The sequence below is a fragment of the Schistocerca serialis genome, chromosome 5 (genome assembly GCF_023864345.2).
Source record: "Schistocerca serialis cubense isolate TAMUIC-IGC-003099 chromosome 5, iqSchSeri2.2, whole genome shotgun sequence".
NCBI classification, from domain to species: Eukaryota; Metazoa; Arthropoda; class Insecta; order Orthoptera; family Acrididae; genus Schistocerca; species Schistocerca serialis.
In genome coordinates, this window is record NC_064642.1 from 695,503,561 (window position 1) to 695,575,649 (window position 72,089).

The window sequence follows — 72,089 nt, forward strand, 5'->3', positions numbered from 1 at the left end:
TGTAAAATTTCCAAGTTAAGCAGGGATGGGAGGAGGAAGTGTGTCTTTCTCTGTTTTGAGATCCTCTGCAAAAGTTGACTTATATGAATTCTCGTCGTCTTTGTTGACCAAGAGCTCGCGAAAGTAGGTCTCAAATGTCTCCTTGTCTGTCCTATATACACTGGTCCAAAATTAAAGCAACAAACCGTAATTTCCCCGCACCATGTCACGATATAGTCATACAAACTGTCAACCAGATGTCCCTACAATCTTACTATGCACGGAAGATGGCATTCCGGTCAACGGACAACCACGCCAACGATGACGTCAGGACACCTGTGAAACGAGGTAGTCCCACATCCAAGGTCACTGAGTACTTAGGCACACACGGTGGAGTATGGAACATAGAAGATGACTACCAGACTCTCTGCGGTGGAGGGCGGTAGAGAGAATTGGAGCAGTACAGTCGCAAACTGTGTGATTCGTTCTGTTCTTTCTCGGATGTGGTGACAGTTTACAGAGACCAGAACTGTGTCCCGCAGAACATGTCAGGGCTGACCATGCGTGACTTCAGAAGAGACGACCGTTATTTGGTTGTAAGGGCACTAGAGTACTGCACGGCGACTGGCATCTTAGCTCGCAGCATCCTTACGTCGACTTGTACCGAGTAAACGGTGTACAGAAGGCTTCACCGGAGTGGCTTTTACTGTCGAAGATCTGCTGTATGTCTACTTCTGAAGCGTGTTCACAGAAGGGAACATCTAGAACGGAGTCATCAACAAGCCACCTGGATGGTCGAATGGTGGGGCAATGTTGTTTTCACAGATGAGTCCCGATTTAGTTTGGAGAGCGATTCTCGATGGATTTGCATCTGGAGGCACGATTTCTGAACCCAAGCATTGTGGAAAGAGACCGATATCCAGGAGGATCCCTAATGGTGTGGGTAGGGATTATGATTACTACTGGAACCCCTACTCTTTGAAATTACATGGGTGAATCGGTACATCTACATCTACATCTACATCCATACTCCGCAAGCCACCTGGCAGTGTGTGGCGGAGGATACCTTGAGTACCTCTATCGGTTCTCCCTTCTATTGTTCGTGGAAAGAAGGATTGTCGGTATGCCTCTGTGTGGGCTCTAATCTCTCTGATTTTATCCTCATGGTCTCTTCGCGAGATATGCGTAGGAGGGAGCAATATACTGCTTGACACTTCGGTGAAGGTATGTTCTCGAAACTTTGACAAAAGCCCGTACTGAGCTACTGAGCGTCTCTGCTGCAGAGTCTTCCACTGGAGTTTATCTATCATCTCCGTAACGCTTTCGCGATTACTAAATGATCCTGTAACGAAGTGCGCTGCTCTCCGTTGGGTCTTCTCTATATCTTCTATCAACCCTATCTGGTACGGATCCCACACTGCTGAGCAGTATTCAAGCAGTGGGCGAACAAGCGTACTGTAACCTACTTTCTTTGTTTTCGGATTGCATTTCCTTAGGATTCTTCCAATGAATCCTGCTTTACCGACGATCAACATTATATGATCATTCCATTTTAAATCACTCCTAATGCGTACTCCCAGATAATTTATGGTATGAACTGCTTCCAGTTGCTGACCTGTTATTTTGTAGCTAAATGATAAAGGATCTATTTTTCTGTGTATTCGCAGCACATTACACTTGTCTACATTGAGATTCAATTGCCATTCCCTGCACCATGCGTCAATTCGCTGCAGATCCTCCTGCATTTCAGTACAATTTTCCATTGTTACAACCTCTCGATACACCACAGCATCATCCGCAAAAAGCCTCAGTGAACTTCCGATGTCATCCACAGTGTTAATTGGTGTCAGGTATCGTAATGAGATCTTGGAACCCCATCTGCGTTTGTTGCGAGATGCTGTGGGCCCAGACTTCGAACTAATGCTCGACCTTATAGATCATGGGTGGTTGATGTTTTCTTGGAAACGGAAAATTTTACACGAATGGCGTGGCCTGCTCGCTCTCCTGATTTGAATCCCAGAGAGTATGTGTGGGATACACTACGGAGAGGGCTTACATCACATCGGCATCCGCTATACACTCTCCAAGAGGGCGAGCAGCTCTTCACTTACTGCCTCAACATAAAACTGACGACAGCATTCATAGCATACCCGATCATAAAGACACAGTAATGTCAAATTTTTAAATAAATTGGCTATTTGGTATGAAATGTCACCTAGAAACCTACCACAACAATAACATCATTCATATCTTCACTTGTCACCCCTTTAAACACAAATTCACATTCTTGCACGCTATGCTCCACCATATCATTGAGGTACCCTAACCCCTTTAACTACTGCTACGGAACTCGAAAACATAAAGCATAGAGTAGTGAAAAACGGATATCTGGAAAAATTTGTACAAAAATTTCATAATAATAAAACCAACAAGAACACGAATTCCTCTACACTTAATAAAAACGGCATTACTTTTAAGAAATACACTACAGTCCCATTACTAGGTTGGCACTTCATATCGTATAGCCAATTTATTTAAAAAATGACATTACTGCGTTCTTTACCACGATTAATGCCACAAAGCTGCTCTTTATGCATAATGAGAAACCTCCAGCTGACAAATACCTCATATGTGGAGTACATTTGGAGTACATGTCCAAGATTTTATATAAGACAGACGAGGGATGGCATTTGAAGTCGCTTTCGTGAGCACTTGCCCAACAAAGATGGCTAGAATGTTCGAAAACTGTCCAGTAACCAAGAAATGGTAGAGCAGGAATGTACCTTGGTGGAACAATGATATGGAATTGCAAAGGAAGTAGGTAAGAAGACAAATCCTCAACGTAGCAAGAAGAAAAAGACAATGTATAAAATAACAGAAGACTTTTCGTAAATACAATCTTACTATTAAGTAAGCTAAGTAATTATCTGGAAGGTATTCAGTGAAGAGGTGTAAAGTATATCTATGGTCAACGTCATAAAATTCTTACAATAATACCTTAAAATCAAGGAGGCAGGCTAAGAAAGGAGAATGGCGGGTACACAAAGACAACATATAAGATTCTGTATGTGCACGAGGCTCGACTCCCAAAATGCCGTCTGGTAGATGATGTAACTAAAATGTTGTCCCTGTGAGCTAATGGTTTAAAGGTACCTGACGGGAGAACTGGCAATCTGCCGAAGAACCTGCTGACCTCAAGGGAAACCTTTCAACCGATCAAGTCACCTGGCTCAGATTTTTTTTCCGTTCTTCTGAAACCAGCAGGAGAGGGATTAATGGACCCCTTGTACAGTTTAGAATCAGTACAGCAACCGGAATCATTCCTAACGCCAGAAGGACAGAGAAGGCTCTTGCAGTTCCAGAGTCAAGAAGAACCGATCATACCAAGACTAAGCCTATAAAGCCAATAAGTCTGTTCACCTTTGTTTCAATGACATAGGAAAACTTGATAGTGTACATATTAGGAAAGGAAGTTAACTGAAGATCTTGAGGGTGAAAACCAGCACACATATCAACGAAGAAAACCGTGTGAAACAGCACTTCACCATGTTACTGCGAATGAGAAAATGTCCTGCAATTTGTGAATATTTCTCTCTGTATCTTTCTGGATACTGAGTGGGGTTTTTAGTAGAACGACCTCCGAATTCATGCGTGCCCATTTTTCTCTAAGACTGTCCACTAACATATTTCAGAGCTTCATTTGCTAATTCCCCTGATCAAGAGGTCGCTCAGTTACACTGCTCAGTAATCGCACATCTGGATCAACACCGCCAACGGCTATTTTCATTACACTGTTGTTCTTCTCTTCTGTCTGCAGCTCAGTGGAGGAATCTAAGACTTAAGGGAGGGAGTGGATAGTGAGAGATAAGACCTTTCTTAAGATAACTTGGCAGATTTGTAAACTTGTTCCGACGAGAGTGGGTTTCTGCAGGCGGTCAGAACGGAATTCACCAGGCACCTCAATTAACGGGGGTGGGCGGTACCCGAGTTATCTTCTCTGAAAGAGACAGCTTTCTCGATAGGGGCACCTCATTCCCAGATAAAAAAAGTTCTACACAGGTGTCGCTTCGTTTGGAAAAGCGTGTGATGCTTCGTTGAGTTCGCTACAAGGCCAGCAAACGGCTTGTTCAAAATTTTCAGAATGCAGGCTTACCACCCCCCCCCCCCCCCCGCCCCTCTCTAGATGCTACATGCTTTAGACTTCGGGCCAACATGCTGTTTTCCAGTCATCAATTTAAGCATTGTATGAGTAACATTGTAATGAATAACATAGAATAACATAGTGAAGCAACTTAAATCACTTAATAAAATCAAGTCTTCTGGTTCAGACTCTATATGAGTTAGGTTCCTTTCAGACTATGCCGATGGAATAGCTCCACACTCAACAACCATATACAACCGATTTCTCGAGAAAGATCAAAGACTGAAAAGTTTCACAGGGCACACAGATATTCAAGAAAGGTAGTAGGAGTAATCCATTAAATTACAGGCCCATATCATTAACGTCGATATGCAGCAGGATTTTGGAACATATATTGTATTCAAGCATTAAGAAGTACCTCGAAGATAGCGGTCTATTGCCATACAGTGAACACGGATTTAGAAAACATCGTTTACTCGCACGAAGTGTTAAGTGCTATTGACAAGGGATTTCAAATTGATTCCGTATTTCTGGATTTCCGGAAGGGTTTTGACACTGTACTCACAAGCAGCGTGTAGTTAAATTGCGTGTTTATGGAATGTCGTTTTAGTTATGTGACTGGATTCGTGATTTCCTGTCACAGAGATCACATTTCGTAGTAACTGACGGAAAGTCATTGTGTAAGACAGAAGTGATTTCTGGTGTTCCCCAAGGTAGTATTATAGGTCCATTACTGTTCCTTATTTTTATGAACGATTTGGGAGAAAATCCGACCAGCCGTCTTCGGTTGTTTGCAGATGCCGCCGTCGTTTATCGACTAGTAAAGTCATCAGAAGATCAAAACAAATTACAAAACGAATGAAAAAGATATATGTGAGGCGCGAAAATTGGCAATTTACTCTCAATAACGAAAATTGTGAGATCATCCACACGAGTTTCTCGATAAACCAGTCAAGTCTGAGGGCCACAAATTCAACCATGTACCTAGGAATTACAACTTAAATTGGAAGAAACACATAGAGAATGTTGAGGGGAATGCAAACCAAAGACTACGTTTTATTAGCAGGACACTTAGAAAATGTAACAGATCTACTAAAACTTAACAGACTGCCTACACTATGCTTGTCCATCGTCTTTTAGAATACTGCTGCGCGCTGTGGGATCCTTACCTGATAGGATTGACGGAGTACATCGAAAATGTTCAAAGAAGGGCAGCACGTTTTGTATCATCGCGAAATAGCGGAGAGAGTGCCACTGAAATGATACAGGATTTGGGATGGACGTCATTACAATAAAGGCGTTTTTGTTGCGGAGGAATCTTCTCACAAAATTCCAATCACCAAGTTTCTACTCCGATTGCGAAAATATTTTGTTGACGCCGATCTACGTAGGAAGAAAAGATCACCATGATAAAATAAGGGAAATCAGTGCTCGCACGGAAAGATATAGGTATTCGTTCTTTCCACTCGCTACACGAGATTGGAATAACAGAGAATTGTGAAGGTGGTTCTATGAACCCTCTATCAGTCAGTTAAATGTAATTTACAGAGTACACATGTAGGTGTAGATGTAGAAGAATAATGACACTGAGTGGGTGAAGTCTCCTGGCTTCGTCGTCCTGCCTGTTTGATTGGCTAAAGCGCAATGAGGTAGAAAAAGGTTGGAAATTGCTTGGCTTAGATACTACGTATTTTTCTTTTCTCAGAACTCGATATCTCTGTGCTCGCTGGCCAACGAGTTCTCACTCTGCGAAAAAGACAGCCAAATTATAGGTCGTTCTCGTATACACACATTACTTGGGATTTTCTGGTCGTTAATTAAATCAAATGTAAACTTCGTGAGTCTGAGACAGACTCAGACATGCAGGTGAGGGGAAGAATGTTTCGGAAAACACACAGTCTTCTTCTGCGGGGAGTAAGCGAGCAGTGGACATGCACTACACTTAGACTACACCGAGACAGGAATACATATATACACAGCAGTAACAAAGCAACAACAGTGTGCACAATTACATGCATTAACAGACAGTATTTCAAAAACAAAACATGAAGAGTATCTGCGTACACAACATAACAGACATGCCTATATGCAACGAACGACACTATGTAGAGGGTGGGCAATGATGTCCACAGTGATACCGGCGACAGGCACACTAAAGAGGATCAGGAAGAAGATGAAGATGAGGTGCAAGAGCAAATAAGACACCTGGAACTATGTATCAGACATAATAAGCCAAAATGGACTCTCAAATAGCACATATAAGTAAAATAATAGTTACGGATAGCGAATGCTAGAGTAAATGTAGTGTAGGATGCTGCGAATCTAACCAAGGAAGCACCTAGTCCTGTATAAGTACGAGTACATGCATGAAACCTAATGTTAATGGGCAGGCTCAACAATATCGTTTCTGTACTATAAAATATTTTGTTATGACCGGATATCAACAGCTCGTAGAAACAATTCAAAGGTATTTACCTGCAGTCACAAATAGGTGCTGGCACTAAAAAATCTCTGCTCTATCGTATCATCTTTTTACTTTCTTGTTAATAGATCAAAATTTTAATTACGTTTTAATCTCAAATTATTTGTTACTGTAAAATAGTATTAATTCCGTGTCAAATGTTTCGGGTAGAAACAAAACAAATTTTACAAAAATGATTGCAAACTAAACCGTATTATGTACGACCAGTTTTACTATATCATGTAATAGATCGTTAAATTTGCACTAAGTAAAGAAAGAAAAGTAATAAATAAATCAAACTTTCTAACAAATAAGTTGTAGAGCCCGGTGTTACCCGGTATGTTTGATTAATATCTGATCCCATGTTTTGTTCATACTCATGGGGAATGCAAGCTGCATGGGAAACTACAATCGCTTTAAATCGAAAGGTATAGTTGAATCACTGAGATTCATTAGAATGCGGTGAATGGAAAGCTCATCACATGCGATATTCATAAAAGTCAGTTTCTTGACTTCCGGCTTTGACTTTTAAAAATACGCCCCAATTGGAAGCCAAAAGTTAAGTATTAACAATTACATCACAGATCATTCTGTAATTCGTTTTTAAATTACAAATTACAATAATATATCTTGAAACGTCATCTTTGAACAATTATACATGCCTGTGCTTAAACTGACACACAATATTTTTGGCGCAACGCAATCTGACTTTCAGTAATCCCTATAAAAGAATGGCCCTGACTAACATTAACCTATACCTTTCACAAATCACTTACCTCACAAAAATCTTCGTTACTCAAACTACTGCAATACAGCGAGCGCCACTACTGAAAGCTAAATAAAAGATTCAAACTACGGAAGGCACTAGCTACTGATAGGCATAGTTAGCAAATGAAAGATTTTAATAGAGAACAAACAATGTATTTACCTTAATAGTGTTGAAAAATCATAATATACATAGCAGTTCATGACATCCAGTCTTACAAATTTCAAAACTCCGCCATTTCTCTCCCCAGATCCACCACTGCTGGTGGCCCACCTCCAACTGCGCAACGATACGCGCTGTTGACAGCCAACTGCCGCTGCCCAACACTACAATGCAGACAACAATGCAAACTAGCCACAGACTGAACACAGCACAGCCAGTGATTTTCATACAGAGCGCTATATAACGTTGCCAATAAGGAAACATAAACAGCCTACTTACAATCTCTAATGCAGAAGTACCTGAAATCCGGCTGTAAAATACACACTTCCATCATTTCAGTATACTTAATTATCTGCAAGGAATATTTTGACTCTAAAAAATATGTGCGTCTTATTAATGAATAAATACTTCAGATATATATTAGTATTTGTTCAATTTAAATACATATTTATAGTCAATAGTGCTGAAGCAGAACGGAATTACTTAAAAAGACATACCGATTTAGCAGTTGCTACATTTCGAGCTGTGAAACTTTCCTTTCACGAAACCAAAATGCAGCTGTATTTACACTCAGCAAAGTTACCATTTTACCAAGCTCAAATAAAACTGTAAAATAGAACTCTTATTGTGAATCCTAATAGTATATAATTTTCTTTGTTTGACCTTGCCGACTGTAAACAAAGAAACTAACCGATCTGACGACTTCTGAGCAAGTCAGCGTGACTGGGCATGCGACGAACATAGTGTGTCGAAGTTAATGCCTGCTACACATAGTGAACGGCCCTTGCAAATGCAAGTCGGATGAAAAACAGCAGTCGCCTGAAACTGAAGGCTAGCTAAGCAATAAATCATGTCCTTGTCAAATTCTCCTTAGGGCGTCGTGTGAAAATTTGGAGTAAATCGGCCAAGAACTTTTAGAAATTTTTGGTAGTAATATTGTTTTTTTATGTATAATACACATACACGTTTCAAGTTAAATTTCAGTGTCGTATGTAGACAGTCATCTTCGTCTTGTCTTGAAGCTAGAGTAGGGAAAATTTCATTAAAATCTGAATAACACTGTAAAATTGTATGAATTACAAACAAACAAACTTGAACATGGCTCTAATGGCTCTGAGCACTATGGGACTCAACTGCTGTGGTCATAAGTCCCCTAGAACTTAGAACTACTTAAACCTAACTAACCTAAGGACAGCACACAACACCCAGCCATCACGAGGCAGAGAAAATCCCTGACCCCGCCGGGACTCATAATTGAAAATGGAATCTCCTACATCGACTTATGTGAATATTGGTCGTACCGCCTGAGCTAGCCAGACACAGAGCACTAAATTGTTCTGTGCGTGTGCCAATTGTTCAAAAGTTAAATCTGATAGGTAGCACTGTAGGCAATTGTGCCTAGCTTTACGTATTGTGAAATGTGTGTAGTAATTATCTGTTTCAGAAGGGGATTTTTGCGACGGGTGCAGCGAATTCGAAATGCGCAGTTCCACGTGTAGCAGACGATTCTACCCCTGGTGGGCAGAGAATGTGAATCTGTCAGCAGCAGAGCTAGCGGCGCGCTGAAACATGTTGGACTGTCTCTCGGGAATCGCTGGCGTGACGTCAGAGTGACGGCTTGACGTACGGCGCCGTCAGGATGCAATTAAATATGGACTGCGACCTCAGAGACTCAATAAATTTCCGGAATCATTCTTTGCTTCTTCTCACGATTAGCAGTGCTGTCCAGGGCACGCTCCTATATAAAAAAATTCGTAGGGAAGTGTAGCATCGTATGGCGCAGGAGGAGAATACCTAGGAATTGTTTTCTGGAACTGTTGTTACGGCGTTAAAATAAGTAACCATTTCCCTGCTAAGATGGTAATAATTTTCCAAAAATTGTCCGAGCAGGTTCCATTCCTCAGTGGCCTACACATTTACTTTATCAGCGTGCACTAGGGGACAGTAGTGTGGTGTGCTTTGGGGAAAAGTTGTATATGATGAAATTGTTTTACTGTTAAGTGAATATTTCTCTGAAAAACAAAGAGCACCAACTTTAAAATATCTACCATAACAGTACCAAATATACATAATACAAAAAGTAAAATACCCTCAAAAGCTATGTTCAACTGTTGCTTCAACTATAGGTAACTATAAGCAGACGACGATTGAGAAATTAAAGACAGCCCAACATAACTACGCCGTTTCCTAGTTCAAATTCAAGTGAACTTGATACATCTTCTAATAATGATGTTCCGACTCAAGCAGTTGAGAAGTCAGCTAGTAACAGCGGCGAGAGGCCTGATTCATCAAATCGTTACGGAGACGTCTTTCTCAGTCGATACTCAACTGATAGAAAATCATTCATCCACTTCACTACAACTTCTGCTGGGTGACGAACATGAATTAGAAAAAGAGACTGAAAGATATGAAAGTCATTCGTCATCAAATCATTCGCAGCGATATACATCACATTCACACCAAAGCTGTGAGTCACATATTGTTGATCTTGGAGAACTCAGAGCATCAGATTATGGAAGATCCAGTTTTAGACCATCTTCAAACCCCATACCATGATGGTTGACTGTGGCTGTGAACGGAGCAGGCACAACGTCCCCACGAACATTAACTGCTCACTTTCTACCATTATAGTGTGAGGCGTGGAGATGGTCTACAACAGTCCGAAACCGGTAATCTAAAAAAAAGTAAACGTTTCTTGTGACTGTTCATGTTCATTTTTAAATATAAATTTTTTCATATGTTTTGATGTATCTTGCGGTGATTGCCCCCGTACTTGGCAAATCATGAAAGCGCAGTTGATTGCACAGAGTTGATGTAATATGGGGAAAATACAGACCCTTCCACAATGGACATCACAGTTTCGTTCCTATCAGTGAAGGATTTAAACTTTTTCGTACAGTTTGTGAACAGCGTTTTTGGGCAGTAGGGGTATATTTGCCGCACTATGTGCATACTAGTACGTTTGAGCTCAGTTGGCATTGTGCCTCAGTATGTTACAAATTTACGTATCTATCTCCATATTATTTGCTATTTGCAAGCTATATTTTTAGCCTAGTGCAATACACTATATACAGCTACTGAACTGTAACCCGAAATGTAGAAATATTTCACAGTAATGCAACTACTTGTATACGGGGTATCAATTAAAATTTGTACCGCAAATATTGCGGACCTGGAAAATGCTGTTGAGGTGCGGATATCACAGAATTTGTTGGTATTCAAGGTCTCCTATTGTTAGCCGATAAACAGATTGTTATAATATTTAGAAAGTGTATTTTTTATACAAATGTCTATTGAACAATGTCTATTAATACTAATAGACTCCAAGTAGAGTGAACTAGAATGTCGGTGGTGTATGTTGCAGGATTCTAGTGAGAGTCGCTTAGGAGATATCGTATTTCGAAAAATTTCCGCATCGACAGTTGTGTGCAAATCACCCTGCATAGTTGCTCGGTACGATGTTGTTATGCTTTCCTACATTCTGCTTGTGTGTTCCTTGAGTGCATTGCGACTTACTGGTCAGTTAGTGTCTGAAAGTGCAACTATCAGGTCGTGACAATGGAATTTTCCAGTGCAGAAAAAGCCGACAGACTCATGTTGTATGGGGAGTGTAGGAAGAATACAGTTCTTTCTTGTATGGAGTATGTGGAAAGATATCCCAATAGACGTCAACCACTTCGGTAATTATTTATCAACTCCTTCAACAACTACGTTAAAATGATAGTGTTACACATTCACAACGAAACAGAAAGCATCGACTGACGACAGAAAAGGGAAAAATAAGAGTTCTTGCTGTTATTACAGTTGATCCGCACGTTAGCTACCGCGCAATCACACGGGGAAGTGTCATTAGTCAAGAAAGTGTCCTACACAATCTCCATCGACATAGGATCAATCCCTAACACATCTCTGTCCATCAAGAGCAGCATGGAAAAGATTGTGAGAATCGTGTTAAGTTTTGCACATGAGGATTAAGACAGGATTCTCCGGTAGTATCAAGTATCTTGTATAGCTAGGAAACCACATGCACCAGTGACCTGTTTAAAATCCCATTTGGATTTGTCAGCGTCATCGTCCATGGAGTGTAAACGTGTGGAGTGGGATGGTAAGCCACCAGTTCATAGGCCATTTATGTTGTCAAAAATCTGAGTACACATAAGTATTGCAGCCTCCTAACAGAACATCTTCAACAGGTGCTAGAAGACGTTCCTTTGCAAACTAGGAGGAACCTGTCGTACCAACATGATGACTGTCCAGACAATAGAGCACGAAGTACTATAGCATGTACTTGACAAACACTTTCGATATAATTGGTTTGGACATAGCGGACCTGTACCTTAGCCAGCTTCTTCCCTGGCGTTGCCACAACTGATGATATGCAATCACATATTACTGCAGCTTGTTTGGACATCTCCACTTAAACGCTGGAACATGTGAGCCAGTCGTTCCATACAGCTATCAGTGGTAATTCTGAACCCAACCTGTAATGGTCAGTTGTCTCGTTACTGATCAGAATCTACATTACTTGTGTATGCACTTGTGTTGTTCTTTAGCATGAGCAATGGGCAAAGGGATATGAGCACAATTTTGATGGCTGTCAATCAAACTGATTGATTTATGACCCCTGGATGTAAACTATCCTTCCAAGAGACCTCCAACCCCCTCTTCTCCCCTTCCCCTGGCACAAGCCCTCTTCACCCCTCCCCCTTACTCTTCCCTGCATGAGCACAATTTTGACTATCATCAGTCAAACTGACTGATTGATTTAAGATCACATATTATTCTGCTAAGTGGTGACGGGATGGTTGATATATTCTTAAAGTAAATAACCCTACATTATGTCCTTCCACTACAAGATATCTAATATTGGGAAATTCGTCGCACTCTTCGAAATAGTCCATCAAATTGACTGACTGACTATTAATTTTCAGGAACAAGTTGAAATTCTATAAATATGTAACGCATCATTACTTACATTACACATCTTCCACACTGCCTTGCTGACTGCGAGATCACTGGGAAACCGTAATTGAGGGCTGTACAATTTGCCGCTGCACTGACTGCGAGATCGCACGCATGCACAGAAATGGCTGTCAGGGGCTGTGCATGTCAGTTCAGTCTATGCAGAGCTACCAGTTAACAGGTGAAATGTGTTCAATTGACAAACTTTTGAGAGGATTTTAATAACTGTGTTACCTGCAAGTACACTACTGAGGACTGTCCCCATAGCTTTCTACAAGAGGACTGGAAAGAATTGATAATGACAGAGAATACATTTCAGCAAATAATGGTGATGCATTTCATAACTCATAGAGACTATGGCCTGTGCTTAAATTGTTCACGTTTTTTAAATGGTTGTTCAGTCCTCAGTACAAGAGGCAAGTTTATCCTGCTAAACTAAACCAGGCTGAATGAATCGAAGTTTTTCGAATTGGGGTATGGGGCTTGACCGGCAACATTTGAAATCGGTTTTGTTCCATGGGAACCGAAAGGAATGCGGCATTACCCCCCCCCCCCCCCACACACACACATAACACCTGAATATTGTCGAGAGGATATAGGAATGCAGATATGCTACATCTGGTCATGTGATCGTGACGTCAGGGACTATAAAAAGCATGTTAGTTGTAGTGAGTTAGCGGAAGAACCACGAAGTACCAACAGGAACTGAGATCCTTATCCACCTCTGTCTCACAAAAGTAGGGTAAAAGTACATGTGTTTTAGTTCTTTATCGTCGTTCAGCTCCACGTTTTTGTCTGTACACGGTTGTTATTCTTCTTCTTCTTCTTCTTCTTCATTGTTCAGTGACCTCTGCCACGTCTGGGTCAGTAACAGCAACCACTAGCTTGGTGGACCTGCAGCGACCTCTGGCTTGCAGCAGCAGCACTATGGGATCCTGCACTGCACCTGATCAGTATGTTGGAGCAGGACAACAAGCTTCTACTACCAAATCCACTCGTTGATGAAGACACCCAGCTAGTCCCTGTCTGAAGAACTGCGCTGGGGTTCCAGCGCCACGAGGTGCTTGTCAGTAATGGTCTTCGACATACGCACTATCACAGAATATTCCAGTGTTATTGCAATGACAGACTGTTAATGTGGTGGATGAGAAGCCACTGAATGCTCCCAGTATGCCGAATATGGATGCATTTTAATTTTCACAGCTCATCCAAATGGATGAATATCCTCCCAGAAATAACTGGACACTATATTCAAACCAAACATAGTACAATAAATATGAGACCATTTGATGTTCGTGATAGTAGACTCATGGTTACTATAGACTATCGTGTTAAAAGGTTGCATACATGTAAATAGAAGTTTAATATGTGTGATTTGATGCCTATTGGAAAATACAAGACTCATTTTTTGGTCACATCAAAGAATGACAGAAATGAGCTTTTTCTTCAAGAAATGTGGAATCTAGATCCCCCCAAACAATTATCTGAAGCCATATCATTCTTTTCAAGGTTTTAAGGGAGTTACATAATTGAATTTCGATATTAATGTAAATCCATGCAACTTCATAACAAACTATCTCACCTGCATCATAAATATGTCAAGAAGAACGAATGCATTCATCACACAGCAAACGACAATGAAGCAGTGTGCCACATTCACTGATAAAATTCTGAATCAAGCTGTATCTTACATAATCAAATACGGTGAAACAAATTTAATATATTATGATCTGCATTGAATTTTGAGTGAAAAATTTGATTATATAAATAAATAAAAATGTAAAAAATATGGAGGAAAAATTTGCATGTCAGTTGGACGATTTTATTTATTATTATTTCTATGAGTAGCCCATTTCATGTAGTTTATGGTCGTTTTTTAATTTTTAAAATCGGTTAGTGTTTGGCTGAGAAATAAATAAAAATATGCCTATCCTGGAGATCAGAAGCAGTACTGTAGTGTATAGTTCTTGACTGTGTGAGGGCACAGACACACCTGCCAAAACTGGAAGTGTGCCTGACTGATAATAGCACTACACACTCGCTTTTCACAATAAAATCACCGTTTCCTCTGTCTCTGATCCACAACAGGTAAGCTTGTCACACAATGGTAGTTCGGAAACTAATAACATGGGTCTTATTTTCTGTTCTCAAATCAACTTTGTCATTCAGAATACCAATTATATGTATGATTTGTAAACTAAATTTAAATTGCACTAATAAAAGTTATCATTACACGGTGGTTCTGTAAGAGCATGGAATAGGACATAGAGAATGCTTCATTGTACAATTTGAGATAGGGAACCTGGAGGTGGAGCAGCCAGCTTAAGGAGAAATGGAAGTAAACTTGTCTACTGTTTTATCTAGCATTACTGTTTTCCGTCTTGTTTACAACTAACATGCATACAAGTTTACACATGCTGTGCTGTTAATTTACATGCACATTCTTTATTTCCTGCAACGAAACAAAGATTATGAGAAGTCATTATGGAGGTTTTGTTTACTTTACTTGGGTGTAAGGTGGCTCTGTCGTATCGTATTTACGTTGTCCCACATCGTGAGATTATATGGATACAACACGATGATGCACAGCCCTCTTTAGCCGCAGCCACCATGATGTTTTATTTCCTGGTCTCTGGATTGGAAGGGGACGTCCTATTCTATGGCCTGAGAGGCCACCTGACGAGAATCACCTTCATCATTACCCATAGGAATATCTAAATTCACATGTGTATGAGACCCCAGTTGATACAGAGATGAGAATTGTAGCTTCCTGAGACGTGATTCGAAACACACAAGGGATATTTGCCAAAGTACATCAGAATGTTGTTCGCCGATGTCAGACTTACATTGAGGTCCACGTCCATGAGTTTATGCATTTTGTGAGATACAGTACAAATGGTACATTCATTTTAGCAATGATGGTATTTGCACTTAACTATAACAAAGTACACAGTAATGTGATTTTATTCCTATTATCCTATATCCTTGACCTCAGGTTGCCTACCTCAGATTAATCAGAAGAACATCCAACGTCCTGTTAAATTTTGCACGCTCTTACTGCAACACCCTGTATATAAATGAAACCTTTACTCAAGAAGCGTAGCAATGCCAGTTCTAATTTGTTAGAGAATTACTGACCTAGAAGTAAATGTTTTCGATAGCATTACTGGATGGGAATATTTGAATATTAGATGTGGAGAAATAATTAGTATGGACTTAACAATTAGTTTAAAAATCTTTTATGAGACAGATTTTTGAAATTAATAACTAAATGGGATATTCAGATTTTTTAAAGATGGACAGGTTAAAATTAGACACAATCGATTGTAATGAATTAAAAATAATGACAATGAATTTGATGACTTCCAAATGTTGATGTGAATGCAATAAAAATTTTATCTTACATTATTTGAAGAGGAAAGTATATTGACTGCTAATTATATTCCATGCTTTCTTTATATGGATTTCCTGAGGAAGAAGAATCTCCAGATAAAATAAAAATATAAAAAATTAAAAGTAAATAAAATAACATAAAATAAAAATACAAAATAGAAAACAGAAAATAAGTGAAATATCCACTAAAGAACCAAAGAAATTGTTACACAGGCCTCATATCGTGTAGGGCCCCCGCGAGCACGCAGAAGTGCTGCAACACGGGGTGGCATGGACTTTACTAAGGTCTGAAATAGTGCTGGAGGAAATTGACACCATGAATCCTGCAGGACTGCCCATAAATCCATAGAGTACGACGGGGTGGTGATGTCTTCTGCACACCATGTTGCAAGGCATCCCAGATATGCTCAGTAATGTTCATGTCTGGGGAGTTCGGTGGTCAGCGTAAGTGTTTAAACTCAGAAGAGTGTTACTGGAGCCACTCTGTACCAATTCTGGAAGTATGGGGTATCGTATTGTCCTGCTGGAATCGCCCAAGCCCGTCCGAATGCACAATGGATATGAAGGGATGCAGATGATCAGACAGGATGCTGATGTACTTGCCACCTGCCAGAGTCGCATCCAGACGTCTCAGGGATCCCACATCATTCCAAACGCACACGTCCCGCATCATGCAGAGCCTCCACCAGCTTGAATAGTCCTCTGCTGATATGCAGGGTCCATGGATTCATGAGGTTGTCCCCGCACACGAACACGTCCATCCTCTCGCTGCAATTTGAAACGAGACGCGTTCGGCCAGGCAACATGTGTCCAGTCATCAACAGTCCGATGTTTGTGTTGACGGACCGAGGCGAAGCGTAAATCTTTATGTCGGGCAGTCATCAATGATACACGACTGAATCTTCGTCTCCGAAAGCCCATGTCGATGATGTTTCGTTGAATAGTTCGCACTCTGACACTTGTTGATCGCCCAGCAGTGAAATCTGCAGCAATCTGCGGAAGGATCGCCCATCAGCCACGTTTGTAAGTAGGCTGTTTATGTTTTCTTATTGGCAACGTTACGTAGCGCTCTGTATGAAAATCACTGGCTGTGCTGTGTGCAGTCTGTGGCTAGTTTGCATTGTTGTCTGCCATTGTAGTGTTGGGCAGCTGGATGTCAACAGCGCGTAGCGTTGCGCAGTTGGAGGTGAGCCGCCAGCAGAGGTGGATGTGGGGAGAGAAATGGCAGAGTTTTGAAATTTGTAAGACTGGATGTAATGAACTGCTATGTATATTATGATTTTTCAACACTATTAAGGTAAATACATTGTTTGTTCTCTATTAAAATCTTTCATTTGCTAACTATGCCTATCAGTAGTTAGTGCCTTCCGTAGTTTGAATCTTTTATTTAGCTGACAGTAGTGGCACTCGCTGTATTGCAGTAGTTCGAGTAACCAAGATTTTTATGAGGTAAGTGATTTGTGAAACGTATAGGTTAATGTTAGTCAGGGCCATTCTTTTGTAGGGATTTTTGAAAGTCAGATTGCGTTGCGCTAAAAATATTGTATGTCAGTTTAAGCATAGTCATGTATAATTTTTGTAAGGGGACGTTTCACGTTGAACCATTCTCTTCATTCTTCGTTGGTCCCGTTGTTTAAGGACTTTTTCGGACGCGGGGTTGTCGGAGACTTGATTTTTTACCGGATTCTTGATATTGACGTTACACGCGTGAAATGGTCGTAAGAGAAAGTCTCCCACTTCAGCGCTACCTCGGAGATGCTGTGTCCCACCGCTCGTGCAACGACTATAACTCCACGTTCGATCTGGCTTAAATCTTGGTAACCTGCCATTGCAGCAGCAGTAACCGATGGAACAACTACGCCAGACACTTGTTGTCTTATATAGGCGGTGCAGACCGCAGCGCCTTATTCTGCCTGTCTACATATCCCCGTATTTGAATACGCGTGCCTATACCAATTTCTTTGGCCCTTCAGTGTAATATTCGGTAGCAAACCCGAAAAGACTCCAATGTCTTGATATTTTCGTTTGAAGCCAAGGCGACACTCAACATACATCGCTGACCTTTGAATGGTACAGTACAATATGGAGTAAACGGCAATGAGACATTACGAAAAAGAGATATCTAGATGTGGTATTCTGTTTCACTCTTTCCATGTAGAAAGGGCATTTAAAGTAAACCGTCACAGATTAGGTAAACGGTCTGTTGTTTCAAAAGTGATCGCCATAACTGTTCATAGATTTATCCCACTGTGAGAGGTGACAGTCACTGACCTCATGGAAAAATCTTTTCCATTTCCTGCGGAACCGTGATTATACCAAGGTCTGCTCCTCTCCGAAACAAATTGACAGTCGTGAATATTTTCCTCAAGGCTCAAAAAATTTGCAAATCCATTAGCACCAGTTTCCTATCAAAACTTCTGAGGCGTAGTCGAAACAACCCTTGCAAAAAGTTGGTGGGCATTGTCCTGTAACAGAAGGTTGCCGTCCGTCAACGATTCTGTTCTTTTAGACTTGACGATGCGCTCTAATTTTTACAAAGTGTTAATCAAAGTCGAAACGGCTAGGAATGCTGACGGCCGGCATCTTTCTGTCGCTGGATGGTGACCGCCCACATATTACCAAGGTTGTTTCGAGTACGGTGTAGAAGTTTTGCTTCGAAACTTTTACACATCCTCCACACTGTACCGATCTCTCGAAATGCGAATTTCGTATGTTTTGAGCCTGAACGAAGGCTTAGAACAGCAAACATTTTTCTGTCACACAGTAGGATAAATGAGTTATCACTTACGAGGTTCCTTTTGAAGTAAGGAACAGTGTACTGTTTCGGATTAAATAATTCTGCTTATTGGTCCATGTCTTTGTAGACAATTAACCTGCCGATGTTTCGACCGACTTGCTGCGGTCGTCTTCAGGACGGTTCTGCTATATATGGCGAATGTTTTCCGTTATATACTACCGTTTGCGGTTATCTGGTGTCACTGGAAAGTTTGAACAGGGTGTTGTGGAGGGGATGGTTGTATGGTTCGCAACTGCCTGCACTGCACTGCCTAAATTTGTGAAGAAATTTCTGATGATGTCCGTCTGCAGTACAGCATTGTAAGGTCGAGACCCATGAGATGTGGGAAAACCGGAACAGAAGAGAATCGAAGCATTTGAGATGTAGTGTTACAGATGAATATCGAAAATTAGGTGGACTGGTAAGGTAAGGAATGAAGAGGTTCCGAGCAGAATCGGAGAGGAAAGGAATATGTGAAAAACACTGATAAGGAGAAAGGACAGGTTGATAGGACTTAAGCGAATGACTTCCATTGTACCAGGGGAGCTGTAGAGGGCAAAAGTTGTGAAGGAAGACAGAGATACATACAGCAAATAATTGAGGACGTAGGTTGCAAGTGCTACTCTGAGATGAAGAATTTGGCACCGAAGAGGAATTTGTGGCAAACAACATCAAACCTGTTAGGCTATTGGAGAGTAACTCTAAGTAGGTGCTTAATAGAAGGTAACAACCGCTTCAAATTATCCAATGACATCTCAAATATGTGACGTTGGTAGCCACCAGATAATCTAAAGTGACAATATGTAAAGGAAGACATTCGTTACTGTACAGCAGTGAACCTCTCTGCAGAGGACCACCCAGAATTACTTTAACCAATTTAACACCGTCCATGGAAGCCTTCGAACCTGAAAAAGTTTGCTTAAATTTAATCTTTCTACCTAGTTTTCATGTAACTGCCCTTTATACTTCCAATCTTACGTCTGGTTGTTGAAGATTGCCGACGAAATTTGATACGATCCATTTGGAGACGGTGTAAGGGCTCTTAGCGGTGTATGTATTGCTGTCGAGTGAGCGAATTTAGGTATCTTTGGTTTGGTTTGGTTCTTTGGGGAAGGAGACCAGACAACGAGGTCATCGGTCTCATCAGATTAGGGAAGGAAGTCGGCCGTGCCCTTTCAAAGGAACCATCCCGGCATCTGCCTGGCGCGATTTAGGGAAATCACGGAAATCCTAAATCAGGATGGCCAGACGCGGGATTGAACCGTCATCCTCCCGAATGCGAGTCCAGTGTCTAGCCACTGCGCCACCTCGCTCGGTAGGTATCTTTCCATAAGGTAGTTAGGCGGATGCAGGCCTTTCACTGGAGTAGATCCTGTCTTCCAAGTGAAAGAGAGGATGGTGACATTTAATTAAAACGATTGGTAGTGTAGCAGAGCAGAGGATACATTTCGGTCGGCAAGAAACTTTTCCGATTGTATATGCGGAACATTTCGTCACGTTATGTAACTCGTGTGACGTACATCGCCAAGAGCGTGCGGATTCTTGTGCAGCTTCGCGTGACGCTGCGAAGCATCGAGAGCGGACGAAAAGAACGTTTCAGTACAACTGGTCCACGTCTCCTACAAGGTCTTTTGTTCGCAGCCTCGCAGCGAACTGCACCAACGGCGCGTTCCCACCTGCAGCGTTTTGATACGGCGCTAATACACCTCGCCGCTGCAGATACCCACCGCCGGCCCACGAGGAAGGGGGGGGGGGGGGCGGCACTCAGTTTGGTGGCTGGGCAGGGGTCCCGCGTCCCCGGAGCTCAGATGGGGGGCGCGGGCCGCAAGCTGGCTGTTGTGCGTGACAGCTTTAAAATTAGCCCGTGCGGCCGCCACAAAGGCCACGGCGGGCGGGGGTGGGGCCGGGGGCGCGCTGCGGCCTGAATACACTGGCTGCCGCCTCCCACCTCTTTCAGGCGGGCCGACGCGGCGCGGCGGCTTGAAAGAGCGTGCGTGGGCGGCGGCGGCGGCGGTGGCGGCGGTGGCTGGAAGGGCGACTCCGGCTGCAGCTCGCGGCCCTGAAAGGGCGCGCAGGGCCGGCGCCGGCCGCGGCCGCGGCTGCGGGGCCCGCATTCACCGCCCTGAAAGATAATCCCCGCCCAGATAAACGCGTTACCGCAATCACCTCGACCGCTGGAACTCGCCGCGCCGCGCTCTGCTGAGCTCTGATAAATTCTCTCTCCCTACTGTGATTAAAGAGCGGGACCTCGGCAGAGCGCTAGTGTGCCAGAGAGGAAGAGTAGAGCCTCATGCATTTCTAGTTACCCGTATATTCATCTGCTTGAAGAATTACGCGACGCGTAAATGGACCAGTGACGTCATCTCTTCTGAATTGCTCTAGTACCTGCTTCGGAAATAAACGGTCATCGTTCTGAAATTAATTGTTTAATAATTGTGAACAGCATATCGTTTCAGAAGAAAACTCTGTCTGTTTGTCGGTTTGTCTATCAAACTGGTAAGGCCCCTTTTTCTCAGAAACGGGGAAGGGTCTCAAGCTGATATTTCCCTCCCGCCGGAGGTATGAGTCCTCCCCCGGGCAAGGTGTTACCTCTCGTGGGCAAAATTATAGAGCAACTTTTTTTTAATTTATGGAGGTCAGATAGTAGTTAACAGATAGGTGTATTTATCATACAGAATATCAGATTTGCTGCAACTGTGAAAGTGAGGTCACACAACAAGGTGGGAAGTATTCTTCCCACTGCCCTTCCTTAGAGTTAAATGACAAAAATAACTTTTTCAATATATGTCACATTTATTTGATAAAGTTACTTCTCTTGTTACAATGAGTGTTCACAATTACTTGCCATGAAATTTTCTGAAACATGGGTCTATGTAAAGTGGTATTTGACAATATGTACAAACACAGAGAGTGCTGTTTTCCGCAGCTTTGGTACTACAATGACGGCACGTCCAGTAGATTTCTCCTAAAATGGGTTGATGCTCCCCTACAGCCACATGACGAAAATCTTCAGGTACTTTAACCCTTTTTGCCAGAAAGACATATTTTTGTCCACGACTTTTTTGGGATGAGAAGCCAGCGATCAGTTGTCTGGCTAGATGGATCCTGTATGTGAGCTGATCATGCTGTCAACTTTCTCTTTTACTAATTTTCCACAGGATAAAACTGTTCACTGCAGCAACATCCACCACGAAATAAAATATTCTGTGCCACCATTTTACAGAACGTCTGCCAATAGCATACCTTTCTCGTAATTGATCAAACTTATCGACACCACACATTATTCTGTTGCGTTCTGCCACAGCTTCAGGACAAGACATCTCTGTACTAGTACCATCCTTGTTTTTCCTTTTCACTGTGGCTGTTTCTCATGGGTCATAAATTGAGGACATGAAAGTGACTGGACGGTTATCCATCCATTTTACTGCAGAAATGGCTCCTTTTGTTTCAAACTGGAATTCTCCTCGTTCCAATTTTACGTACTCCTTCATAAATTTGGGTAAATCAAAAGTATTTACCTTATACAGTGTTATTACAAATGATTGAAGTGATTTCACAGCTCTACAATAACTTTATTATTTGAGATATTTTCACAATGCTTTGCACACAGTTACAAAAACTCAAAAAGTTTTTTTACGCATTCACAAATGTTCGATATGTGCCCCTTTAGTGATTCGGCAGACATCAAGCCGATAATCAAGTTCCTCCCACACTCGGCGCAGCATGTCCCCATCAATGAGTTCGAAAGCATCGTTGATGCGAGCTCGCAGCTCTGGCACATTTCTTGGTAGAGGAGATTTAAACACTGAATCTTTCACATAACCCCACAGAAAGAAATTGCATGGGGTTAAGTCGGGAGTGCATGGAGGCCATGACATGCATTGCTGATCATGATTTCCACCACGACCGATCCATCGGTTTTCCAATCTCCTGTTTAAGAAATGCCGAACATCATGATGGAAGTGCGGTGGAGCATCATCCTGTGGTACGTTTAGCTCCCTGTTTGCTTTATTCGTCGACTTCCGCGGGCTACGCGTGAAACTTGCCCGCACGCGTTCAACCGTTTCTTCGCTCACTGCAGGCCGACCCGTTGATTTCCCCTTACAGAGGCATCCAGAAGCTTTAAACGGCGCATACCATCGCCGAATTGAGTTAGCAGTTGGTGGATCTTTGTTGAACTTCGTCCTGAAGTGTCGTTGCATTGTTATGACTGACTGATGTGAGTGCATTTCAAGTACGACTTACGCTTTCTCGGCTCCTGTCGCCATTTTGTCTCACTGCGCTCTCGAGCGCTCTGGCGGCAGAAACCTGAAGTGCGGCTTCAGCCGAACAAAACTTTATGAGTTTTTCTACATATCTGTAGTGTGTCGTGACCATATGTCAATGAATAGAGCTACATTGAATTTATGAAATCGCTTCAATCTTTTGTAATAGCCCTGTACTATAGCTTTGAGGAAAAAATCACAAAATGTCACGCAAACAGCACTAAGGGCTCATCTACAGAGCAACACTCAGCTATACAATGCCGAAGGTACAGCAAAAACGGTGGGAACTTCGAGATTGGAAGTAGTACCCTATACCGTTCACTGGGTGGTAACACCGTACAGAGGTGGGAACTGTGAATCCCACGGGACTAGGAGCGAGTTCATTGTAGTGGGAAGCATGTTTCCCACGGCTCACGAAAGGGTTAAAAGTCCTCAGGCATAGATTAGTTTAAGTAGTATGTACACTCCTGGAAATGGAAAAAAGAACACATTGACACCGGTGTGTCAGACCCACCATACTTGCTCCGGACACTGCGAGAGGTCTGTACAAGCAATGATCACACGCACAGCACAGCGGACACACCAGGAACCGCGGTGTTGGCCGTCGAATGGCGCTAGCTGCGCAGCATTTGTGCACCGCCGCCGTCAGTGTCAACCAGTTTGCCGTGGCATACGGAGCTCCATCGCAGTCTTTAACACTGGTAGCATTCCGCGACAGCGTGGACGTGAACCGTATGTGACTTTGAGCGAGGGCGTATAGTGGGCATGCGGGAGGCCGGGTGGACGTACCGCCGAATTGCTCAACACGTGGGGCGTGAGGTCTCCACAGTACATGGATGTTGTCGCCAGTGGTCGGCGGAAGGTGCACGTTCCCGTCGACCTGGGACCGGACCGCAGCGACATACGGATGCACGCCAAGACCGTAGGATCCTACGCAGTGCCGTAGGGGACCGCACCGCCACTTCCCAGCAAATTAGGGACACTGTTGCTCCTGGGGTATCGGCGAGGACCATTCGCAACCGTCTCCATGAAGCTGGGCTACGGTCCCGCACACCGTTAGGCCGTCTTCCGCTCACGCCCCAACGTCGTGCAGCCCGCCTCCAGTGGTGTCGCGACAGGCGTGAATGGAGGGACGAATGGAGACGTGTCGTCTTCAGCGATGAGAGTCGCTTCTGCCTTGGTGCCAATGATGGTCGTGTGCATGCTTGGCGCCGTGCAGGTGAGCGCCACAATCAGGACTGCATACGACCGAGGCACACAGGGCCAACACCTGGCATCATGGTGTGGGGAGCGATCTCCTACACTGGCCGTACACCACTGGTGATCGTCGAGGGGACACTGAATAGTGCACGGTGCATCCAAACCGTCATCGAACCCATCGTTCTACCATTCCTAGACCGGCAAGGGAACTTGCTGTTCCAACAGGACAATGCACGTCCGCATGTATCCCGTGCCACCCAACGTGCTGTAGAAGGTGTAAGTCAACTACCCTGGCCAGCAAGATCTCCGGATCTGTCCCCCATTGAGCATGTTTGGGACTGGATGAAGCGTCGTCTCACGCGGTCTGCACGTCCAGCACGAACGCTGGTCCAACTGAGGCGCCAGGTGGAAATGGCATGGCAAGCCGTTCCACAGGACTACATCCAGCATCTCTACGATCGTCTCCATGGGAGAATAGCAGCCTGCATTGCTGCGAAAGGTGGATATACATTGTACTAGTGCCGACATTGTGCATGCTCTGTTGCCTGTGTCTATGTGCCTGTGGTTCTGTCAGTGTGATCATGTGATGTATCTGACCCCAGGAATGTTTCAATAAAGTTTCCCCTTCCTGGGACAATGAATTCACGGTGTTCTTATTTCAATTTCCAGGAGTGTAAGTCTAGGCACCGATGACCCCTGCAGTTTGGTCCCTTAAGAAATCACACATATTTGAACATTTGGGCTGATATTGAATTGACATACTAAGATCTACAGTCGCTTGGTGGTGTTCTAAGGCGATGCAATCAGAAGATATGGCCATTTATTTCATACTATCTCAATAATCGCAATAATTTGGTGCTCAAAGAAAACGTCCAAGACATTGCCGCTAATTGTGTTAAGAAGTCCGCCCCGATAGCTGAGTGATCACCTTGACGGATTGTCGTCCTACGGGCCCGGGTTCGGTTTCCGGCTGGCTCGGGTATTTTCTCCGCTCAGGGACTGGGTGTTTTGTTGTATACATCATCACTTCATCCCCATCCGGCGCGCAGGTCGCCCAATGTGGTGTCGAATGTAATAAGACCTCCACCAAGGCGGCCGGACCTGTCCCGTAAGGGGACTCCTGGCCGATGACGCCAAACGCTCATTTTATTCCCACTGTGTTAAGAAAAGAAACTTTAAGGTGGCCATTTTGAACCATGGTGGTGCTGGGCAACGTTTTTAAATAAGGTAACACTGCCATACACATTTCGCCTTGAGAAATGGAAGAATTAACATATTTTACAATTTTGAAGGGCATGCCATGACATCGCATTTACTAATAACTTCGCATCGAAACACGTATTTGAACGAAAATCGGTATACATATATAAACAGAAATGGGAAATGGATGTTTTTATTTCTCTACGACTGCCTTCAGTTATAATCATATCCCCTCATCAAGTCAGTTATTTCCACGTATCCCTTTACCTACCGATTCTGTTAGGCCACATTTCTTACAATTCCCGTTTAATTTCAGCAGCCTTTTGCTACATAATGTATGAAATCGTTTGTTTCCCTTGTGTTTCGGTTCTCACACAGTACGTAATTAGCTTTTATACAGGGTTTTAGGGTTAGGTCCTCGTGATCATCATGAATGGCCTGACCAGCTTAACACCAGTGGATTGTTTTTTATGGGGACGTCCACAGAATCTTGTTTATCTTACTGAACGCAGAAGTGAAGATTACTTCAGCTAGCTCATCGGAGAAATTTGTCGACCTGTGACACTGTACCATGTTTCACCGACCCCTAACACTTTGTGCGCTTCTGGTCCATACCTCAAATTGACAGACATTTCTTTCAAACAAATTTGTACACCGATGGTTAAATACGTTGGCGACATAATAGAAAAAAAACAATGTTCTGTTTAAATATTTCGAATTTGTTGCTGTAACTGCGTGGAAAATATTCAAATAAACGAAGTTCATAGCTCCATAGAAAGAGTAGAGTTTCTTACATTTACCGATGGAAAGAAATGTTCCCTTCAGTTACTGTCTTGTAAACTGGAGAGAAAATACGGTATGGCACGTCCGAGGATGGAAGAACCACCAACCAGATAGATCACATCCTGGTGGACCAGCGCTATTGTCAAGAGCCATGGATGTCAGGTCGTATAGAGGAGCCGACTGCGCGTCAGACCACTTCCTCATTGTGTGCAGGCTTAAACTCATGTTCACCTACATGCATAAGATGAAGGGGACACTGGAACCTGCTTTGATTGTTGAGAAACTACGAGAAGATGCCACTAAAGAACAATATGCTATAGAAATAAATAACAGTTTTGAGGTCCTGGAGACCCTGGAACCAAGAGACAACGTGGAGGAAAGGTGGAAAGAAATAAAGTCCATGGTACTAAGTGTGTCGGAGGATATATTGGGAAGAAAGAAGATAATGAAGAAGAGGAAATGGTTCAACGAGACATGCCACAAGGCTACAGAAAAGAGAAGGAAGATGAGGGAGAAGTGGCTAGCTGGCAGGACGAGTGAACCGAAAAGGGAACGTTTTATCAACAATCAGAAGCGAGACAAAGCGAATCCTAAGAGCAGAGAAGACAATACATTAAACCAGTTTGCTAGAGCAAGTTGAGGCAGAGAACCAAAGCAAGAACTCAACGCAATTCTTCCAATACATAAAAAGTCGGAGATGTGTATTTCAGAGCCAAACTCCTTTCATTAGAGATATAAACGGCAACTTGATAGATGACGGGGAAAGAATTGTAGAAAGATAGAAAGAATACTTCTCAGAACTGTTGAATCGCCCAGACCAAGATGAGATATTGCCTCCAATCACTACGGAGTAAAGGAAAGATGAAGAAGAATGGGAAGTTAGTGAAGAAGACATGAAGATCGCAATCAAAGGACTCAGAAGCAACAAAGCCCCAGGGGAGGACAGAATAACATCAGAATTAATCAATGAGGGAGGTGAGAGCCTACACTTATATAAACTGATCCAGTTGATATGGGAGAAGGAGACACTGCCAGAAGAATAGGGATTGGCTATAATATGCTCAATATGCAAGAAGGCAAGCAAAATGGAATGTGGTAACTACAGAGGAATCATCTTGTTGAATGTAACGTAAAACGTGCTGTCCATCATTATCCTCAGAAAATCGCAACCATTCATAGAGAACAACATACAGGAGTACCAACCTGGCTTTTGACCAAACCGATCGACAATACATCACATTTCCGCACTAAGGTAATTGTTTAAAAAACACTGGGAATATGATAAAGATATCTACAGCATTTTCGTCGATTTTCAACGTGCATATGATAACATCAACAGAAATAGTCTATACAATGCAATGCGTGACTTCAGAATCCATGAGAAGCTAGTGAGAACGGTGCAAGCTTGCATGGAAGGGTCAAAGATAGCAGTACGTTTCCGAGGAGCCACATCAGAAACATTCGAGATTGAGACAGGCCTCAGACAAGGGGATGCTGTCTCATGTGTTCTGTTCAATGTCATCAGAGAGAAAGTAAAAACAGAGTGTAGGCAACAGGAGCGGGCTGGAGTGGAGATGGACGGTAACTTCAGTTGTCTCGCATATGCAAATGATATAGTACTACTAAGTGAATCAAAGCACGAGTTGAAAGAAATGAATCAGAACAGAAAATGGAAAATTATGCACAGAAGGTAGCGCTCAAAGTGAATCGGGAGTCCATGCAATTAGGGAGAGGGCAAGAATTTCTTGAGATAGATGTCAAGAGGTTCAAGAGTGTACACGACTTCAAATACTTGGGATCTTGGTTTACCATTGAGAACAATATAAAAATGGACATCAAGGCAAGAATAGCAGTGAGAACGATATGCATCCATTCTCTCAGAAAGACGCTCGGCTCTAAATCGATCTCCGTGTACAGTGAAATGAAAATCTACAACACAGTGATATGCTCAGCAGTAATGTAAGGTTCAGAAACATGGAGCATGACTAAGCGAGAAAGTGAAAAACTATTAACATTTGAAAGAAGAATAATGAGGAAGATATGGGGACCTTTAGATAACGGAGCATGGAGGTGGAGGAAAAACGAGGAAATCTACCTTCTGATGCGACAACCAACCATCCTACAGAAGATAAAGAGCAAAAGAGTACAATGTGTGCGCCATGTAGCCCGTATGCCATATAGGCGAAGATGGCACTAGTGGGGAAACCAAACACCAAACGCCCCATTGGACGACCAAGGCAGCGCTGGATAGACAACCTGCCGAAGGACCTAACAGCCCTGGGAATTGAAGACACCTGGTGGAACTGGGCTCAAAACAGGAAGGAATGGATGCAGTTTGTGGAAGCAGCGCGTGGTCTGCAGGGTCTATGATCGCTGAATATCTATCTATCTATCTGTCTAAGATTGATACACGGAATCAGGAGATACCCCTCTGGGAACGGGTCGCCGGAAGAAAATGCCACACAGCCTTTACCCTCGGCATATTGTAGACAGCTTCGCAAATTAACACACAGTTGCATTATCAGAACGTATCCTTGCCTACCAAGTAATGTCAACGACAATCTCGTCTACCAAGTACACCGCAATCGACTGTGTCAGTAGTCTGACTGCAGACAAGCGTGCAATAGAGAACTCGACTGCAGAGATAGCTACCGACTTACCATGGAATTGTTCCAAGAAATCCTAATGCACTATGATCCTAAAAACAGGTTCAACCATTACCATATCTGAAACACACTGTATGAACTTTGGGCGTTCAAGAATTATTGGTATTAGAATTCTTGTGTCGCAGAACAAACAAATACAATCTAATTATAGATATTCCGCGTCAATGTTTATACACTTTTGCAATAATTCTGGCAGCTTCCATGTTTATCCTGAAAACAGGTTCAAGCATTACCATATCTGAAACACACTGTATGAACTTTGGGCGTTCAAGAATTATTGGTATTCGAATTTTTGTGTCACAGAACGAACAAATACAATCTTATTATAGATATTCCGCTTCAAAGTTTATCCAATAATTCTGGCAGCTTCCATATTGCGTAGCAAACCATTGTTTCAGATACCCCGTCGCCACCGGCGGACAACAGCGGTAAATTCGTCATTGGTGGTGAACATCTCACCCCGTATGACCTCATTCATTTCGTCGAATAGAGCAGAGTCACTAGGAGCCAGATCTGACGAATATGGAGCACGAGGCAGCACAAAAAAACCGTAGTTATTGCAGATTGTGTGCGTGTCACCACGCATTGTCGTGTTGAATCAGAATGCCATGGTCCCGTTTCCCATGGCAGCGTTGTTGAATGCATTGGCGGAGTTGGTGCAGTGAATTGCAGTACCTATGAATGTGGAGGGTTGTATTGGGAGGGAGACAATTCACCAGAGGTATCCCTGCCTAATCCCAGGACACAGACGCCAATGGATTCTGCATTAATAGTCACGGCCGTTACTTCTTCGGATGAGGACTCCCACTACGCTTCCCCTCCATAGATTAGCATTTTTCTCCTAGAGTCTCGTGGAAGAAGCTTGAGTCATAGAAGGTGTCCAGACGCTCAAAAAAGTCTGCTGGATCAACACTGTACTGTTGCACCAACTGCTGGCATATCTCCACACGCTTCTGTTTCAGCGCAGTGGTGAGCGATTGGGACACCCATTGAGCACACGCCTTATACATCCTCAAATCCTGATAGATGATGTATGGAAGTTTCGCCCTTGATAGACCTGTTGCCTTCTCTTTTTCATCAAATTGATTCGGCTGTGCGCCATTATCAGGACACTGACACGCTGGGAATTGTTTAGTTTGCTTGTAGTTGCTGGACGCCAAGAGTTTTTGAGTTTATCTACGCAGTACCTGCCGTTTCTGAACCCTGATACTCAATGAAACACGGATCTGCATCTCGGTGCTGTTTCCCCACATCTTGTGGATGTGTGAAGCAGTCACTCATTCCCTCCAAAGAAACCTCACCCATGCTTGTGTGCTTCCATGTTGTCTTGTCGATGTCCACCAGTGTTCTCACATGCCGGAGCAGATGCTGTTGCAATGCGCCATCTATTGAAGCAGCAACACCGTCTTGTAGCGGAGAGAATATTGTAGTCTGTCTTCACGCATACATCGACACACATTTTACATTGCTACTTTGCAAGAATTATAGGGGGTGGGGGTTGGGGAGTACTAATCAATAATTAACGAACTAAATATCCGGTGATATTATCTATCGATTGACTTTACGATTGTGACAGAAGGTTAAAAAAGCTTCCCGTACACGAAAATTGCTGGCAATATTGATGTCATGTAATAGACGCAGTTAGGCCTACCATATCGTGTACGGAATCGTGACATGCCCACCGATATCGATTTCAGTTTCTGCCTTACGAAAACCGCTGCTCGTGCCCTTTCACACAAACGCAGCCATCGATGGTGGTCAGCTGAGAGGCCAGAGACAGGCCAGCGCTGCAAACACGAAGGCTGATGGTAACACGATTTGCGACTGGGTCGCGCGTGACGTGGGTCGCCAATGGAGGCACCCATCGCCCCACGTCCGCAGACATACCGCGAGGCAGCAACTGGTCCGCAGTGTAATACAGTACCGTCTGCGATTGACGACTTACGTAACCAGCAGATGTATTTACAGTGACATGTCTTCAGTGCAGTAGAGCATCAGAAATCGTGGAAGAAGTTTTCAACGGAATAATCATGTTGTCCACATAGGCAGTGTGTTGTTGAGATCTGACTTGCTTTTTTTATTGAAGCTTCTAGTTTTTTAATTACAACGCAAATACTGAACTAGATTTAAGAATCTACTTGGGTCGTTCGATAAGTAATGTCACATTTTTTTCTGAGAACATATATATTGATAAAAGTCAGAATTTGGTGACAATATACATCGACATGTCTCGTCCATGTCCTATTTATCTACGTTCTATGGCCGTACGCCAATTTTGTGGAAGAGCATGTATTCCCTGCTGGTAAAAGCTCTTGTCGTGTAGGGGTAGCCATGTTTTCACTGCATGACTGACACTCTCGTCATCTTCGAAGTAGAGAATCTTTAAGTGGCCCAAAGAGATGGATGTCCGAGGGTGCCATGTCTGGACTGTAGGGTGGATGAGGCAATCATGTTCAACCGAATTTTACGGTGTGTTCCCGGGTTGTCATACTTGTGTGTGTGCGTGCATTATCGTGTTGGAGCCAGATTTCTGCTGGATCGAACACGTCGGAAACGGTTCTTGACTTTATTCAGAGTCTTCACGTTTGCCTATGAATTGATGGTTGACCCTCTTGGCATCACATCCACGAGAATGACAGAAGACTGTCATCAAGACTGTTCTGGTAGAGGGGATTGTCTTGCATTTCTTCTTCTGTGGTGAATGAGGATGATGCCACTCCATGGACTGCTGGACTGCCATTTTGTTTCCAGCGCAAAGTGGTGCACCCATCTTTCGTTCCCGTGACTGAAAGGCCTCTTCGTCGCTCTCAAAGCGCTCCAACAATTCAGATGAAATGGCCTTTCTTTGAAACTTGTGGTCCGCTGTGAGCATTCTTGGAGCCCACCGTAATCACCTCTTTGAGTATCCAAGAGTCTCGATCACTGCAGACGCACTTTCAATGCTGACCGACAACTGTACAGCCAACTGTCGAGATGCGATTCACCGGTCGGCCCTAATAATGGCATCCGCACGATTCAACATGTGTGGAGCAGTGGCTGTGACAGGACGTCCCGAGAGTGCCTGATAATGGAGCCCTGTTTCTGCATTTCTTGTGGTTGTAACTTTCTTTACCAATCGCCCAACTGCTCTCCTATCAACTACGGCAGCGCCATACACTGCACATAAGCTTTTATGAATGTTCACCACGGTTTCTTTTTCTGCACACAAGAATTCAGAAACAGGACGCTGCTTGTAACGTGAGTCGTATGTGGACGTTATTTTGACGCTGTACTACGGCTCTGCCATCTTCCAGAACGGTTTGAAACTCTACCGGCGCACAGAACAAACATAAAATGTGAATCACGAACAAGGACTTTTTTCTATGTGTATTAATGGCTTTTTGGAAAAACGTGGGGCATTACTTATTGAACGACCCTCGTACATTTAAGAAGATAAAGTTAGTCATTTATGTACGGTCTGTGCTCATCCTTAACGTAATTTTATTCATTACTGCAAAAAGTATACAGATATGGGTATCAAAGAAGGCCAGGTTTTGCCGTCGTTATTTCCGCTTCGCGAACGCCTTTCCTACAGGAGAAAATGGGATGTAGCTACACCCGGCGAACGGTGTTGCGGTAGGTGTAATAGGTGGCCTTGTCGCATTACATTTCTTGAAAAAATTCACCGCAGGCATAATGAGCAAACCAGAAGTAGCTGGATAGCAGCGACTGTGAAAGAAAGTGTTTATGGTGCGCTCCCCAATTGCTAAAATCTGCACGAAAAACGGAAGGAAGACGTTTATTAATACTTTTATATTAAAAAAGTCGTGTCTGACCGTGATTAGCTGTGATTACAAGAACTACCTGGCCCAGTTATGGGTTTTCACCGGTTGAAAAACTTTGCTTCAAGTTAGACAATTGTGAACAATCTTGGTAATGCCACTGTATTATTCTTATAGCAAGAGAGGTGAAGAATTTGCTTAAGTGCTCATTGACACATCATCATCATCTAAACTGTAATTAATAAAGCATGCTACGAACTTTTTCTAATTGTAATACAGGTAAACGAGAGAAAGACTTAATTCAGCTCGTTCTGTAGTCATATATGTTTTGTGCAGTTGACCGTAATTTAAACCTACAGTGAGTTATTTTTTAGTTTCAGAACCCACTTCAATATTTCTAAACCTTACGCTCAAATGTAAAGACGATAATGCATTGAACAACTGAATTAGCTCTATTATTTTCTTAAAGTTAAAGAGTTGTTGTATTATGCAGATCTGATAATTCACCTTACTAGATGACTTCAGTAAAATTCGTTTACATAAAGACGTCTTCTTAAACGCGTAACAGTATGATTCCTTTAATTAAATGACATGTGTTAGTTTTAACCGATGTGAGAAGTGACTTAAAATACTCAAACGATAGTCGAAACATATCTTGTCAGTTTTATTCTTGTTCGCAAAAGCATATTTTAACTTTTCTAAATATTAACATTAATGACTGTTCCAAGTTGAATGAGTAGGTATAACTATTCGAAATTAGTGCCTTCAAAACTTGGGAACTGTGTATGGTAAGCAGAAGCGTTAAACCTCAAGTAGAATTCCTCAGAGTGAGTTTCGTCACAGTGCCTGTTCCAATGGGGGCCGTTACTACGTTCAACGGAAAATCAAAATTAAGGTGAGCAGAAAAGTGCGTCGACTGCTCTGTTGTTAAATCCATCGACTTAATGGTTTGCCTATTTCACCATTCATAAGAAATTCGATAGCGAATTTAAATTTGAGTTACGAAAACTCGCGGTCATGATTAGTGAAATAGTGAATAGCAGTTAAGTATAACGCTCAAAGTAGTGGTCGAACTATATATATTGTTGTTGTTTATGTTCGAGTGTAGCACTTAGAGGCTACGTCAAGCAGATAAAGTCGCAACGAGGTCGAGTTACTCGACATATGCGAACTGACTTTCGAAGAAACTAACGTCAAGAGGACACTAAGGTTGTTTATGGGAAAGAGAGGGATAGAGTCGTTATAAATTCCAGGATAAGTCGGTTTGCATCCTTGGAGTCGAGGACGCTAAAGCATGCTTGTTCAACGGGAATCTATTCAGATTCCAATTCGGGTCGTGGAATAAAATATCGTCTCCGTTATTTGGTTGGGAAGCATACTTAAAAATGATTCAAATGTCTCTGAGCACTATGGGACTTAACATCTGAGGTCATCAGTCCCCTAGACTTAGAACTACTTAAACCTAACTAACGTAAGGACATCACACACATCCATGGCCGAGGCAGGATTCGAACCTGCGACCGTAGCAGCCGCCTGGTTCCGGACTGAAGCGCCTAGAACAGTTCGGCCACCGCGGCCGGCAGTATACTTCCTGATAATCTAATTTTGCTCAATACTCCGACTTAATTTACAAAGCTCTCTGCAGCGATCTGTGGATTGAGTGTGTGTGGCGCTGTTTCCGGAGAATCATTACCATGAAGGTATGTTCTGGCACCGAGTATCCCCTTGCGTGAGTCTCTCTCTCTCTCTTTCTTTGTCTCTCTCTCTCTCCCTCCCATCACCACAACGTAAATAATTCCACTGCTCTACACGAGAGAAGAATGCCTTCGGAAGTTGACACCTGAACATTTTCTTAGCGTTCTCTCAGCCAACAACAACGTACAGCTGTCGCTTATATATCCGTCTCGAGAGGTTTCTCAATCGTGCTGATATTCAAGATTTGTCGTTAACTTTGTCGTCTTATTTTCTTATTAACTTTACGACATAACTAGTTTCAGTGCAGGTACATCATCTTCAGAGCGACGAGTATCGTTACTGTGCAACAAAATTCTTGGATCACTCTTTCGAAGCCCCGTAACTACCTTCCACTGCGACGCATAATTTTGAAATTTGGGTCGAAGTTGCGTACAGTCTTCCTCGTAACAGTCCCTGTGACCCACATGTCACCTCATCCTTTGACGCTTCGGCGATGGTAGTCAGAACCGCGAAGCCCAGCTTTGAAATGAAGCGGCTTCATTATGAGTAGTCGTGGAAAACGTTCCTGAGGCACAACCGCTGAAGACCGGCACGTATAGCCCTCATGAGTGGCATAAAAGGCGTCATTGAAACTACCTCTTTCCCTCCTGAGTCGATTTCCATACATTTAGCACCCGAAAACGACAATTTGCAATGGCATGAGCATAGGAAGACGTTCTTGACAGCTTTTGACACTGGTGACATCGTGGAAAGTTTCTACCATTCTCTAAGGACGTTGTGAGGCTTCATCCCTATTAAACGAAATCACACCCCTTTAAAGTGCAGCGCGTCCGCAGTATTTGCTCTCTTGTACAGGTTAGCGCCACTAGGGACACTTCAGAGCCATTTGTGGAAATCTGAAATTGATCCGAAGCAGGTGAGGGTGCTTATGCTTTTCCAGCCCTGCTGGAAAGAGGAGATTATAGTTCAGCGTATCTTCGAGAGCGAGATCAGTAGAGACGAGACAGAAGCTGAGAATATGGGAGGATGGGCGAGGAAATAGGCTGTGCCCTATTTAAACGAACCATTCCGGCATTTGGCTGGAGTGATTTAGGGAAATCACGGAAAACCTAAATCTGGATGACAGCACGAGGATCTGAACCGACGTCCTCCCGCATGCTAGTCGGGTGTGCTAACCACAGCGCAACCTCGTTCGGTATCAGCCCTCGTTCTTTTCGTCTCTCTGTAACGTGATCATGGAGGGGTGTGACGTTGACAAGTGCGTGAATAAAATTACAAAGGTTTCCCCTAAGAAACCCCAACTTGGTTGTTCCCCTAAGAAACCCCAACTCGGTAAAACCCTCAGTGGCACTCATTTTAAAAGTGAACGTGTGCACAGATAACCTGTAAAGTAGTTCAAGGCACCTGCAGATAGACATTACTTGATAACAATGCGATGCCAGTTGCCTACCTACTGGCGCCTAAGTCTATTTTACAGGTTGCCTATGTAAACGTTAACTTTTAAAATTGTACCACAGTTGAAAAAGACAAAAATAAATATACTGTATACCTAGCATCCTGTAGGTTGACAATAAGTCACAAAAGATTGCAAATATTTTAACAAAACTAAAAAGTAAAAATAGGGTTCACTGCATCTAATATACTACAACAGAACTAAACAATATAAAATTAAATCAATAACAGCCCTCGGTCGCAAAAATGAAGTATATTTGACCTAGGTTTCGGCCATTTAGAAGTAAACGGTTATTGCTTCAATTTTACGTTGTAGTGGTCACTGACAACGCAGCCATGTTTAAAACTTTAAATAATATAAAGTGTAGTCATAGCCCATACTCAGACTATGTAATAGCCAAAGTAACATGTAAGGAATGCTCAGTGTTCTACATAGGAGAAAGAGGCCAAAATTTCAACACTAAGTACACAGAGCACATTCACGTGTACACACACAATGGACACATAACATACATCAACAGCGACACACATACATAATACAGAACACCCATTTAGAAAAGCGGAGCAAAGTGTCAAAGTACTCCACCTGGTAAATAAAGGGCGTAAAATGTATCTGTTAGAACTGGAGATATATCCATATTACAGAAAATATGAAGACAGAATCTTAAAGGAAAAACTTGAAAGTGCGAGACTCTGCACAAATGGAACCTAAGAAAACTGTAAGTACAAGTTCTAGCAAATTTCGCCACTAACTACATATAACTACATACCAACTAGGAATTGTGCATTTTTTATATGTCGAAGTAAAGCCAACAGAGCAAAGCACGATCTCACACATCAAAAACGTTATTTAAAAATGGCGCAGTACACGGAGAATAGTTTTTTTTATTAACAAAACCACTAATTTTACAACCGCAGGCTTTCACAAATCATTTGCAATGGATCACATCAGATTAAAATTCTCAATTAATGGCAGCTCCTAGAGAGCGTTTGCCAATCTGGGATATCTTAGAGAGGTTCTTCGCCGTTTTATTCAAGCATGTGCCAATGTCGTTCTCCTCCTTTAACGCACAGAAGGACGCAAAACAAGACTGTTGTAAAAGCCCAAGCATCCATTCCTGCTTCGGATCACGTTTCAATTTCGTCGAAAGTTTTTGAAAGGTAACTAGCTCTTCCGACTAGTATACGAAAACCAAAACTGCGGTCGCGGTGCATTCCAAAGGGATGAGATCACATTTAATGGAGATGCAGATCCAAAAAGTCCATAGGGAAGTGTTGGTACGTCAGAGTGTGTCAGCAGTGTGAAAGATCGTTAACAACGTCGTCCGTTTGCACATCGCACTGGAACTGTCGTTTATGACGGTTAAATCTGTGGGAATCAACGCAGCAGCGAAAGAGATGGTTTCATTGACACCCTCAATGCCACGTAGTGAGGCCTTTTCTTTCCGCAGTTGAGCGGTGGTGTGTCACGAACGTCTTCCTTGCCCACCCATCAGAAAACGGCGTGATTTCAACGTTGGGCTACACGGTTCTGTCCTCCATCGCAGAGGCGTCAAAAGAAGAGCTGAAATGTTGGTAAGAGAGGCGGCTGTGTCTTTCTCATCGTCTGACATGTCCAATGTGGCGTTGGACAGAATTTTGCTGAAATTTGGTGCCAATGTGAAATCCTTACCGAAGCTTACAAGTCACATGAACAGCAGAGGTGTCGCCTGTATTATTTAAAAAATATCAGCATTCATAATTCGACTAGATGCTTTACGTACAACAACAATATCCCTACATTTTCCTTATACATCGGGCTGTCTTTAACGATTGTTTTATACTTGGTGGAACTAAATCTTGTTTCTTTTTTCCACATATCATTGTCAGCTGCAGTTAGCAAAACGATGAGTCCTTAGGTATTTGTAGCATCGTACTAATGCGACACCGCTACATTCGATGGTGCGGAACCACAGCCAAATAGTGTTTTTCCGAAAGAATACACAGCGATGTGACTATGTACGTAGGTACATTTCTTGTGTACAATATAGATTTTGGATTTCTAGCCATTATCAAGAACAGTGCTTACAGCGGGAATAAGCTTATACACATATCGAAACAAGTGTTGCATCACCCCGGTTCCCAGGACTCCTGATGATAGACGTTGACTGTGGATATACACTCCTGGAAATGGAAAAAAGAACACATTGACACCGGTGTGTCAGACCCACCATACTTGCTCCGGACACTGCGAGAGGGCTGTACAAGCAATGATCACACGCACGGCACAGCGGACACACCAGGGACCGCGGTGTTGGCCGTCGAATGGCGCTAGCTGCGCAGCATTTGTGCACCGCCGCCGTCAGTGTCAGCCAGTTTGCCGTGGCATACGGAGCTCCATCGCAGTCTTTAACACTGGTAGCATGCCGCGACAGCGTGGACGTCAACCGTATGTGCAGTTGACGGACTTTGAGCGAGGGCGTATAGTGGGCATGCGGGAGGCCGGGTGGACGTACCGCCGAATTGCTCAACACGTGGGGCGTGAGGTCTCCACAGTGCATCGATGTTGTCCCCAGTGGTCGGCGGAAGGTGCACGTGCCCGTCGACCTGGGACCGGACCGCAGCGACGCACGGATGCACGCCAAGACCGTAGGATCCTACGCAGTGCCGTAGGGGACCGCACCGCCACTTCCCAGCAAATTAGGGACACTGTTGCTCCTGGGGTATCGGCGAGGACCATTCGCAACCGTCTCCATGAAGCTGGGCTACGGTCCCGCACACCGTTAGGCCGTCTTCCGCTCACGCCCCAACATCGTGCAGCCCGCCTCCAGTGGTGTCGCGACAGGCGTGAATGGAGGGACGAATGGAGACGTGTCGTCTTCAGCGATGAGAGTCGCTTCTGCCTTGGTGCCAATGATGGTCGTATGCGTGTTTGGCGCCGTGCAGGTGAGCGCCACAATCAGGACTGCATACGACCGAGGCACACAGGGCCAACACCCGGCATCATGGTGTGGGGAGCGATCTCCTACACTGGCCGTACACCACTGGTGATCGTCGAGGGGACACTGAATAGTGCACGGTACATCCAAACCGTCATCGAACCCATCGTTCTACCATTCCTAGACCGGCAAGGGAACTTGCTGTTCCAACAGGACAATGCACGTCCGCATGTATCCCGTGCCACCCAACGTGCTCTAGAAGGTGTAAGTCAACTACCCTGGCCAGCAAGATCTCCGGATCTGTCCCCCATTGAGCATGTTTGGGACTGGATGAAGCGTCGTCTCACGCGGTCTGCACGTCCAGCACGAACGCTGGTCCAACTGAGGCGCCAGGTGGAAATGGCATGGCAAGCCGTTCCACAGGACTACATCCATCATCTCTACGATCGTCTCCATGGGAGAATAGCAGCCTGCATTGCTGCGAAAGGTGGATATACACTGTACTAGTGCCGACATTGTGCATGCTCTGTTGCCTGTGTCTATGTGCCTGTGGTTCTGTCAGTGTGATCATGTGATGTATCTGACCCCAGGAATGTGTCAATAAAGTTTCCCCTTCCTGGGACAATGAATTCACGGTGTTCTTGTTTCAATTTCCAGGAGTGTAGTATCACAGACACAGTCCCACTGATTGTTCAGAGATGTCACTAAACCCTCCAAAAATGTAAACAACCATGCATGAGCAGCGGCAACCGATCAGTTCCAGTCTTTCCACCTGGAAGGAGGTACACGGCTCGTGTTGTTTGTAGTTCAACCATGCCTAGATGATCAATACTGTGGTTCGAACGCGTCCGCGTTGTTACTTTGTGCCAGGAAGGGCTCTCAACAAGGGAAATGTCCAGGTGTCTCGGAGTGAACCAAAGCGATGTTGTTCGGACATGCAGGTGATACAGAGAGACAGGAGCTGTCGATGACATGCCTCGCTCAGGCCGCCCAGGGGCTACTACGCCAGTTGATTACCGCTACCTACGGATTATCGTGTTACGACTCAAACTTTGCGCAAGAGGTTGCATGATGCGCAACTTCACTCCCGACGTCCATGGCGAGGTCCAGGTTTGCAACCACAACACCATGCAGTGCGGTACAGATGGACCCAACCACACTACTCAGGATTGACATTACATTCTCTTCACCGATGAGTATCCCATATGCCTTTAAACAGAGAATTGTCGGAGATGTGTTTGGAGGAAACCCGGTGAGGCTGAACGTCTTAGACACACTGTCCAGCGAGTGCAGCAAGGAGGAGGTTCCCTGCTGTTTTGTGGTGGCATTATGTGGGGACGACGCTTACCGCTGGTGGTCATGAAAGGCGTCGTAACGGCCGTACGAGACGTGAATGCCATCTTCTGACCGATAGTGCAACCATACGGACAGGATATTGGCGAGGCATTCGTCTCCATGGACGACAATTCGTGCCCCCATCATGCACGTCTTGTGAATGACTTCCATCAAGATAACGACATCGCTCGACTAGAGTGGCATCGGCCGCTGTGGCCGAGCGGTTCTAGGCGCTGCAACGGTCCCAGGTTCGGATCCTGCCTCGGACATTGATGTGTGTGATGTCCTTAACTTAGTTAGGTTCAAGTAGTTCTAAGTCTAGGGGACTGATGACCTCAGATGTTAAGTCCCAGAGTGCTTGGAGCCATTTGAACTAGAGTTGCCAGCATGTTCTCCAGACATGAACCCTATCGCACCTGCCTGTGATAAACGTAAAAGGGATGCTTATGGACAACGTGGCCCACCAACCACTCTGAGGGATCTACACGATCTCGCCGTTGAGGTGTGGTACAATCTGGATGGTACAAATGGCTCACATTGCAAATAGGCGTCACATAAGACTTGATGAGCATTATTATTGCTCTGACACCAGCTACACATCGCAAAAAACGAATTTGCAAATATGTCAGAGAAAAGCTCCTGACGAACCTTAGGAGGGAGTCTCGCTATACATAAATGTAATTCCAGAATGAGATATTGACTCTGCAGCGGAGTGTGCGCCGATATGAAACTTCCTGGCAGAATAAAACTGTGTGCCCGACCGAGACTCGAAGTCGGGACCTTTGCCTTTCGCGGGCAAGTGCTCTATCATCTAAGCTACCGAAACACGACTCACGCCCGGTAGAGCACTTGCCCGCGAAAGCCAAAGGTCCCGAGTTCGAGTCTCGGTCGGGCACACAGTTTTAATCTGCCAGGAAGTTTCATATCAGCGCACACTCTGCTGCAGAGTGAAAATCTCATTCTGGATACATCCCCCAGGCTGTGGATAAGCCATGTCCCCGCAGTATCCTTTCTTTCAGGAGTGCTAATTCTGCGAGGTTCGCAGGAGAGCTTCTGTAAAGTTTAGAAGGTAGGAGACGAGATACTGCCAGAAGTAAAGCTGTGAGGACCGAGCGTGAGTCGTGCTTCGGTAGCTCAGTTGGTAGAGCACTTGCCCGCGAAAGGCAAAGGTCCCGAGTTCGAGTCTCGGTAGGGCACACAGTTTTTATCTGCCAGGAAGTTTCATAAATGTAATTAATGACAGCGATATGAAGGAGCCGAATATTATACGAATACTGCAACAAATATCCAAAAACATAAATGACATAAGGAAATTTATCACCTAAAGGTAAGAAAGGTAGTCTGTCTGGGTGTGGACTGGTTTCTCTGTTAAAGATAGGGAATGTGGACAGCAGCAGAGGTGGGTCCTGGTGAAGATACAAAAACTGTTTATCCATTCTCTGGCGCTGTCCGGAGTTCCCTCGTAATATTCCAGCGTCGTAGCTGCAGACGTTGACGTATGGCGGGCGGCGTGAACGAGCTACTCGAGAGTCAGCTCTGCGCTGGCGACCCCGGTATGCGTGGAGAGCTGAGGAGGCAGGACGCGGCCGCACTGCGGTCACATGCAACCACAAGGTCTTCTCTAATGCGGAAGATCTGATCGTTCCTCTGACTCGGTGCTGGCGTTGCCAGGAGTCAAAGTCAGGACCGATGGTGAAGAGCAGGGTCGTCCGGGTGGCGCCACTTTCTCTGTCCGGGATGGGCAGACAGGCAGAGGTCCCTCCTTAGTGATTCGGTGGCTGCAGAGTTCATAGCAAGATCGGCCACTGACAGTTCTCGGATTTACAATAGTCATAACAATTGAAGTACAGAAATAAGCGCGCCCGGTTAGCCGCGCTCTCTAACGCGCTGCTTCCCGAGCGGGAAGGCGTGCCGGCCCCCGGCACGAATCCCCCCGGCGGATTAGTGTCGAGATCCGGTGTGCCTGCCAGCCTGTGGATGGTTTTTAAGGCGGTTTTCCATCTGCCTTGGTGAATGGAGGCTACTTCCCCTTATTCCGCCTCAGTTACACTATGTTGGCGATTGCTGTGCAAACACTGTCTCCACGTACGCGTACACCATAATTCTGCCGCGCAAACATATGGGTTTACACTCGTCTTGTATGAGACGTTCCCGGAGGGAGGGGGAGGGGAGAGGGAGGGGTGTCGACTCGGGGCTTGGATCCCCGGTTCAATACACAATACACATACACAAGTACAGAAATAGTTTCTACGAATGAAAGGTTGTTTCTGTTAGTGAAAGAGATTCACATGATCGTGAACAAACAATACATGAATTAGGACATAACATTTAGAGCTTGTACAGAAGCGATAAAATAAACATAAATTTACTAGTTAAATTTGCATCCAGACGAGTTACATAAAGAGAGAAAAAGAACGCTCAAATAAGTACCAGCTGTTTGTAAAGGATAACATCTTTTACAAGTGAAAGCTATCACAGCAAGTCACTTACCTGAGACAGTCAGCGTGTTGTTGTCCTATCACGGCGGAGTGCAAATCATAATCCGTATTAGATATGTAAACGTAATTATACTCTTGAAAATTGACAATCTGGATGTGGGAAAAATAAGTTAGTCTCTTACTGGTAGATTACAATCATTGGTCTTTACAGCGAGGGACTAACGTACTCAGGGAGAATAACGAATTGCTTATCATTGCTATCGAGGGGTCAATTTGCACCATTAAACGCCGTTTTCCAAAACACAGACAATTTGTGGCCTGTATAACACATAGGAAAGATAAACCCTTTACATGAGATGTCGTTCACTTTGTAATCTGCATGTGGCATACCATAAAATGAAACAAGGTACAGACATCGATAGTGTACGGAAAACAAAACACATGTAATTGTCTGACCCATAGTTTGCTTGAGAACGTCTTTTAGTTCACAGTGCTTTTATGGACTTATTCATATTAATTCAAACACAACTTGTAGGAGGAGGTGGAATAAAACAGGGTATATCACTTTCTAATTCATATAAATTATTTTGAATGATCAATAAGTTCGAAAATTAAAGTTATTCAGATCATGTATGCAACAACATGATCTTAGTCCTGTCTTGGCTTAAAATAAGCCACCCCAACAGTAAAAACACTAACATCATTAGGCACAAAACAACAGTTTTGCTCCACCCGCGGGATAATGTGGGGTAACGATTGAAATGAATGGGAAACATTTTAAGAACCAAAATTCGTTTTTAAAAAAAGAATATCAATTTCTAAGTATATTACAGCAATAGTGGTAAAGTTGTTAATAACTGGTCCTAATGAAAGCAGAAACATTTAGTATGTAACCATGAATCGCGGACGAAGCAGTTGTCTTCTTGCCCAGCGTGATCATGAGCACATTGCTCAGGGACCTAGCCACAAGGAGCTAGACGCTGGATCCATCCCTCCTTCGATAATGAGTCTGAATGTAGTTTATTATTAAATATTCACGCTTCGGTCGGGTCTCCTTGTCCCGAGGAAGTCAAAGAACCTTCGTTTTTCCTTGAGGTGTTTTGAGCCTGTGTAGTCCTTACAACTATCATCTTTGTTTACAGCTTGAGAAAATTGGTACTTCCCCAAAAAAAAGCTTTGGTTTGAGGGGCGTCATCTTGAACTGTCTAAGCTTAAAGTTTTGAACGTGGCAGCATGGTCAGCGACGGTTTACAATGTAAAATTAACAGTAATAGCAGCCCCAGGTCGCGAAAAAGGAGTCTTTTGACCTAGTTTTCGGCACTTCTCACACTTCCACGTGTAATGCTTCGCCTTGTGACTCACTTCTTAGACAAGAACCGCGTTTGTAATCCTCCCTTGTGTGCCTGATTTTGTCTCACAATCCAAAATTGAACAAAACATCACACTGGTGCCAACAGCCTTGCCGCAGTGGATACACCGGTTCCCGTCAGATCACCGAAGTTAAGCGCTGTCGGGCGTGGCCCACACTTGGATAGGTGACCATCCTGGCCACCACTCGCTGTTGCCATTTCTTGCGGTGCACTCAGCCTCGTGATGCCAACTGAGGAGCTACTCGACCGAAACGTAGCGGCTCCGGTCAAAGAAAACCATCATAAGGACTGGGAGCGCAGTGTGCTGACCACACGCCCCTCCTACATGCATCCTTAGTAGAGGATGCCACGGCGGTCGGATGGTCCTGCTGGCAACATAGAAGTCAAATTATATGCGTCATACTAACACAGTGATATACTGAAAATACGATTAGTTGAAAGAATTGTATACTTGTCTCACATCAGGTAATAATTCTGTTCAAATCATTGCTCCAAACAGCGCAAAAATCAGAGAATTTTTCAACAAAACCTTTAAAAAATTCTGGAATCTGCTATGACGATTTCCTACATCACCATGACATGGCGGCTGCTACATTTCCGAACGTTATCAGCCCAATAACAGCACTACATAGCCACATGGATCTGGACGTACCCACTTTGGCTCGGATACACGGGTTTACCCTACTATTCCGTAATAGCAACCAATACATAGATGAAAGCGATTGGTTCACAGTTCGTTGCATATTAGGAATAAACTCTTTCCTTTTTGATTTATTTATACTTTCACTTTTCATTCTCTGCCCCCAGATGTGAAGCGCGGTGTTTCATACGTGACACATTAAATAATCGTTATTCTTTCCAACTTAGCAGTCTGGAATGGGACAGAAATGATCCCAATTGCAGATGTTTGCGAAGGGACTTCCATTTCCACCATTTGATTAGTAAGCAAGGGTAACCTCCAGAAAACGTTGGTCCAAACCGGGGAATTGGGGCTATTTTAGTGTATTTCTGCGACAATGTCATCAGTTACTCCAGACAATCATTAACATGAATTTGTTGCATGTATGATTTCTGGGTTTCCATTTGTGTTTATGTGCTTTTATTCTCTTTTTATATAAATGACATATCCCGATACTCCATAGCGCTCGATGCAATGTCGAGTCTGCCCCAACAGTCTCACTACTCAAGTAGCACAAATGCAAAGGACACTTGAGCAATTACGAACTAACCACAACAATCAGTTATACCTCCCATTAAAATTTTACAGTTTCGTCAACCAAATGAGGAATAGCACTAAATCCTGTCACCTTACGAACTCTTATTGTATTTGAACAAATTTATGATGAATCCCATGCAATACCGATACGTACGGATACGTAAATATTCATGCTGATTGCTAAGTGAATGTAGCAGGCAAAGGCGAAAATGTTGTCCAGCAAAAGATATTACTTGACTGAAACCAGTACAATATCTTATCTGTTAATGAGAGACTGTACTTATATACCATGTTAGTTCCACATGAGCAATTCAATCGCTATTCATATGTTAGAATAAGGCGAAAAAAACGTTATCTGATTTTCATCAGTCCTAAAACAAGATCGCAAGATTTATGTGAAACAACGGAGAAAATTAATCAAATATTGAACGCCTGACAAATAAAATACATAGTAATGAAGTGACACTAATTGCTATCGCTAGAATAAAATTAATTGCGGTGGAAGGTCCGTCTTGGTGATATTTTCATCAGACGGCACTAGATGGAGGGACGAGCGAAAGCTCTGGAATTGAAAAGAATCATAGGCGCAATCATTTATTTATTTACTTCTTGCTGTTGTTGCACACGATGTGCATCGTAGCCGCTATTTCAGTCCGTGTTTCACCGTAATTTTTGTTATAAATGTCCATATTGCATTTCAAACACCAAGACAGGTCGTTGCTATGGTATCATCAAGAATCATCAGATCGCGGACCGACCCAAGGATCGTAAAGACGCCGAGATTTGCGTAAGCTATTGGAAAAGTTCGAGTCGTGGTCAAAGGCAGCTGTAGCCAACTACGAGCTAGTATGTAAACAAGACGAGTAATCTCAATCAACGCACAAAATACTGCGAATGTCTACATCACAGCACTATATGGAACTGTTTATTTAAAACGTACTCTATAATGTACGAGGCATTCCGTATGTCAATGCAGCGGGGAACTTCTAAAATTCCATGGAAACATGGAAACGTTGCAGCCACATTGCTCTGCGGGAAATTTCACACTCAAAAATGGTGCTTTGAGCTCACAACCTGTTCAAAGGATTTCACTTTATGATTCAAAAAGTATTTGCGTTTGACTATGAGCGCGCATACCCTTTTAATTGTACAAATGTCATCCTGCGCATCACATTTAAATAAATGCACTTTCTCTTTCGCTGATATGTTTCAAGCACCATGGGTCGCCTATTTACAGCGACGAGTGTCTTCTCTTTTTTCCTTGTTGCTTTGTTGCTGTGCCGGCCGGAGTGGCCGTGCGGTTCTAGGCGCTACAGTCTGGAGCCGTGCGATCGCTTCGGTCGCAGGTTCGAATCCTGCCTCGGGCATGGATGTGTGTGATGTCCTTAGGTTAGTTAGGTTTAATTAGTTCTAAGTTCTAGTCGACTGATGACCTCAGAAGTTAAGTCGCATAGTGCTCAGAGCCATTTTGAACCATTTGTTGCTGTTTCACACAGCAAGCTGTCGATTTAGTACGAAACTCGTCCCTCTCGCAAGATACTACGTAAGTTATACTCTTTTATACTTTTCACGCAAATGTGCAATTTTATGCACATAGACATATTTTGCTCAAAGTTAACATGTTACCAATTGTGGAATCGCACAACAGAACAAAACAATAATAAGTCCACATATGGCAATTACAAATCATGTGTAGAAGGAAACACAAAACCAATACAACTGCGAATCTATCTTGATGTGAAAGGAAATATGTAAATAACATATCGGATTGTATATCTACATAAACAGAACACAACCACGAAAAATTTTGTGACTTTTCTTTCCGTAGTGAACCTTGATCGAGCAAAACTAACCTCTGTGTAACATATTTAGCAATGGCTGTAGTTTTCAAGTATAGAGAAATCCATTACATCAAGTATGTGACCTCGACACAGTGCTTTAGCAAAACAGTGTTTACATGTCGCTGCGACTTCTGTCATGGGCGAGAGGCTGTTTTTAGACGTTGGCAACACCTTGACTGAAAAATGGAGACGTATGAATGCAGGAGTAGTCATTCATGAAAGTAATCCAGTTTAAGACAAAAAGCCCACGCACCTCCAAGGAATTATTCGAACGTGGAGGAAATCTGTAGATGTGATGTACATCTACGGACGAAGAAATGATTACAATTTCAGAAAAATTGGGTAACTTGTGCAAGAGAAAGAGCTTCACAAACTGAGCGAGTCAGTGTGGTCCTTACGTTAGTCGTTATTCGGCTTGGCATTGATTCGTAGAATTGTTAGGTGTCCTCCTGACGGATACCATGCCCAATTCTGTCCGACTGGAGCGCTGAATAGTCAAGACCTCGATATGGTTCGAGGTCGCTGCCCATAATACTAAACTTATATGCTAGGTAGAAATCTGGCGGCCTAGACGGCCAAGGCAGGGTTTGGCAAGCACGAAGACGAGCCCTGTGTAGGCGGGCATTATCTTGCTGATGTATAAGTCCAGGATTTCTCGCCATGAAGGCAACAAAACGGGGCGTAGAATGTCATCGAAGTACCGCTGTGCTTCAAGGGTACCGCGGATGACAAACAAGTGGGTCCCGCTATGAAAAGAAATGGGTCCAGAATATCACTCGTTGTTCAAGGGCTGTATCATAGGCGACAGACAGATCAGTATCCCACCGCTGTCTGGAGCGTTTACAGATACGTCTTCAACCTGGAATTCTCTTCCGCGGTGAGTCCCGCTTCGAAGTGAGCCCGAGTCAACCAGCGAAAACGTGTCTGGAGTCACAGTGAATGCTTTACAACGTGCTCCCATGTGGACTACAATGTTGGTAAGGCGTTCTTGTGGCAGCACGTTCCATTCCTCTTTCAGCACGCTTGTCAACTGCTGGATGGTCGTTGCTCCCACACTCGCTTAATGGGATTGAACTCGGGGGTCTGAGAATGTCACTCCTTTTCGTCAAATATCTTGTCGTTACAAGACCATTTTCAACTGCTATGTTCGATGCGGTCGCACGTTGCCGTGCAGAAAAATGATGTCAAGGCAGAGAGCATCCCTAAAAAGATACTCATCGGGTAGGAGAAGAGTGTCACAGTAAAGCTGAACGATGAGTGTACTGCTTTCAAAGATTTCCGTGGCGCCAACAAGATAAGCTCTGCACCAACGAGGTGTGGGGGTGTAAACTTCTCAAACGAGAGCAGAGTAAGTCTGCGAGGATTCTGAACATACGATACGCTCAAATTATGAGGGTACACGTGGGAAAACATAATACGCCCAGAAGAATTACAGAACTTGCATGTGTTTGGGGGTCCAGATGTTATGGTGTGGAAAGGCACGAGGTTGCATCGGGTCACTGATCACCAAGCCTTTGAACACCATACACTAACAATCAACGTTATTGTAGTAATGTACTCCTTCCCCAAGTGTGTCTTTTCAGGGGTGCTTCTGGTACACACCCTCTGTTAGTTTCACTGTATATTTGTTTCAGTTACGTTTTGTACTATACTGAAGCCGTTCTTTCTATTTATGGTCCTAGTTTTACAGAATTAAGTTTCTTGATGTGACACATGATGAGAAAGATGTTTCCGTTCTTACATTTTCCGCATCTGAGTACCTTCTAATCCCTGTAGTAATAACTTAAATGCTTCTTCGTTAGCTGTAATCCCCCCCTAATAGCGTTCCGAAATAGCGCGGTTGTAACTCTTTGTAACAGAACTATATCAACTCTGCTGGGCTGTAAAGCTCAAAATACTTTGCCGAGTGCTAATTTCAGGCCATTAGGATTCACCACATCATTATCTCCTCGTTCTTTCTTGCCTGCACAGCCGCTGACGAATAATTCGACAGAAATTTGTCTCTATACTATCGACATGATTTACAACTTGAATCTACCGATCGCATCTTTACCACTGGTTGTACTTCCACATACTCAGCCAGAAGAAGTATGTACGAGCACCACTTTCCTTGCCTAAGCAATTACTGAGTTCAGCTAGCTGTTTGCGTGAATTTATTCTCAAAAGCCAAATTCTAACTCGAAACAAAAGACTTTGGGTCTGCCTGACCGCATCATTCTCAATTCCTGCAGATGCTTACCAGCAGTATAAAACTGAAATGTGTAGAATGGCTACAGTGGTTGTTGAAAGTTACAAGCTTGGCTGCAATGTCTTTAACTGGCAGTGAAACAGAATCGGAAGGAGACCATCAGCTGAAGCATTATCTGCTGGAAGTAGAGACGAAGGCGAAATCCTCCCCTCTGGCGCTCTAAGGTGAAGTCACTGTGTATGTTCCCCATCACTGCTGCTATCTCTCTTCCTTCAGATGAACAAAATCATAAAGCTACTATCTCCCACCTCTTCAAAAATTTGAAGTGATTAACAGGCAACAACCATCTCTCTCTTAGAGAGGGGTGGAAACAGCAATTCTCTCACACTATAAGGTGGGTTCGCATTTTGGGCAATGAGAGTCGCTGCACATAGACAAACATCGCATTAAAAAATAATTTTGTGGAGTCAGTTCTGGGCTCCCTTTCAGAACTTCAGATACTGATGAACTCCTTTGAATCCAGCAGATTCCTCTCGCTTTGGGTGTCTCAGTTTCTCTCATGCCCTTGCTGATACCTATTTATTTAGAAAGCATTCTTTTCAATGCTTCTCACAATATGAGTATACTACTTACAAAGTTCAGTCTCCTGCCGCATGATGCATCTGCCTTCGGGGCGCAGACATCCATCCCACAAAGAGAACATCGTCCAGTGGTTACCAGTCAGGGACTTTGACTTTAGCGATAAACAGTTTTGCCAACCACTTGCAGTTCTACTCATATCACTCTCACATTCTCACTGTCAGCCATCGGAAGTAGCTCACAGAAACATTACACACAGAAATGAAATGAAGAAGTATTTACTATAAAATCTTGCGGGTTTGTTTCAGTTGCAAGTATACTTTCACCGATCGCGTGTCTAATTCGAAAAATGGGTTGTTAACTAGGTTATGTAGCAGTTTTGGTTAAAACTATTCCATAAGCAAGCGGATACCATTATCTGTCTCGTCACCTAACAACACGTATCCCCTCGATCTTAACAATTAAGATGACTGATTACCCTATTCGTAACAAGGAGAAAAGGCTAAATGAGCAGGGATTACACACCGAAGCTCTGTGGCCGGCACAAACGCATTTCACTGTTAATCTAAACCCTATATTGCCTAACTTGAAATATAACCGCCCTACCCTTCATTACTGACTCCAAAATTTGAACTGCATGCTGTTCTCACCGGAGCTGGTCCGGTGATGCGATGATGCTACAAGTTACGTTCTACCTTCGTTTGCAAGTAGAGTTTTCTGATATGCAGCTACGTTACTATGCCTCCGCAAAGTCTCGATACTGATGGCTGAAATGTGGTACGCTGTCAAAGGCTGGATGGAAGACGTATACAACAAATCAAGGAAAGTCACGAAACACCAACAACTCCCTAACTCTGAATACGAGAAACTGTTGTCTACTAATCAGACTGTACGCTAAGACATCTCACCACCCAGTCAGTATGAGTCGCTCCTGACCACATGAGCTCAGAATCGTGTGACCTATTCCCAAAAAATGCTTCAAATGGCTCTGAGCACTATGGGACTTAACATCTATGGTCAACAGTCCCATAGAACTTAGAACGACTGAAACCTAACTAACCCAAGGACATCGCACAACACCCAGTCACCACGAGGCAGAGAACCCTATTCCCACAACCAATTACGAAGCAGATGTGAAGTACAGTTCCCAATCAGGAAAACTCCCAACTGCGTTGTTAGCACAGAAAAACCAATCAGATGCACTCCACCCTGGAGCAGGTGTGCACCCAGCGTCACCACTCTAGCTTTCCATGCGTGGGTCGAGTTTCTTTTTCACCAGAGTGCTAGTCAAGAGCCACAAATGGTTCAAATGGCTCTGAGCACTATGGGACTTAACAGCTGTGGTCATCAGTCCCCTAGAACGTAGAACTACTTAAACCTAACTAACCTAAGGACATCACACACACCCATGCCCGAGGCAGGATTCGAACCTGCGACCGTAGCAATCGCGCGGTTCCGGACTGCGCGCCGAGAACCGCGAGACCACCGCGGCCGGCCAAGAGCCACACATGTAACTACAAGAGCTCTATGGTTTCACGAGACTCTGCAAAGGACGTTATCTCTCGTGAAACACTTTGGAACCGCATTCCTGAGGTTCATGCTTTTTGCGAACAAAGTGTGGTCGTGCGCCTTCGGCAGGCTGAGTGCTGCTGAAGTCTAGGTCCTATTACTTAGAGGGTCTCTCTGCTGTGTTCACTTCCAGTTTCTCAACGAACGGCGTTCTCTTGGGAGTCAGCAGAAGTGGGCAGTACGATATCCCCCGCCGTTTTCGAACGCAGGTCGGCGCTGTGATCTAGCCGGGCATCGCCTTCCTCCGCAGCCCACACCCCCCGCCTGGTTGGTTCTGAAACAGGAAGCCCATTCTAAACTCCTTCTTTCCACCATTGCAAGACACGAGAACTTCTTGCGAGCGCTAGCATGTTGCCTACTATACCACACGCACAGATGTTTTACTAAATGCAAAAAAAGGTAAGGAGATGAAGCTTATGAACCTAGTAATTACTAATTATCTGTTTATAAGATAACCTGATGTCAAATATGAACATAATCATGTAAACTAGACTTCAATTTAGCGAAATATTGAAATTAAAATGAGGTGAGAATTCCCGGACAAGACTGAGCAAGAAGAATGACAAAGAAAACTGAGGGTATGTTAGACATTGATGTTTATGGTTTTCGGAAAAGGTTAAGGTACCAGAGAGGTGGATCTAAGGTTGCGCTTGATAATGGTAGCAAGACGTAAGGAACATTGTAATACGTTCATAGGCTTCAGTGAGTTTCAAAAAGCGTACGACAATGGGAAATGGGACAAATTGTTCGAAGTTATCAGGAATATTGGTTTAAGCAATGGAGAAAGACGGGCATCACACAATATAAATAAGGGTAAAGAAAGGAAAGAATTACAAGCGAAAATGGGACTCAGATGACAGAAAGTATACGATTGTGACGGTACTAACGTTTACTGCTAGTGTAGTTGCTCTACTAAACATCATTCCTGTCGTTACTTTTACTTCAGGTGCTTTGGCAATGCACTGCTCTGTTTATAAAGAACAGCTATATATACTCAAAGGGTCTAGTCACGCATGTCTGCTTTCATGTCCCGCAGCTAATTCGATGCAAATAACAAACTGTAGTTGTGATTCTACAGCCAAATAGTCTATGCATACGATAGAATTGCAAGTTAATAAAATTCACAGAAATAATAAAACGAAAGTTAAATGAATAATTTACCAACAAGGAATATGTTGCAACCTCTTTCATTAATGTAGACAACAGACATTTACGTTCAAAAACGTTTACTCAAGAAAAGCACATCTTAAATAAACTGGAAGTGGTTCTATGATATTCAGTTAAAATGTGCACAGGAAATACGCTTATCAAATTAAGTAAAGTTACTTGTGAACTTTATGAGAATGGTTGCGAAATCCCCAAATTAAATTGTGATCAAAGATACGCGAAAACTAAGTCCATCCGCAATCACAATACACGAAACATTCACCAGCTCAAAGGAGTTCAGAATTCAACATGATGATATAAAAATTATCACATGCGATAGAAAGAATAGTATCTCATATTCTGCATATTGTCAGTTCCATAACATAAGAGGAAAACGTTACAACTCTACGGTCGAACACATACCGACCTCTCGAAGTATGAATTCCCTTCAGAAGTTGGAGTATGACAGCAGACATTCACTGCCCAAAATCAAAAACCTCCGCAATCGAATCCATTCGTTACCACAGACAGGTCTGTTTGCTTTGACATCTTGAGGAAAAGTGCCTTCTTCAGGATGTACCTGGAAAGTGCTCCGATTCACTCCCTTGAGCTCTTCACGCGATGAGTCTCAATCTCCACTTTACTCCACTACTGTCTTCTTGTCCACTGGCTGAAGGCCATCCCACCAAAATTACATCGTTCTTAACTTCTACAGACATGATTTGACTCATCTTGACCACTTCCAAGACTAAACTAATATACTGCAACAATATTTAAACAGAAGATATGTTATAAATACTCACATACACACAGATCGTTCACAATAAATACAAATAAAGGTTTGTTGATAACTCAATAAGCCAGTGTACTTGCACAAGTGCACTCACGATAAATGACAACAGATTATTAAATACTGGTTAAACAATTATTTAGGTCTTCTTGTTGAAAAATATTTGGCCTTGACCAATTCTTAAATTTGCACGATTTTGTATTATCAATTGTTACTAATATTTTAATACAATAACTTGCAAAGTAGTAAATTTTTCATTAACTAAATACACAAGAGTTACAAAACGTGAAGTATTCATGCTGTATTCATTTGCTGTGTGGTTGTGGAGGAAACGATGTTCTGACAAACATTTGCGTAATGGAAAGATATAAAAAACTGTAATAAATCAGGATACAAGATAGATGCAGATATGTAGCTTTCAGAGATATAGCTATCGCGTAATTCTGCCACCTGAGACATTCTTTGTCGAAATTACTCTAACCGTTATATTGCCCGTCTAATATTAACTTCTGCAGCTTTGAAGATATGGAAATTATTGTTTTGTCATTAGATACAATTCGCTTTTCTGCCATCGCAAATATTTACACACTTGCTTCAATACCTTATTGTAAATTATTATAGCCTCATAAAGAGTTGTAAGAAACCATATTTCAGTTTCACTCAAAGGCCGCTATTGCTGGTCGCTCTGCATTCTGATAAACGAGATGACCATCATCGTAATCCCTAACTTTGGGATTTACTCACATCCGGCCGCGCTACTCCTTTCTGCACCTGGCTGGCCGGTACCAGACACCACGCCACATCGTCCCTTGGACCGCACGGATATCCCTCATCCGCACAAGCAAACCACCTCCCCTCATACCAACTCTAAGTGGCCATATACCTCGTCTACGTACACATAACGTTGTAACGTTAAAAGATGGAGCTGTAGTCCGTCACCACTGCTGTGCAAACATTTGATCAATGAATCAGTCAAATACAAGTATAGTTTGGAAATTTCTGAGCAAAAGAATGTCAAAGATAAGATTTGGTGGTGATATTGCCGTCTTCAGTGAAAGCGAGAAGAAATTACTGGACAAGGTGAACAGAATGGCCGGCCGCGGTGGTCTAGCGGTTCTGGCGCTGCAGTCCGGAACCGCGGGACTGCTACGGTCGCAGGTTCGAATCCTGCCTCGGGCATGGGTGTGTGTGATGTCCTTAGGTTAGTTAGGTTTAAGTAGTTCTAAGTTCTAGGGGACTTATGACCTAAGATGTTGAGTCCCATAGTGCTCAGAGCCATTTGAACCATTTTTGAACAGAATGAAGCGTGTATAAAGTGAAGCGTGCACTGTAGAAAGAAAATGAAATAAGAGTAAACTGATGAAAGGCAAAAGCGAAAGGAGTAGCTAAAGTGCTGTTTTTTTTTAGGGGGAGGGAGGGGGTTCATCAGTCATCTGACTGGTTTGATGCGGCACGCCACGAATTCCTCTCCTGTGTCATCATCTCAGAGTAGCACTTTCAAACAACGTCCTCAATTATTTGCTTGATGTATTACAATATCTGTCTTCCTCTACAGTTTCTGCCCTCTACAGCTCCCTCTCGTACAATGGAAGTCATTTCCTGATGTCATAACAGATGTCCTATTATCCTGTCCCTTCTCCTTGTCAGTGTTTTTCACACATCCTTATCCTCTCCGACTCTGCGTAGAACCTCTTCATTCCTTACCTTATCAGTCCAGAATTGCACCATTTTACATTGTCGAACGCTTTTTCCAGGTCAACAAATCCTATGAAGGGAGTCTTGATATTTGCTTTAGGCTTGCTTCCATTATCAACCGCAATTGTCTCTCTGGTGCATTTACCTTTTCTAAAGCGAAATGGACTCTCATCAAGCACATCATCTATTTTCTTTTCCATTCTTCTGTGTATTATTCTTGTCAGCAACTTGGATGCAAGAGACGATAGGCTGATTGTGCTATAATTCTTGCACTTGTCAGCGTTTGCAGTCTTAAAATTGTGTGGATGAGGTTTTTCAGAAAGTCAGATGGTATGTCCACAGACTCAAACTTTCTACATACCAACGTGAATTCTCATTTTGTGGCCACCTCACCCAGTGATTTTAGAAATTCTGATGGAGCGTTACCTATCCCTTCTGCCTTATATCATCTTAAGTCCTCCAAAGCTCTCTGAAATTCTGATTCTAATACTGGCTCTCCTACCTCTTCTCAATCGACTCCTGTTTCTTCTTCTACCCTCTCATAGAGGGCTTTGATGTACTCTTTCCACCTATCCGGTCTCTCCTCCACAATTAACAGTGGAATCCCCGTTGCACTATTAATGTTACCATTCTTGCTTTTAATTTCACCGAATGTTTTTTTTGTTTTCTTTTTCTTTTTTTTTCTTTTTTTTTTTTTTTTGCGTTCCTGTACGCTGAGTCAGTCCTTGCGACAATTATTTATTTTTCGATTTCTTCACATTTTTGCTCCAGTCATTTCGTCACAGCTACCCTGCCCTTCCTATTTATTTCATTCCTAAGCGACTTGTATTTATCTATTCCTGAATTTCCCTTTACATTTTTGTACTTCCTTTTTTAATCGATTAACTGAAGTACCCTTGATTTCTTTGACCATACTTTCTTTGTACCTATGTTTATCTATCCAGCTTCTGTGATTCCCCTGTTTAGAGATGTCTATTCCTCTTAAACGGTACTACCGATTAAGCTGCTCCTTATTGCTGTATCTATAGCCTTAGAGAACTTCAAGGGTATCTCCTCACTCCTCAGTACTCCTGTGTCCTAATTCTTTGCGTATTGTTTCTTCCTGATTAACCTCTTAAGCTTCAGCCTTGTCTTCATCACTACTGCATTTTGATTTGAATCTACATCTGCTCCTCGGTACGCCCTACAATCCAGTATTTGCTTTCGGAATCTCTGTCTGACCATGATGTAATTTAAAAGAAATCTTCTTGTATCACCAGGCCTTTTCCAAGTATATCTTCTTCTTTGTGATTCTTGAACCAAGTATTCGCTATTGCTAGTGAAATTTATTACAGAACTCAATTAGTCTGTCTCATTTCTTGTCCTAAGCCCATAGTCTCTTGTAACCTTTTCTTCTGCTCCTTCCTCTACAACTCATTCCAGTATTACATGCTATTAGCTTTTAACCTCACATTACGTACTGTATTCTCCTTTCAGTATCCTCATATGCATTGTCTATCCCTTCATCTTGAACTTGCGACGTCGCATGTATACCTGAACTATCGTTGTCGGTGATAGTTTGCAGTAGATTCTGACAAGAACAATCCTATCACAGAACTGTTCGATGTAAAACTATTGCCCTTCCTTCCTGTTCATAACGAATCCTACTCCCGTTATGCCATTTTCTGCTTCTGAGTAGTTTGAAACATCTCGCCACGAAATCATCCCTTGTGCCAACCACATCATCTCAGAGTAGCACTTACACGCAACGCCTCCAGTGCTGCTGCTATACTCATCTGAGCAGAAATCCTCGTTTTTTTTTCGTTTCACTTCACTGACTGCTGCTATATCTAGACTGATGGACTGACCCTTTGAATTTCACTTTCCAGATTTTCTACCTCCCCCACTACATTCAAGCTTCTGACCTTCCACGCCCCGACACGTAGATCGTTGCGTTGATTATTCAGTCTTTTTGTCATGGTTACCTCCCCTTTGGCAGTCCCCTCCCGGAGATCCAAATAAGGTACTATTCCAGAATCTTTTGCCAATGGAGAAATCATCAAGACACTTTTCTTTAATTACAGGGCACATGTCCTATGGATACACGTTATGTGTCTTTAATCCAGTGGTTTCCATTGCCTTCTGCATCCTCGTGCTCTTGATCACTGCTGATTCTTCCGCCTTTACGGGCAGTCTCTCAACCGAAGGACAAGATACTGCCCTGAACCTCTGTCCGCTCTTCCACCATGTTTTACAAGGCCGTGTGCAGAACGAAGGCGACTTGTTATGCCGGAAGTCTTCGGCCGTCAGTGCTGGTTACTAATCAAAATGTAAGCGGTGGCGGGTCTCGAAAGAGGAGTCAAGGATGTTTTGATTAGTAGTCAAAGACGCTACCCCGTTTTTTTTTTTTTTTGTTAAACCTCATTTTGTGAGATTTTGGTCGTTGTTTTGTTCGGGGCGGACGTCCCAAGACGTTTGTTCATGTTAATCCTTGATCCATTCAATCAGTTTTTTTAGACCAGTCGATTAGTGACAAAAATGGACATAAAAATTGGGGGCAACGAAGTACACGAAAAGATTCTGTTACGTTGGAATCAAAGTAACATTTAATGGACGAAGAAGGGAGACACAAAATGCATACCAACGCACTCATAGAGGGCTTTACAGTCCTAAAAATGTGTACTATTATCAAACATATTTCTTGATTTGAGAAAGGAGGTTTGAGGAAGAACTTTTGGAGCAGTGCAGTAGGTTTTCATGGAAACGATTAGTATCGAAGCATTTCGGATGTTGCATTTTGGATGTTTTTACAGAAGGACGTTGTGAATTAGATGGTCTGGTGAAGTAAAAGGTGAGGTGGTTCTCAGCGGAACTGGCGAATAAAATAGAACATGGAATATACTGATAACAGGACGGCAGAGAATTACAGAACATGTGCCGATGTTGCACAGAACACCTTCGACGTATAAGAAGGAGTTGTAGAGGTTAATAACTGTACGGAAAGACAGACATTGTTATATTTTTAAAAAAATCATTGGGGGCCTTGCGTGTAAGTGCTACTCTGAGATGATGTTGTTGGCACAAGGGATGATTTCGTGGTGAGCTGTTTCAAACTAGTCAAAAGAAAAAAAAAATTGGTGTTTCTGATGTGAATTTGTCACGTAAGCAGTTCGTCAAGATACATGAATTTTGAGAAATCAATTGTTATTTTTAATTTATTATTTACTTGTCGTAATTTTATTACTATCCTGAAGTTTCAGGCCCATTGTACGATGGGCACAAAGTATGAACTATTAGTGCAGTACTCATCTGTATGTGACTAAGTAACTACTGTCTAATAGTTAATAAATATATCTGAATAACTTGAGGGAAGCTCTTTCCCGGCGTAGGCTGTTATTTTATTTTGAAATAATCATTTAGATTTTAAATTTAAGTCTCTGCTTCAGAACTAAAAACTCACAAGTGAAATGGAAATAAATGAAACACTTAAGCAAGTTTTGATACCGTGCCGGTATACAATAGATTAAAATACGTTAGTTTAGTGAAATTGAAACACACGTTGACCACGTCACACGTACTTTCGCTTTAAAAGCTGCACTAATATATTTTAATGGTTGCGTTTATTTTTTTATGCCCTGTTTAAAGATTTCACTGTGAGATTGTAGCGTGATAATGTCAAATGGGGTGAAATCACCTCCATACCAATATGAAATAAAGCTTTTATTTCAAAGTAAAAGAGCAGCCTATGCAGGTAAATGACTTCCCTCAAGAAATTCGCAGCTCTCTTGGCCCACACGTGCAAAAAAACCTAAACCTGAATTGTTTGGTATAACGACATAACATAATAATGAATTCAATTATTACATCATTGTCGCAGTACCATATGTGCAACACTGCTCTCCCCCAGTTAAATGTTACTTAGTCCTCTGACGGTAAATCTTCCGTAAAGTAATAGTTGTGGTTAATCAGAGAGCCATTGACTCTGTAACTAGGAGGGAGTGTAGTTCTCAATGAAGTAAGAAGGTATTTAGGTCGTGACAACCGTCTGTGCAAGCAACCTCGGAGGCCCCGAGTCCCGGCGGGGCAGGTCGTTGGCTCCGGCGAGAAGATTAAAAGCTCTAGTTGGCCGGCAGAGGGCAGGAGCGGAGCATTCCTTTCGGCCATTATGCGAACTGTCAAGCGGCCGCGCGGGCAGGCACGGTGGCGAATGTCAAACAAAGGGGTTTGACGGCGCCCTCCTCTCGCATTAAGTAGGCGGAAGCCCTTGTTGGGCCCTCCTTGCAGAGAGACAAAGGCCCGGCTGAGGCAGGGGCGGGACATGTCTGCCGTAGCAGACTCCCCTGCTGGCGCGCGGCCACTCCGACAGATGAGCAGCGGCGCAGGCCTGCCAACTGATGATGCAGCAGCACTGGGAGAACTTCCAGAATGCCTCCGCCACCCCAGGCGCTCTCCGTCCTTCTCAACCGACTGTCTCTGTGTGTGTCTCCTACGCTGGTACATTTGGCTTCAGAACACAGAAACCGTTACATGGAAGGGCACTGTTGTAATATTATTTACTGTCATAGCATATATTGAGCACCGTGTTGAAGGTGAACAGATACAGCTCTTGTGGATGCCTAAAATTTTAATAATATTAACAATAAAATACACAAAATGTTATAATAAACGGTGTATCAAAAAGAATCATCCAATTTTTTAAAAAGTCATAACCACGAGGGTAATCCCAAAAGTAAAGTCTACTATTTTTTATATGTACATAGACCTGTTTTTTTCTACAGGTTTACATCAGTTTACAGCTTGAACATTTAACTATTTTTCGACATAATCTTCATTTCTGTCGATGCATTTTTGTAGACGCTGTGGCAGTTTTTGTATGCCCATGTCATACCAGCTCACCGCCATGCTGTTCGGAAAGTAATGAACCTCTTCTTTCACCTCGTCGTCGGAGCTGAATCACTTTCCGGCAAAATGTTCTTTAACGTAGGGGACAGGTGATAGCCACTGAGCACCAAGTCAGGTCTATAGGGTGGGTGGGTGATTATATTCCACTGAAACTGTTGCAGGAGAGCGAGGGTTTGTCGAGCGATGTGTGGGCGATCGTTGTCATGGAGAATGTGTACGAGCTTGGTCAAGATTCGTCTTCTCCGATTCTTAATCGCCCGTTTGAGTTTTTTCAGAGTCTCACAGTGCCTGTCAGCGTTAATTATGGCCCCAGTGAGCATAAAGTCGACCAACAATATACCTTTCCGGCCCCAAAAAACGGTTGTCATGACTCTACCGGCAGACTGTGTGTGTTTGAACTTCCGCGGCTTTTGCGAAGAAGGATGTCGCCACTGGAGTGATTGTTGCTTGGTCTCAGGTGTAAAGTAGTATGCCCAGGTTTCATCACCCGTGACAATTGAGTCCCGAAAGTTGTCCTGTTCGGCTACAAGGCGGTGAAGAAATGCGCGGGAAGCATTAACTTGTTCCCGCATGTGGTCTCTGTCAGCATGGGTAGCACCCATCTTGCGCACACCTTCCGGTAGTTCATGTTTCCGTCAAAATTTTGTGAGCGGTGCTTCGGGAAACCTCAGGAACCAACGTGCTGAGATCTTTCTGGATGATCCGACGATCTTCACGCTTGCTTCAGCGCTGCCTCCTCAGAAGTTGACGGTCTCCCGCCCCTTTGGTCGTCGTGAATTTCGGTCAACTAGCTGCTAACTCTCTACACCACTTACGGACATTTTTGACATCCATGCACGACTCACCATACACTTCCGTCAATTGGCGGTGGATTTCAATCGGCGCAGTGCCCTTTGCGTTCAAAAACCAAATAACGGGGCCCAATTCGCACTTGGCGGTAACATCCAACGCTGCTAAGCCAAGCTGAGCGCTTCAACGCGGCGTGCGCATGTTTACACACAGCGCGTGAAGCACTGTTCATAACAGTGTGACCAACTGCCACACAAACAGAGTTCTGTACTTATTAAAAAAATAGGGGACCTTACTTTTGGGATTACCCTCGTATTATGTTGGAAAGAGAGAACTCCCGAGTTTTCCATGGTTCCCGCTAAGTAGCTGTAGTGTGTGCCCATTTCAGTTCTAGTAAAAATGCTGCCGGGACAACAGAAAAAATTTTGTGCTCTACGTTTGGCGCGTGCGGGTCAGAAATAATAGTACAGTGTGACTTTCGTACTAGGTATAGTGTGGATCCTCCTACAGCACAGAGAATTAGATGATGGCATGCAAAATTCCGAGAAACTGGTTGTTTGTGTAAAGGCAAATCGCCGGGCCATCCTCGAGTGTCTGACACAGACTTCGGACGCCTCCGCCATAGTTTCACAAGGATTCCGCAGATATCCGTTCGCCGCGCAGCTCGACAGCTCAGCATGCCCCCGATATCCGTCTCGCGTGTGTTTCGTTAACGTTCACACATGAAACCATACAAAATTCAGCTACTGCTAGCTCTTCGTGAGGGTAACAAACAAGCAACAACGTGTGGAGTTATGTAATTTTGTTCTTGGGAAGATGGAGGATGACAGTTTTCTTCCACGATTTGTGTTTAGTAACACGGGCAACATTCCATTTAAATGGAAACGTGAACCGTCGCAATGGGATATTATGGGGTACGGAACAACAACATGAAGCTGTACAACATGAGAGGGAATCTCCTAAATTTAATGTGTTTTGTACAGTTTGACGGAAAAAGGTGTATGGTCCATTTTTCTTCGCCGAGATGACTGTTACAGGAATCACATATCTCGATATACTTTAGAACTTTCTTATCCCACAGTTGGAGACTGATTCGAAGGACTTCATTTACCAACAGGATGGCGCACCGCCACACTGGCATCTGGAAGTGCGGGAATTTTTAAATCAAAGGATTACTGAGCGATGGATTGTTCGTGTTGGACCAAATGATTCAGCCTTACATTACTGGCCTCCAAGGTCACCGGATGTGACTGTATGTGATTATTTCTTGCAAGGGTTTCTAAAAGAATCTCTTTATGTATCTCCGTTACCAACAAGTGAATCAACTGAGACATCGCACAGCAGCAGCTGTGGAAGCTGTAACTCAAGACACACTCTCTGCAGTGTTCTGACAATTTGAATACCGCATTGACAAATGCCGTGCATCTCAAAGTGGCATACTGAAAACTTATGAAAAGACGCGGAAGAATCTTTTTGAGTTTACCGTTCATGAAAAAACTAAATACATGGTATATGTTAATCAGTTTCAGATATATAGAAGTACCAAATCGGATGATTCTTTTTGATACACGCCGTATATATCAACTTATTTAGGCCAGGTTGGAGATACCGGTACCCGTTTGGTGAAACACCATGTTCTGCTGCATGAAAAAGTACGTAACTGCCTTTTGCACATCCTCGTCCTACAGGATTCCTTGTCCGTTCAAAGCCTTTGTAAGGCACCGGACGCGTGTTAACCGCATACAGAGACATCAGGACAATAGGGCGTGCGCTCCTATGTCTCCTACATGAGTTTGGGTGATGGCTGCACAAAAATGGTTCAAATGGCTTTGAGAACTATGGGACTTAACATCTGAGATCATCAGTCCCCCAGAAGCTAGAACTACTTAAACCTATGTAACCTAAGGAAATCACACACATCCATGCCTGAGGCAGGATTCGAACCGTAGCAGTCGCGCGGTTCCGAATTGAAGCGCATAGAACCGCTCGGCCACAGCGGCCGGCGTGACGGCTGCGTTATGACATTTGAGATATGGTGACATGTGTTATCACGAAGCAGCAGCAGCCCCTTTGCCACTCCGTTTCGGAAAGATATGCTGCCCCAGGAACGTTCTTTATTCTCTGATAGGTGTATACAGCTATTTGACATTCGGCAACCACGACTAGAATGACAGCACGTTGGTCCTACTAGGATGCACTACACAATAATATCGCCACAGTTCACGTTTCCTCATTTACCGCACGAACGCCTAAAACACACGAATGCCACATGTCGGTATTTATATACCCACACTGGAGTCGCCCTACGGTGAATGTACTGAACGTTGCAGCAAGCCCTCAGACGGAATCTTTTTGGTCGCCCTTATACAGGGTGGTCCATTGATAGTGACCGGGGCAAATATCTCACGAAATAAGCGTCAAACGAAAAAACTACAAAGAACGAAACTCGTCTAGCTTGAAGGGGGAAACCAGATGGCGCTATGGCTGGTCCGATAGATGGCGCTGCCATAGGTCAAACGGATATCAACTGCGTCTTTTTAAATTGGAACCCCCATTTTTTATTACATATTCGTGTAGTACGTAAGAAAATATGAACGTTTTAGTTGGGCCACTTTTTTCGCTTTGTGATAGATGGCGTTCTAATAGTCACAAACGTATAAGTACGGGGTATCACGTAACATTCCGCCAGTGTGGACGGTATTTGCTTCGTGTTACGTTACCCGTGTTAAAATGGACCGTTTACCAATTGCGGAAAAGGTCGATATCGTGTTGATGTATGGCTATTGTGATCAAAATGCCCAATAGGTGTGTGCTATGTATGCTGCTCGGTATCTTGGACGACATTATCCAAGTGTCCGAACCGTTCGCCGGATAGTTACGTTATTTAAGGAAACAGGAAGCGTTCAGCCACATGTGAAACGTCAACCACGACCTGCAATAAATGATGATGCCCAAGTAGGTGTTTTAGCTGCTGTCGTCATTAATTTACTTATAATCAATTATTCAAAATGACAGTCACAATCTCATTATTTATATTGCCACCAACCGGTTTCAACCCGCGTTGGGCTCATCTTCAGGGCAGTTTACGCCATTTTGTCGCTCGCTGGAGTCGTCAACTGCCTGTGCACGGTTGGTAACTGTCAAATAGTTGGTAACTATCATATAGTTACTAACCGTGCACAGGCAGTGTGACGACTCCAGCGAGCGACAAAATGGTGTAAATTGCCCTGAAGATGAGCCCATCGCGGGTTGAAAACGGTTGGCGGCGAAATAAATAATGCGACTGTGGCCGTCAAAAAATGGTTCAAACGGCTATGAGCACTATGGGACTTAACTTGTAAGGTCATCAGTCCCATAGAACTTAGAACTACTTACACCTAACTAACCTAAGGACATCACACACATCCATGCCCGAGGCAGGATTCGAACCTGCGACCGTAACGGTCGGCCGGTTGTGACCGTCATTTTGAATTATTGAAACTCTTGCAACATTGAGAACATCCTAATTTCTTCTTCTCTCTTTCCTTCTTACATTTAGTTTTCCTGTCTTACAACATGCTTCAGCTAGGGACTCTCCATCGTTGTCCTGTTGTGCGAATCTTCCTCTAAGTGTTTGTACATTACTGCTTTTCTAACTTCATGCAACATTTAACTTTCTCTTCCTCCTTCCTCCTCTGATTTCATACACTTTCTCCTCTAAAATTTACTGCCGCAGATAATTCGTACGCGATATGTGTCCCAGCCAGGACTTTTTTCTCTCTCTGACCATTTCCAATAATTCTCTTTCTTCCACTATTTTCTTCATTACTCCTTCATTCTTAAGTCGTCAATCTGCAACTTAAGTGTTCTTCTAAACAGCAACATTTCAAAAATTTTAGGATACCTTTCTAAATCTTTTTTAAGTATCGATGGCTCCCTGCTGTGTAATATTTAATTCGAGACGTAATAGTTTGCAGCTCTTCTCCTCAGTTCTACAGGAACTCTTCTAGATGTTAGTAACTGTTTCAACTCTTCAAATCCTCTGTGACCATAGATATATACCTACATGTTTCTTCTATGCAATTTCCGTCCCACACCATTCAACTTCCCTGTAAGGATTGGGCTTTGTTTGTCCCAACATTTTTCCAAGAATAATATTTTAAGTGGAGTTTCTTTCTTGCTTGCTGCCTTTACTTTTGTGCTTACTGTCTTTATTTCTGTGCTCTCTACGTTTATCTTCATCCCATACTCCTCGCCTCTTCTAGAATTACTCTTCAGCATCTGCTCTACCTCCTTAGCCAGCACTGCTTGTTCATACACGTATTTTATACAATTTCTTGATCAGTTACAACGCATCCTGCGTCCTCTATCGCCTTATGTATCAGTTCTTCGCCATATATGTTAAACATCGTTGGCGACAGTAACCATCCTTGCCTTTCACCCTTTCCAACGCTCACCTCTTCCATCTCCTCATTCCCAACTGCGTCACTTTTCGCGTACATTTTCTTTATTAACTTAGTATGCTTCCAGTCTATATCACTAGCCCTTAAATATCTCAGTAATATACTTCGTTTAACTCTATGGAAAATTTCGGGGAAGGTGTCTTGGAGTCGGCGGCTTATAAACCCACGCGTTTTTTTTTCAGATATGTAGGCCATGCGTTTTTGTTTGGCGACATAGCGGTGAGAATCTGAACGACGTTTTAGAACACCTGAATTTAGACCACCGAATATTCGTTTCACGATGGAGGTGGAAGAGAATAGCAGCCTTCCCTTCCTTGAAGCATTGGTCAGGAGGGAGGCGCGTGGTACGTTCTGACATGCTGTTTATAAGACGCCTTCTCACTCTGATTTGTATCTGTAGGCTGACAACTGTCACCACCTGGCCCAATGTGAAGGGGTAGTCGTACCTAGGTTCACAGAGTCAGCGTCATCTCGGAACCGGAGAGTCTGTTAGCTGAGCTAAACCCATCTCGAAGTCACCTTTCGTCAGAATTGTTGTAATGAAGGGCAGCTTCGACCTGCGTTGCGCTGTCGACCATCTGTGCACCGGTGAGTGATGGTAATACCAAAGTGGCATCCAAATCTACGGCCTTTTCGACTTACACAGTGAGTATTTCGAACAGGATTGGTCTTATTTGGCGGAAATATGATGTGATGTGGTTTCCACCATTATCCCAGATCAAAGTCCTTTTAGTTTCCGTAAAGGATTATCTTGGTTTGCGTAAGGCGGGGTCTACCGTATTCGTTGCAGTTGTGGCATGTCATATATTGGTCAGTCTACCAGGACTGTGGAGGACCGATCTAATGAGCGTTAAGTGGCACGCACGCTGGCAACAGCCTAGCAAAACTGTCACTGCAGAACATTGACACCGGTCATCCTGTGGAATACAACATCATGGAGATTGTGGCATGCATTTCCATCTATTGGGATAGTGTTACTAAGGAAACTGTTGAAATTAAATCAGTAAGTAACCTTATCAATAGGGATGGTGACTTTTGCTTGAAGTCTGCGTAGAATCCTCTTCACCCACTTGTAAAAAACCGCGGGACAGAGCTTATGCTAGTCACACGTTGATTATTAATTTCGTTATCGATCACTTCTGACGTCGGTCATCTATGGTTTGTGATGGCGCAAGTGTTAACAGTGTGTGTGTATGTGTGTGTGTGTGTGTGTGTGTGTGTGTGTGTGTATCTGTGCGTGTGTTTGTGTGTTTTATCTTTACGGAGTTTCTATGGAAACAGTGGCTTTAAATTCGCTTTCACAGCCCTGAATTGCTGCAATTTTGCCTTGAAAGTGACAGGGTGCGCTCCTGTCGATATATTGGCGGTTGTCGATGACGTCACCCGGCTGCATTCCCGTTTGTTATTTGAACATTGTATACTCTCGGAGAAATAATGTATCACTTGAACAATAATGTAATTCTTGTTCTTTGTACATACAGGGCGTCCCAAAAAACAGCGACAACGATTGGTATGTTATGTGGAAAGAAACTCTGATCGATTTCCAGGAAGGAACCCATATCCAGAAACACAGGGCCTTGACGCTGGAGACCATGCAGATCTTGGGACCAATGTAAACTCGACATGCATAATCGCCATTAACAGTGTCTCCCTTGGCACCACGACAGTAAACATATTCGCAGGACTGTCGGCTACGGCTATATGAGAATGTGAATGAGAGCAATGCTGTTTCTTTTAGTCATTTCCACCAATGTACCGGAAGCCAGTCCTTCTACAACTTGCAACTTTTAGTGGAGGGTCTCTTCTTTCTGTTTCCTGTCACTCAACTTAGCGCGGTTTGTCGCCTCTACTTGTCAACTTACGAAATAGGTCTAATTTATTCCAAGAAGTTTCGGGATTGCAGCTGTATAACGTCGACTTGTTGCCACGATATTTCAGCTGACACTCATTCTGCCATCTTCGGGTGAGATTGCGCTAGAGATTTCTAGTTCATATCTCGGCCTTTATGCCAAAAGCTGGAGCGAAGACGCATTCCCCAAGGTAGCCAGCACATTAGCTCGACCCCTGTAGAGTTTTGCTCCTTCTTCGGCTATTATTCTATCTAAGTGGTGTAGGCGCATGCATAATGCCATACGACATAAACGCTCTGTCGGAATACGCACTCGAGAAGTTAAAATTTAGATTTAAAAATTAAGAAAATTAAATGTCGCAAGACATGTCACTGGTCATATAATATTTTCTTTCTTAAGAAATTAAGGAGCTCGGGAAAGCTCTCTCCTTCTAGTGTTAAAATAGCGCTTTTAAATTACATGTCTTCTCAGGGATTATTTGAGCTACGAATTTAAAATTTTTACTGGTTATTTATTGGAGTAATAGCTACAATTAAATACAGGGATTTTTAAAAATATTAATTCAGTTGTTAGAAATTAATTTTTTATATTGTATTGAAAATTCACTACTTTCTTGTACCATTTTTTGGCTATATAAGTTTATGGGAAAAGGCTGTGTTAAATTACGCACAAGGGACTTTGTGACTTTTCTTGAAAATCTGAAGCAAATTGGTTTGGTAGATCGTGAGAAAACATGTAATTTGCATGAAAAAGTAAATACTTTGGGAATAGAAAGGTGAAGTTTGGATTACCTTTTTAGTGAATTCTAGGTCCATAGGATGGATTATCTTCATCTTCTGTAAACTCCTCCTCCAGCTTCCTCTTTGCCCTCCAGTTTACTCTGGCTGTTTGCAGCCCTGTCAGCAGCCTGAAGGCGTCCGTTGTATATAAAAAAAAAAGGTTCAAATGGCTCTGAGCACTATGGGAGTTAACATCTGTGATCATCAGTCCCCTAGAACGTAGAACTACTTAAACCTAACTACCCTAAGGACATCACACACATCCATGCCCGAGGAAGGATTCGAACCTGCGATCGTAGCGGTCGCGCGGTTCCAGACTGAAGCGCCTAGAACCGTACGGCCGCACTGGCCTGCCGTTGTCTAAAGCAAGCATCGTTTATGCCATGTTGAAAGCTGTCTTCATTAACATAGTTCAAAATGTTTTGCACCTTACAACGTTGTCTACTTTGAAAGTACCAACAGCATCATACACATCAAAGTGAATTGATTCGATTGATTCGATTGACCATATAACACTACTGATACAGCCATTAGGATTTTGATTTTTTCTATGAACACACATTTTCAATACTTCATATGCCGCTAAGTCTCTGATAATTAGTTTTATCACCCCCATTATGGCATCGGTAGGAATGTACACTTCATCAGGTAGCAATCCCTTGTTGTACTTACGCCAACTGTTTTCTCCTTTGGGACACATTTAATGATGAGGACTTCCATCGGTCGAAAAAATATGGAAGAAATAGAGCCTAAATAACCTTTTTTATTTCATCAACACTGTTTGCGTTTTGCCTGAAACGTCCCCTTTGAAGAATTATACATGACTGTCCTTAACTGACATACAATATTTTTTGCGCAACGAAATCTGACTTTCGATAATCCCTACAAAAGAATGGTCCTAACTAACATTAAACTATACCTTTCAGAAATCACTTACCTCACAAAAATCTTCATTACTCGAACTACTGCAATACAGCGAGCACCACTACTGCCAGCTAAATAAAAGATTCAAACTACGGAAGGCACTAACTACTGATAGGGATAGTTAGCAAATGAAAGATATTAATAGAGAACAAACAATGTATTTACCTTAATATTCATAATATATATAGCAGTTCATGACAAATTACAAAACTCCGCCATCTCTCTCCCCACATCCACCACTGCTGGCGGCTCACCTCCAACTGCGCAACGCTACGCGCTGTTCACAGCCAGCTGCCTAACACTACAATGGCGAGTATTACAACAATGCAAAGCAGCCACAGACTGCACACAGCACAGCCAGTGATTTTCATATAGAGGTGGCGTTACCAATAAAAACCTAAACAGCCTACTTACATAGCCCCCATGCTCCCCACAAAAAAATTTTACAAATTGGATTGGGCAGTGGCCAATACAGATTTGAAAAAAATTTTCATAATTACAATAACAAAGAAATCGAATGCACACACTTATTGATACTATGTTGGTCAAAAGCTCAAATTTTCTCACAGCCTATAAAGACAGTCCTGATCGTTCATCACGGTAAAATAGTAGTATTTTTCTCAAAGGCTGAGCAGTAGAAGAAAATGCACACAGAATGGAAGTAGTGGATTTCCATGCAATCTTGAAGAAGTAGTGTTGTCCTTCCAACGGAAAGACAGTGATGACTCTTGACATGCATACAGGTAATGGGCCACAACAGAGCAAACCCACAGCAGAGTCAGTCGAAATTTTGAAGAGTATTGGTAGGTAGGTCATCACAGAGCAGACCCACTGTAGTCCTGGTAGAGATTACGGTATTGGTGGGCCACCAGAGGTGCAGACCCACTGCAGTCCTTGTAGAAATAATGGTATTGATGGATCATCAAAGATGTAGACCCACTGTAGTCCTTGTAGAGATAATGGTACTGGTGGGTCATCAAAGATGCAGACCCACTGTAGTCCTTGTAGAGATAGCCAGCAGCCATCTGTTGTGACTGTGCAGGTGCATAATCACCATTGAAGAGTCTTGCGGATAATATAGCAAGTCCATAACCACCACTTGTGCACTCACAAAGTTTTTGGAATTGTCCTCAGAACCAGCAATGCTGTTATCCAGTCCCTTGCTGAATTATTAACACACGTGCAAACACTAACAGTCCCTACTTCTCACATATTGTCCATATACTATGACCAACAGAAACGTGTGCAGTGAAATGTAACTTACAAGTTAATAATATGATGAACTGGTGTCAATTACAATTTTATAACATAAGAATACAATTACAAAGGTACAAAATACATTATTAAAGAACATAACAATACAGATAACATTTGTAGTACAGGCTTTACAACAGAATATAAATAAACATATACATCAATGTTACAGGAATTATGAGATAAGTAGATACATAAAAGATCAGAATAACTTTTGGAACATCAACTTTACACATGAGCATTAAAACAAAAACAGAATAAATAATGTCTAAGCATATTTACAAGGTAAATAACATATTATTAATGCCAATTATATTTGAGGACAACAGTATTCCTCATCATAGTGAATGTAGCTTAGTATTAGAAGAAGAAAAAATCCTATGAAACTACACAGAGACAGGAAGAAAACAAATACACAAGGGTACACAAACATATAGTGGGATAATACAAAAGGAAAGGACAGGGTTTGTTGTACTGCAGTATTCTGCAAACAAAACTTTCTTTACTTCTTGGAGATCTCCCTTCATTCATCATTATTCCCAAGAAGTCCTATCTGTACCTGCATTCTGTATTCTATTCATATTTCTTTCAATATAATTATTTCTCAGTTTACAATACTCATTTTGGCCCAAATCTTTTTCATATAACTTCGCAACACATTCTTTACCTACTCTCCATAGTCAGTTTCTTATATAGTGTACCCCTCTTAAGCTAACTTAAATCTACTGAGCTCAGATGCTTAACTAAGGGACGAGGCAATGCAGCAGCACAAAACAATTAATACAAACAGCAATAAAAAAAATCGAAATTTGCAAAGCAAGCTACAGTAAATCTAAATTACCAAGCAATTCAACATTACAACTAATATGAGGCAATGCGCAGCAAACAAGAAAAATAAATCTGGCTTAGCAGAGTAACACAAATTAAAATTCAGTAGCACGAAAATGAAATAACTTATATCTAAACATAGCTCAAGCAGAAAAATATTACACTAAAAATGGCCATGCCTAATACCCATGTCACATCTTAACACTAGAGTGATGCATCACAAAAACTTACTCTGCAAGAAAGTTACCAAGTCAATAAAAAATTATTTATGCAATTCCTGTGAAAGGAAATGTCTATTTGTGCTCTCTTTTCTAAGAAAGTATATCATAAACGTATTCGTTACTGGGTCTGTAGATATAAAATAGTGATATTAGTACATATATTAAATTTTATAATAACCAATGCTGCAGTGTAGCTAGGAACTAAATATTAAACAAAATAGGCAAAGCAAGGCGTCAAACGTCATTCACTAGCCATATGGCATTTCATAATGCAGTAAACAATCTTTCAACTAGCAAGACAATAGACATAAAATGTTTCTCATCATTTCATTTCAGTAAATATCATAAATTAAGAACTCTACAGTGTAATCATGTTTTCAAGTTTTAGGGTGTCGTATTTACGATGCTTTCTACAAAGGAATGTCGATAGCGAGGATAATGGCCTCCCCCTTTTTTTTCTACCACCTAATGGCTTTTTCTCAAGGCGGCTGGCACACCTGGCCGCTCACGACGCATTACGTGCAGGTGGTCACTTAACGTTCTTACCGAAATATTTACGACACCAGTTTCCGCTACAGTGACAGTCTCATATAAAAAAATTGACAGGTTAAGAATTTGCGTTACAAATCTGTAGAAACAAAATCCTGTAAATATAGCAGAGTCCAAAAAATTTTCGCCAGCATTGTGATACATTCACCCCTTTACACACATTTCATAACTCTTAAAGTACGATTCTTGGTTTCCAACAACCTTTTCCACAAATCAGAGTCCTTAAACACTACTCATTATTCCTTACCTCATTGTACATATACATATTCATCGACACTTCTTCAATATTTCATCATGAGAAATACGTAGCATAATAAACATTCCTCAACAACATAATACACATCGTCGTCATAATAATAACATCATAACACCTCAGTTAAATCTCAAAAACGTCGTACCTTTCTGCCATAATTTCAAACCCTAAAAAATATTCTTTGCTCATTTCAATAATGTCATCTACCTCAAACGTACTTTAAAAATCATGCTCTCATACCAAATACATCATTCAAAGCTCTCGTAGTATCACAATGGTTACAAAGTACAGACAAAATACAATTTCGTAAGTGTGAAGTTATCCAACTGTGTAATTGCGTAAACATGTGTCACTGATGTAGTAAAAAAAAATGTTTATCTCTCAGTTAAATGATCAGATAGCTGTGTAATTCTGTGTTAGAGAAATATGGTACCGATGTGTAAAGTTGTATAAGCAAATACCATACTAGCTAGGGCTCCTTGTGCTTGCCAAACACATGGTACACAAAGTAAGTGTGTACCCCCCCTGAGGATTAATGTAATTATACCCTCAGGTGTTACAGATTACAGCAA

The 72,089-nt window shown here is 42.9% G+C and overlaps 1 protein-coding gene across 1 annotated transcript; it reads left to right on the top strand.

Moving 5' to 3' along the window:
- The first annotated feature begins 26,239 nt into the window (after positions 1–26,239).
- LOC126482182 (uncharacterized) lies at positions 26,240–26,728 on the top strand. The gene has a single exon (XM_050106160.1). The coding sequence runs from the start codon at positions 26,240–26,242 to the stop codon at positions 26,726–26,728; it is 489 nt and encodes a 162-aa protein (XP_049962117.1).
- The last annotated feature ends 45,361 nt before the right edge of the window (positions 26,729–72,089 follow it).

Excerpts from the sequence above, each read along its gene's own strand:
- LOC126482182 (XM_050106160.1), top strand. The coding sequence starts at position 26,240 with ATGGATGTCAGGTCGTATAGAGGAGCCGACTGCGCGTCAGACCACTTC.